Source organism: Ascidiella aspersa, chromosome 5, assembly GCF_963924565.1.
Source record: "Ascidiella aspersa chromosome 5, kaAscAspe10.2, whole genome shotgun sequence".
In the NCBI taxonomy this organism is placed as follows: Eukaryota; Metazoa; Chordata; class Ascidiacea; order Phlebobranchia; family Ascidiidae; genus Ascidiella; species Ascidiella aspersa.
In genome coordinates, this window is record NC_139451.1 from 16168979 (window position 1) to 16241067 (window position 72089).

General features: G+C 33.9%; 3 protein-coding genes across 4 annotated transcripts in view; 2 read left to right on the forward strand and 1 right to left on the reverse strand.

Moving 5' to 3' along the window:
• Positions 1-858, reverse strand: part of LOC146145111 (calpain-5-like) — a 23608-nt gene extending 22750 nt beyond the window's left edge. Inside the window, exons 1-2 of the mRNA XM_083389763.1 lie at positions 662-858; positions 242-373 (exon numbers count right to left, since the gene is read on the reverse strand). Coding sequence (XP_083245889.1) covers positions 242-373; positions 662-835 — 306 coding nt within the window. The 5' untranslated portion in view covers positions 836-858. The remainder of the gene's footprint in view (positions 1-241; positions 374-661) is intronic.
• Positions 859-7137: 6279 nt separating this feature from the next.
• On the forward strand, positions 7138-29063 carry LOC146145112 (DNA (cytosine-5)-methyltransferase 3A-like). 2 transcript variants are annotated; one of them, XR_014498682.1, is made up of 17 exons: positions 7138-7339; positions 10112-10199; positions 12541-12678; positions 16198-16324; positions 19300-19398; positions 22210-22358; positions 23349-23456; positions 23645-23757; positions 24159-24213; positions 24283-24417; positions 24512-24590; positions 25127-25272; positions 25505-25598; positions 26665-26819; positions 27380-27524; positions 27695-27919; positions 28456-28595. XR_014498682.1 is itself a non-coding variant. In XM_083389548.1 (17 exons), the coding sequence occupies exons 1-17, from the start codon at positions 7278-7280 to the stop codon at positions 28598-28600; spliced, it is 2004 nt and encodes a 667-aa protein (XP_083245674.1). In that variant the 5' UTR covers positions 7138-7277; the 3' UTR covers positions 28601-29063. The 2 variants fall into 2 exon arrangements, 1 of the variants encoding a protein (XP_083245674.1); XM_083389548.1 differs by having other exon boundaries at positions 27380-27465; positions 28456-29063.
• A 2293-nt stretch (positions 29064-31356) lies between these two features.
• Positions 31357-43819, forward strand: LOC146145113 (beta-1 adrenergic receptor-like). Its single transcript, XM_083390486.1, has 5 exons — positions 31357-32017; positions 38432-38572; positions 39318-39448; positions 40677-40830; positions 42812-43819. Exons 1-5 carry the CDS (start codon positions 31357-31359, stop codon positions 42880-42882), a joined length of 1158 nt encoding a protein of 385 aa, XP_083246612.1. The 3' UTR covers positions 42883-43819.
• The last annotated feature ends 28270 nt before the right edge of the window (positions 43820-72089 follow it).

Below are 72089 nucleotides of genomic sequence, written 5' to 3' on the forward strand. Positions count from 1 at the left end.
ACTTACAAATAAGACAAAAATAGGACAAATATTAAATAGTCAAAATACAGACTAAAGCGGAAAGAGATTAATCAGAATGAAAGACACAGTTCCAAATAAGACCAATTTAATAGGAAATACTGACTAAATCGAAATAACACCTAAGAAACCTTCATGATAAGACCTAAATGGCACATATAATAGGGAAAGGTGGGTCCTTGGATACCCTTTAACTTTTAAAACAATAAATTGCTAATATTACCCTTTTCCACAGATGTTCATAGTTAGCGAGCACAGAGCATGCCGCAATAAATGATGAGCTTCCATTTTCACCACATATTAAATCCATTGATGACGTGCCTCCAATAGTAAGATGAGGTTCGTTACAAAGCTCCTGAAAGAAGATGTTTAAGCAAAAGTACCAGCAAATTAGTTATTTTACGACAAAAAATAAATTTACAGAAAAAATAGCAACACACTATATATATATATATATTAATTTTATTGCAAACTGACACTTTGCAAGGAAAAAAACATATGTAGAATAGGAAAATGTAAATTTATAAAGTTTTTTTTTATAATATGATTATATTAAATTGAAAAATTAGGGGTTGTTAGGACTTCAGCACATTATGCAAATTGCATAATTTGACATGAAAAATTGGCATAAGTTAATATTTACCCCTGGCCTTTTCCAAACAATATCTGAGGAATCATGGTCATTCAGAAACAAGCTGTTTGGTTCCAGTTTAAACACAGGATCCTCAAATAGTTTGCTTTGTTCAATACAGCTTTTGCGAATAGCTTGATAATGCTGGTCAGCAACATGATTTATATGCCTTTGGTAGTAATCCATTTTATTCTTGCAGTTTAAACCAGTTATCTAATGGCCTAAACAATAAATATTTACATTTGGTTAATGCAGGTCTGGTAATATTTACGCTCATACCAGTCTGGTAAGTACATGGAACATCACCAAGTTAAACAGCCACAATTTTCGAGTGACTGTGTGCACTAAAGGCCAAAAGTGCACCTGGCTTGTTTACCGTATTGAAATTGTTAAAAAAAATTGGGAGGCAGATTTAGAATGCAAAAAAAAAATTTGCAGGTGCACTTGCCATTTCAGCAAGTTTTAATAGTCTGCGTTTTCAGGACAGATAGATATTAAGTTAAAGGCCGACTAATAAAAAGCTGACTGGCGAACACCTAAAAGGCATTGATGTAAGCTAAATTTTGTGTAAGGATGTGCAGTTGTGCACTCTCTGCAGACTGCAGGTATTTTTCCAATAGTTTGAACAAACAAACAGATAGATATTTACAACTTGGTCGCTCTTTAAATATTGCCTGTAAGGGCCCAAATAAAAAAATATTATAAGGTATGGTTTACAAACAAAATCTATTCATTTTAGGATTGTGGACACTTTGGATATAAAACAGCGCAAATACTCTTTGCATTTTTCTGAACATTTTGAATATCACTCACTACTCAGTGGATAAAATGGCGCAATTAAATTATTTTTGGCGAACAGAAAGTGTTTTTATCTTGTATTTTATGGAAAATATTTATATTGAATATTAATATTTTTCATGATTTTTTTTCAAGTTCAAAAAATAAAGACCATCCTTTGTGGTGCAATTTCTTAATTATTGTTATATTATGTTTATTTTTGCCTTTAGTTATTTTGTGCTAACTTTTTGTTCTGTGTTAGCTTCAGGTAGTTTAAATTGCTAATCTCAAAAATGGGAAAGCGAATTGGGCTCCCTAAATAGCAGACATAATAACCTTGGCACAAAAGGTATTCTACAAAGTTACTCTCTGAACGCTAGTAACTTCATGTGGGCTAGTTGGCGGTTATCTCACTCTGTCTGAAAGGTTAAAGAGGCATCAAATGCCTTAAAAATCATGGGTTTATAATACCCAGAGCAAGCTCCCTTGTATTCACAGATGAGATAAATCTCACGTTATGTGGGAAAATGGCAATAAAAATGGCAATACGTCCTTCTGCTCTGTTTTTCTTTTATTGAAACATAACGGCTAAGTGGCGCAGGAATTTCAGACAAAGTGGTTAGGTTACTTTGGGCGAGATATAAAACATCAATTACCATTACATGTGACCAGGGACAATAGTGGCAGTGGCTTTGGCACTTTGCAAGTAACAACTTCTGTAAGTGCTGGTTGAGATGGAATCTATCCATTTATTGGCTTTGAGATAAGATATCACTAGAGTTGTTCAATCTCAATCGTAATGTTTTAACCTCTGAAACTTTACCAAAAAGGGCCATAATTTTGCAACAATAACTGAAACAGTCTAGCATAAGTGATTTTTCTCTGCATTAAACTAAACAAATAAATTTAACAAGCAACAACGCTGGCATAATCTTGGTAATAAACTTTTCAACAAATCATAACTGATCAGCCCAGAATACCTTAAAATACTTACAAGTGAGAAACAGTGTTGGAAAACCAAATTAATTTATGTTTGCTACGCAACTTGACAGTATGCATAAAACTTATTTCAGAAGGGTTAAATTGCATGTTCAAATTTCAGGCGCGGTCGCCAATGTATACCAGGGGACGTGAGCAACGTGCTATCTGAACTTCACTAAATCAAACTGAAACAAATTGTCATCACATTTTAAAGGGCATAATGTCAGGTCGCTCATTGATTTATTGTACATTTGCAAAATTCAGCATGGCTCGCTCTCACTAAAATATCTTGCATGGCTCGCTCTCACTAAAAAATCGTCTCGCCAGTAAGGCGTGGAGCCGTGGACTTCGTTGTCTCCTGCAGTAGAATCCAAATAAAACTAACGGTGCAGCTCTATTGCTGTAGTGTAACACCGATACCATAGTTTGCAGTTTAAAGGGCGGTTGTGAATTTTTGATTACCAATATTTTCACTAACTCCAGAAAAATGAAAAACCCTGAAAATCAACTCGTTGGGAAACGGGGTACGGCGCAAATTCACCGTTTGATGACTTGAAAAGTCAATTAATCGCTTCCATGCTTGCGAAATTAAATTCAAACAGATGTTGTGCGAGTGTATTTAGCGTTGGTGTTTGCTACGGTTAATTAAGGCGCTGGTCCTGGAGGCGAGACACGTTTTTGTTACACCTGACTACAAGGATCGCAGGCCGCTAAAAATACTTTGCAATTGTAAACATTTGGGAATGGGATTTCATCTGATTCAGTCATGGCTCCCCCTAGTGACGGAAACATCCCATTATGTACGAATTTCTTTAACTGCTCAAATACACAATTTTTTCGGTGATTTTTTAGGAGATCCAGGTACTTCTATTGCAATGAAGCAACAATATAAACTTCTGCTGTAAGTAGTTCGCAGTTTAGGCATGTTTACGTAAATTTACCGGCCTACACCAAAATGCCAAACAAACCGTGGTGTTTGTTATGTTACGCTCCAGTAGGCTCAAGCATGCCATGTTTCACGTGTTAAATAGCACAATCACAACAAAGCAATTCAAGCAGCACTGTTTTGAATCGTAACGTTTTTTAAGGTTGAACATACATAAATGATTTATTGACGTTTTAATGTGCTAAACCACTGTATAGTACCCAGTTAATCATTCTTTTGCAAATAATTTAAGTCGATTTATTGACGTTTTAATGTGCTAAACCAGTGGTCTCCAACCTTTTTAATAAACGACCCCAATTTAAATAAAATGAAATCAGAATTAACATTGCGACCCCATTTTGTTTATATATATAATACTGCTGAAACTAAGTAACAGAAGAGAACATGCGAAAACTATACACATTTCCAGAGAACTGTTGCTACATAGGGCACCAAAATGATTTCTTTTAGAAAGTTTTACTCAAATTTTGATTTTGAATTTAGCACACAAAATACACAAAAAATTCAATTTGTTTCAACACTATTGCATTTAGTGCGATGGTTGCGCCTGCATACAGCGTCAACCAGTTTTGGAAACGCGGCTCCACTTTGCATATGTAATGCTCTACTTCCGTGTAATGCTGCTACAAGCTCATTGCGCTGAATTTCATTAAACAAAGCCATTTGGTTGAAAACAGAAAAAAAAGGTAATTTACATAATTGGACAAAGTCGAATAAATTAATTGCATTGAAATCCAAAAGTAATAATTATTTGCTGCTATATTTATAACATATAGAACAGGGGTGTGCAATTATTTTTAAAAGCGTGTTGCATGAGAAAGTTAAAATGTTGCGGCGAGCCAGGTCAAAAATATGATCTTAAATACATGCAATATGGAGTCATACTTTGAGGCTATAAAACAAATAAACTTTTTATTACGTTTGACATTGTTCGAAAATGTGCAATTTAAGTTGAATTTAAAAAAAGGTGACAAGAAGTCGCGCAAATCGCGAAAAAATTGCGCCTATATTTGTTCTAAAATGTAAACTTAATTCAGATGTAGAGAGGGACGTGATGCATTCAGCACCAATTAAAAATGTACATTGCTAGATATATTAGCGTTTATCCATCGGGAGAAACACACAACATGGCATTAACTAAGTTAGGTTGACAAAAAATGTGAAACGGAATATTTCAGGGTTTAGAAAACCGTCGGTATCTCGTTTATAGTTAAAAGGCAAAATAATATCGACCAAAGCGCAAAAAATTATAAATATTAGGCTAAGTTTGTTTAACAGACACAGTGCAGAGACGACACTGTTTGTCTGTAAAGATGCGCCTGTAACATACGAGAAAGACAGGAGATTCGCATGAAGCATTTAAATCAGGCTACTAATCAAATTTGGCCGGGTCATGACTAAATCCGTCCCTGGAAAGAGTGTTTACGATACAACTAAATAAGTTGAAACTCGCACTTGTTTTTAAACGTATTTTAAGGAAAATAAGCTGCGGGCCGGATTCAACTGCTTGGCGGGCCGCATGTTTCCCAGGTCTGCTATGCAAGCTCTCAAAATATATAAATTGTACTAAAACAGCAGAAATATGGTAAAATATGCCGACCCCAGAAAAATTTTAGGCGACCCCATTTGGGGTCGCGACCCACAGGTTGGCGACCACTGTGCTAAACCACTGTATAGTACCCAGCTAATCATTCTTTTGCAAAATAACTAAAGTCGTTTTTTTGACGTTGTAATATGCTAAACTACTGTATATAGGGCTACCATATTTTCAGCACCCAAAGAGGATATTTTTTGCTTTTCTTTTTTTTTTAAAGTAGAATTGTTACATTTGAGTTTGATGATGCTTTACATTTCCTTGGCAGTTGCAGACAAAAGTACAAAATCAACAAATCAAATTTATTTTTTAGATTTAGCCCATGAATACTTTGCGGTTCCCTTAACTTTTGCCAATAAGGAACAATCATTTTTAATGAGTTTTTTTCCAAAAAATCTCTGTAAAAGGCACTGTGAACACTTTTGCAGTCACGCAATGTAAAATCATACTATTGGATGGCAAATCATACTCTTCTGCCCAATTACTTAATGGCATCATACTGAGCAATATACAGAATATCTTTGATGTACACGTTCCTGTTTTGCACACATTCGCTTGAGTACCATACACTTATTTTTTTAATGGGGCTTTATGTGAAGTTTTTAGATACCATTAAATTTACGCCTATTTCCACAAATAAATTTCTGGATTCACCCTGGTCTTTTTATATATATTAAACTAGTTTTTTACTTGTTGTTTTGTCTAAAAGTTGCAATTATGAAACATATAATACTTTATTTAAATCCATTCAAAACTAACAATACTTTAATCTCTCTTGCGTGTGGGAATCACTATATTAGCAGCTCCAGGGTTATTGTCATTCTTGGCCACCCTGGCGGCCACCAGCTCACATATTGAACTTTATTTTTCACATATTTTGCCTAATTGCATAATCTTAATATGGTTTGGTCTGCTATATTGAAAGATTTAAATATTTGCTTAGTCAAACTAACATTTAGACCACAGATATAAATTTTGCATAAATGGCCAGTTTTACATCAAACTGCCTATTTGTATGTTCGATATTTTCATTAATCTGAAAACACTGCCTGTATAATGTAGATCAGTGGTTTCCAACGCATGGGTCGCTACCCAAAGTTGGGTCGCCTGAATATTTTTGGGGTCGTTTGTTTTTCAGGCATATTGTATCTTGGGCGAAAAAATAACAATAAAAAATTTAAAACATGAAAAGATCACAAAACTTGCTAAACACAAAAATATAAAAACTAAACAACAAAACCGACTGGAAGTTAAAGCTGACATGAGTCTGCTTAAGCAAAATTACGCCTCGATTTCAAAAACTCACTGAGAGCCATCGAGCACAACTATATGATGAGTGAATTGATAAACATATTATTTTTCGAAAAGTAACTGCTTTTGTAGTGCAGTTTGTTGTAACACAATCTTGTATAATATTCCGACTATTCTTTGGGTCGCAAGATTATACTAATTTTGTTTTTTTCAAAATGGGTCGCCTTAAAAACGAGTTGGTAATCACTGAAGTAGATCATTCTACAGTTAAAGTAACAATAAAATCATTTGGACTTAGTTGCTATAAACACATTACACTGAGAGAAGGGGTGAAACATTTTAAAAACTGTGTGAAGGTGGTGCAGTTAAAAAAGGTTGACAACCTCTGGTCTACGAGATCGCAATGCATTTTTCTAAATGTTTTAATTAAGGTCAGCCATTTGCCTCTAGTGATTTGACCAAATGACTAAAAGTCAATTTGTCTGAAAGAATTAAAATTCATGTCAAGTCATTGACTAAAGTTACAAATAAAGGTTGAGTAATATAACATTTTTGGATTAGAAACAATAACCAATTTTCTTTTGGGTCAACTAAGATTATACAAATAACTATGACACTGATAATTTGGATTGCATACTGCCAACATCCCATTGTTGATAGTTTCCAGTTTTGCACCAGCAGCTACTTGAAGCTGAAAAGATTCCCCAAAATGCAAACACACTCCTTGGATAGATAAGTTTTCCACAAAGTTTAAGACCCATGGGCTGTAGGTTACTGGCCCCTGGCATAGACAAACACTTAGAAAATTAAAATTTTAGCATATATAGCTGTTTTTTTTAATATTTAAAAAAACGTACAATAAACTGCACTTGAACCCTTAATTTTGATAATCCTTTTACTGCTCCGAACAGAATGCCAGATTTGTGCAGTGTTTTAACCTAGTTCCATTTTGAGGGGCTTTGAGATAGATTATGCAATTTGTATACCAAAGCAATACTGTTATAACTTTTTCAGTATTATTTTATGCTAACTAAGGGAACATCTTTTATTGTTATTTTAGCTTCTTTGTTCTCTTTAAAATGACTGACAGATTGAAATCAAAGCGTATAACAAAAAAACCTGAATACTTTAACTGCAAACAGTAAGTATTATCATGTTTTACTGATAAAACCTTGGATACCTCTACCATAGTTTATTTTTGATGAATTCTTGATTATGTTATGTTAAACTTACTAAACACAATATAATGTATTCGACATATTGATGTTTGTTACTTGCGCTTTTTTCTAAGGTATACTGTCTAAAAATCAGTACTTATCTACTAACGCTTAGCATGAGGGTGTGTCCAGGAGCTTAAACCCTTCTTTGAAATCTCAGTAAATAGTGAACATATACAAAAAAACAAAGTGTTACCACCGCACATGTATGTCAAATCAGCTAAAATCCAAACTGTGGTTGAGGGAAAATAAATTATGTCACTTGCACTCTAATCACATGGTATTAGAATTTGATTATTGAGAATATTTTTGTGGTAACTATCATTAACTAAAATCAAGACTTCAAACAAAATAGACTATTCTATTCACTGATGTTTTGAATATAAATTTGATCAGTTAATCTCAAAAATTGAAAGGGGTACTTAAAAAAAAGACGGAAACAGTGTTCCCTCTAATCATGTTCACAGGTGCCCAATTTTTCGCACAAGCGGCAAATAAGTGCGCAAAGTGCCCCAAATTTCCAACAAAAAAGTGCCCAAATTGTTTTTGGTCTTCACTATTTTTAGTCTGTTAATATCCGCGCTCATCGAAAAATTTACCCTAACTGCGTTTTTATAATTAATTTTTTGCTTGCTTTGTCCGTCGAACGGATGTTTTTGTTGATATGGAGAGGAGCAATTTGCGCGGGAGAGTACGAGAGGCGTCGCAATAATCTTAATTAATTTCTCCACATGTTTCTTTATTTGGAGAACTGCGCTCGCTTGAGACGTGATTTCGCTTGGACTTATAAAGCGTAGCGCGGTGTAACCGCCTAATGGTCAAGGTAGATATCGCCGTACTGCAGCGGTTTTATCAGTAAGCAATTTTAAGCTTTAAATGGGTTACGCATTTTTCTTAAGTTGATAACTTTAATTTAAAAAACATCTCATCTTTTCCTGTTTATATTTTGATGCGTCTTTCCTGTTTATATTGACATAAATTTAACCTACTCCTTTAGTTGACACAACACGCAACTGTGCTTTTTTGGTGTATATTATAATTTGCATTCTACACTGTTTTACGAAAACAATGAGCGTAAAAGTGTTATCTTCGGGAAGTCCTAACCTTTTAAGCCAGGGGTTGGCAACCTTTTTCTAGTCACGGGCCAAAACCAAACCCAGCAAGACCTTGAAGTAGAAGGCGAGCGAAGCGAGCTCTATTTTTTGGTATACTGGTATTTCTTTTAAATTTCAAGTTTTATTACTTTGCCAAAAATAAACAAAATGTTAAAAAATATATGTTCAATATTTGTTAATACGTTTTTTGTTTGTCCTCGACACACTTGGCAGTCTTCCACGGCGCAACCGTAACGAGGCTTTGATCGAGTTTAAAAGACAGCATCAAAACGTAACAAATCGGATGTCCAAAGATCATTTGTGCGAAGTGCGAAAATTTTTTGCATTCACGTGGTTAAAATAGTCGAAAAGTAATTGAAATCAACTTGTGAATAGTTTGTCAAAGAGGCAGTGGGCCGGATGAATTATATTGGTGGATCAGGCCCGCGGGCCGTAGGTTGCCGACCCTGGTTATAAGTTTTAAAAACAGCATTTAAGCATTAAAACGGCTTAGAACTGCAATAATTCCTGACGGATTGGGTGAAACTACACATACGTGAAATTTCAAAGAAAAGCATAATACACCGAATATAGGCATAAATCACAACAGACGTAACATGTAACCATAAAAATTACTAACTAATTTGAACACTTTTTTTACACGTCTTACGATGCTATAATAAAACTATTTTGGGCACTTTTTGTTCCGTACGTAGCTCGGATAAAACTAATTTGGGCAATTTTTTGGTTGTACGTACCTCAAATGAAACTTTTTTGGGCTCTTTTTGTTCCGTACGTAGCTCGGATAAAACTAATTTGGGCACTTTTTTGGTTGTACGTAGCTCAAATAAAACTCAATTTAGGCACTTTTTTGTCTGTACGTAGCCTAAATAAAACTATTTTGGGCACTTTTTGTTTTGTACGTAGCTTGATAACACTAATTTGGACACTTATTGTCCGTACGTAGCTTGAATAAAACTAATTTGGGCACTTTTTTGTTCCGTACGTAGCTCAAATAAAACTAATTTGGGCACTTATTTTGTTGTACGTAGCTTGAATAAAACTAATTTGGGCACTGTTTTTAGTCGTACGTAGCTCAAATAAAACTATTTTGGACACTTTTTGATCCGTACTTAGCTCAAATAAAACTAATTTGGGCATTTTTTGTTCTGTACGTAGCTCAGATAAACCTAATTTTGGCACTTTTTTCATTGTACATAGCTCGACTAAAACTAATTTGGGTACTTTTTTGTCGGTACGAAGCTCAGATAAAACTAATTTGGGCACTTTTTTTAAACTTTCGTTTAGTAAGAATGGGGTACATAAGGTATTATATGTACTAACCTTTGCAAAATAGTCATAATCTGGGCTTAAGGAGAAGACTGGAGGTTGAATTAAAGTAAAAAAACAAGTTTTAATTTATTTTTGCTTTCGCACTTCTGGAAAAAAGTGCCCAAAATTTTGTGCAAATGCGCAAAAATAATGCGCTTATCGGGAACATTAGAGGGAAACCAACTCCCTGCTCCCCCCAGGATACTCCACTGTATTTGTATATAATTGTATGTGTAAGTTAAATTTGATATTTTAATGTTTGTTGCATAGCAATGTTGTTAAAAGAAAAAAAGAAAAATGTGCTTCTTCTTTAACAAAAGTTGAACCGCTAAGAAGAATTGTTCCACAGGAAGATTTGGTATGTTTTATTGAATTTGTATATAATAATCTAAAGCGTTTTTGTAAATTAAAAACTATTTTAGATATTTTAATTTAAAGGTTCTTAAACTTTTCAGCAATCCACTTATAGGGTTGTTGTATAAATCATTCACTCACAATACATGGTTGGAAATATTCCGCCATAAAATATTCCACCTTTACAATTTAGATTTGACGGCCATATCAGTTTTAAAATTCGGTACTGCGCATGCGCATGTCGGACTCGGGACTTGGGTAGTTTTTAAGGTCTTACTCAAGTCCGGAGTCCGACTCCAGCAAAAACAAACCGACTCCTCGAGTCCCGAGTCCGACTCCGCAGCCCTGGTTTTATCATATTCATGCGAGGAAATTAATGATTGTTGTAATTACCAAGTGGGAAATCATGTGAGCACAAAAGCAAAGCTTACTGTAATTATTGTTTTAAGTTATTTGAAACTTTTGAAATGGACAGACAGTAAATTTGTAATAAATGAAAATCAGCGTTTCCCCATTTGATCCTATTACGCATGAAGTGGTGCTAGGCTAGTAAATTAAGCTTAATACTTCAATTTTAACTGCACAAAATATCAGCAAAGGCAAGTGTTTAAATAAATATTGGGGACTGAAAATTATTAGTGCATTGAGTGACCCAGGCCACCCTAGTAAGCGAAGTCTTGCACGAAAGTAAGATGTAGACGAAAATACTATTCAAAAGGTTTGGAAAAATGGAGAAGCTATTCGAAAACGATCTGCTTTTATGTCAGAAGAAAGTAAACGACAACAATTTCAAACATAAACTTGAATCCCGATTATTGTAGATTTTTTTGTGGACTTAACTGGGATGCAGACTTAAATGGGTGCAGACTTAAGCAGGAGATTACTAAAATTGTTAGACTCGTGTGATACATAACCTTGAGTCCAAACGGGTCTAGGGTAGGTTTAATAAAGAGGCGCTAATGTAAATAGCTTCTAAAGTAGATTTGCACTACGTTGCCATACATGTAAATAGAATTTAATGTAATGAGTCAGTTTGTTTGAACAGAATGTTAGAAGATCTATACACAGCATTTGAACGTTACTTTATATTAACTTCCTTAGAAACATTCCACTGACAAACTATCCGCAAATTTACTGTTACCCTTTATAATTTCACACTTTTTTCAAAACACATTGAAGTTATAACTTCGCATAATTAAATTTTAGTTTTTACAAAGATTTTGAATTTAGGTATTTTTTTACGGTCACACAAAAACTATGTGGACCTTTAAAAATCTAAATCAACCAAAAATGTAATTGCGACAAAAGTATGCAACTTTAAAGCAAATTATTTAAACTTCAATTTAATGTTCAATTTGCTGCTGTTTTTTGATATCATAGGTGTTATACTTGGTTCTATTGAAGTTTTAACTGGTCTTAAAGTTTAAGACTTAAACGAGTTGTACCCTACTTTTAAACAATTGGGCACAACACTTGCAGCATTGTGATGTATGATAAAGTCCAAAGTAGACCTTATTTATGTTACATCACAATGCTGCAAATTACAAAACTGGCGAAGTTCTAAATTTCATGGTCAAGCCTTCAACATCTTGCATTTTGCAGTTGAGATATAAAATTGTAAAATATTTGGCAGACCTGCAGAAAAAGTTGATGGGCCGGCAGTTGAGAACCACTGATCTAGACAATTTTCTTAGGCTGAATTCTGTGTGGTTAAACATACGGCAAGAAGCCGTTAAACAAAATAGAAATCCTAACTTCTTTTGTTCATTTTCCAAAAAATTACCATTTCCAAAATTACAAGAGCTAATAGTAACTAGTTAACCTTAAAAAATACAAATTCGTTTTTTTTTTTAGGTGTTTTCTAAAGTTTCTTTACTATTAACCTTACATAGTTTGCATCCACAATATAAAGCTTTCAGATTAGTTTGGACAGCACAAAAACAGTAGAAAACAACTAAATAAAATAATAATTCTTAAGATAATTCTATCAATTTAATACTGTCATTTGAACCAGTTGTGTAAACTTTGATACATGTTCACTGTCCAGGTTGTTCCTAAAACTTAATATTTTGCCAATATAGTGAGTACAATGCAACACTACATAATAAACTCTTCAGCAATTCAGTCCTGTTTTTCAAAACATTGTTGTGTGTTCTACTTTTTTGACTGATGTGATTTGTTATGTAGCCAAATAATGTACTGCAAGGATACAACGTTACTATAATTCCACATGGATTTGAATCCAAGGATTCAAATTTCTACTTTGAACATCCCTAGCTGCTGATAGACAAGTAAAATATGATTGGTGTATTAAAATTCATTAACTCATAAGGTTGGTTTTAAAGCTTGTTTGGGGAAAGTGCAAGGGATTCGGTTGGTGGCCAGGAAGAATTGCAAACAGGTTTGAGTTGAGTGGACCAATTGATCCACCAGATGATCCAACAAGATGGATTAAATGGTTTGGAGATGGAAAGTACACTGAGGTGAACCAATTATATATGGTCTTATTCATAGGGTGTGATGTGCAGGGCGGCTAGAAAGACACACTCTGTGAAAATTGACCAGATCTCTGTTGAATTCAGCGAACAGACTGGAGCTATACATGTGCCTCTGCGCAATATGAGTTCCTGTTGAATTCAAAATGCCAACAAAATACTGAAAAGTGTTTTTAATCATAAGGCCGAAGCACTTTTGCAATTGATGTGACTTCGGTCACTCATGAGAATCTAGAAATCTATATGGTAACAGATTACAGATGCTTCACAGCAGTTTTTTTTTAAATACAATTTTACAACAACGCCTTATTATTGCTGCAAATACTGGCAGACAGTACATCCTCTAATTTTTTACCCCATGTGTATTGTGCAGGTGCCCAAAATTCTATGCAATTGCTAAAAATCAGCGCACAAAGTCTCAACTTATCAGACCTAAATAGACAAAATGGCCTCCGAGGAACATCTTTTTTATCTGTTCATCAACAGCAGCACCACTGTTTTTCTAGCCATAGCCATCCTTAAACAGTTAGACATAACACCTATGTTTCCTCCTTTGACATTATGGGAGGAATTCACCTTAATTGCAAATTTTCTAAAAGTTGTCAGAATCGTAAATATAACTCCCAAACATAATAAAATACTAGACAAAATACTCGACGTTGCCTAGGTTTTATAGGGTATTTTACCAGCACTATTTAGCTTTAAACTTGGAATGATAAAAAAGTTCATGGACTATTTTTGTTGTCTGCGGGATGTAAACTTAGTACCACCAAGTAATATTATGAACAGTATGGCAGAATGCTGGAGACTTGGTGACCATGTTGGCCGAACAATGAGCCAGAAAACTGAATAATTTGGTGCAAAAAAATTACGATTAAAAGTTAAAGTTTTAAATTAAAAAAAAAAAAATTTTTCAAAAATTATTTTCACAAAAATCTTGTTGTTTCTACTAACATTTAGCCACATATATTTCTAAAATGTGGTATATGTAGGAACATTTTACACTACAATTGGCAGGAATTAATTTTGTTGTGTCATGCCAAGCTATGAAAATGCAAACACGTTGTTTAGTGAGGCAAAGCCAGTGTTTGGCATATATATTGTTTATTGTTTTTAAAAAGTACTCAATTTTGATCATAGAATTGTTGTTTGTTTGCCGTATAGTCGCCAATTTTGTTAAATAGACAGGTATGACATTCGCATGGGCATAGATGTACCAGGCCATGCTTCTCCATCTAAGGCTTAAACAATTTTTTGCTGTTTGAATTAGATAAACGCAAAAATTTCGCGCTTTGCACAAACTTTGGCCTATTTTGCTATGATTGTGTCTCTGTTGCTGTTTAGTCCATAGCCACTATGCATACTATGGCATGTTGCACTTGACTGTGTGACTCTAACCTGCTGCATGCTTATACTTAAGCTCGCCTAAAAACAGCTTATCTATGAACCGGAACTCTGTTAGAGTAAGAAAAGCAGACATGTGCACCCCCAGGCCCCAGGTTGTACTTTAGCATACCCCTTATATATATTTGTTTATGTCACAAAAAATTTTGTGCAAACTTTGAAAATTTTGTTTTGTTAATTAATTAACTTATTATTAGTTTTGTTTATCGCCTAAACATAGCAAGGTTGATACATTCCTTAGGCGAACGCATCATTCAAATTTAGGGGTGCGACCAAAAAAACGAAGAATTGAGGCCCAAAATGCTTCACAAAAAATAGATACATGTTAAGGCAAGAGTGTGACATAACAATATCTAAATGTAAAACTTGCTGTGAAGTTTGGTCGCTCAATGTGATAAGAAAACAGAATAATCTCAAACATTAGCTTTTGCCACCCATTTTTAGCTTTAAAAAATTGTTGTTAAAAATCGTGACTCTAGCACTCAGTATTCAATTCTGTTAAAAATGTGACTCTCCAAATTGTTAAGTTTAATTACCAGAAGTGTTTGATCACTAACATCTCTGTTCTCCTTTTAAACTGGAATTGCTTTAGGGAAACCAACACTATACGCTCTTCGTTTCTGGTGCTTCGTGGAATTAAAAGGTTGTTCAAATTAGAATATTAAATCCCAATTGGATTCATATCCAATTTTGCGGTTTAATTCAAACCGATATAATTTCGGGTAATTAGAACCGTAATGAACAACCTGTTATATGTGTTTTTTATATATAGTTATTTATTACAGTTTAGGGAACTTCTTCAAATAGTAGTTGCTCAGAATGTTAAGCCTTTAAAACATTTTTTTATTACTATATATAAACTAATGTAAGCAAATGTTGTGCGATTAATTGCTGTCACTGTAGGGCAGTGGTGGGCAAACTGGAGGCCGCGGCCAAAATGTGGGCTGCAGAGCCCATTTTAGTAGGCCGCGAGTTACTTTTGGATAGTTTAGTGTTATGATGTAGTTGTGGGCCGCATGAAAGCCGTAAATTCGTTGCACTTTATTTTTAAAAATGGTGTGGCATAGAATTTTTAATTTGGCTCAGGTTGGTAAGGCCCACATGTCAAATGTGGTTCTGAGAGCCTGTCAAACTATATTTTTTGTCAACTTAAACTATTTGTAAATGAAATTTTTTCAGGATTCGTGCGTACAATCTTTGTTCTATACTATGTTTTCTGTTATAGCAGGACACTGTTTTGGGCATCAAAGCGCTGTGAAACATTTCACCCTAAAATCAAATATCCTGAACACTGTTTCGTAGTAGTTTTATGTAGTGGGCATTCAAAAGCTCTGAAAAGAGTGCTTTGGGCCCGACAAAAAGTTTGCCGACCACTGCTGTTAGGTATGTTATGATTAATTCTCCCCACCCCCTAAACAAAATAGAAGTTGAGTAATTAATAACAAATATACTAGAATTGATATTCTGGATTCCTAATACTGGATTTGTTATTCTATATTCACAACATAATATTCTAGAATCTTGTGGAATTCTACTTTTAACATTGCTACATGTGGTACCCAAAAGAAAATGCAACTACTAACCTAAGTAGAAATTCTTAAGCAATGTTGAAATATATACCATAAAAATGTGTTTGCTGTGTTTGTCTTATCCGCATGCCACAAGGACAATGAATGCTGCTCTAGTCTACGACTTTATTAGCAAGATTTAATAAAAATTGTTGTGGGTAATTAATCGGAAATCAGGTGAAATTTAAATATTAGCGAAAGAAAGCACATAGACCACTTTGTTGTGTTTTTGCAAGACCTACGAAAGTATAATTTATTTTCACAAAATTGTGTGAAACACAACACATTGTTTCAATGATAATATGTGGAATCGCAAAATTGAACATCTGTTACGTTTTGTTGGTGATTAGTAAGAATTTTGTACAGGTTGACTATGGCAACAGCACTTCTTTAAACTTGCCTATTTACCAATCAGTAAAATGCCAATTTGTTATTTTTCTTGAGACCATCTGTGTTTAATACAAATTGGTTCATATAACATATCTAAATAGCTCTAAAAGCTCTAAAGTAATACTTTTGATTTGATTTGTTCTAGACTTCCATAGACATAATTGGATATTTTCATGACTTCACCCATTTCTTTCGAGAAGGCAATTATTTAAGAAGCCAATCCTATAGAGAAGCAGTAGATTCAGCTATAATGGAAGCATCCAAACGTTCTGGTATGAAAAAAATCTATTCTTTGCTAAATATTCACATTGTTTTATGACTAATAAAAAATAGTTTTAGGGGATTCAAGCGTCAGAGTGTTCCTTTAGAGCGTTGGTTTTTAACTTTTTTTCAGTCGCCCCCCTTTGGTACTTTTCCTATGCCTTGCCTCTCCCTATGAAAAGCAATTCAGCATTTTTCAATTAATTATCACCGAGACCACATGAAAGTAGTGAAACGGCTTGTTGGCGGTGCGATGTGCGAAAAAATTTGATGTTTTATTTCGTTCAATTAGCTAAACTGTAGGTAATTGGGCCCACAACAAATTGCTTGTGGTCGACACAAGCATTTTGACAATGTGTTGTGTAATGTTGTGAGACATTAACTCCACAGTTGTATGGCTGTTATGTCGAGCGCAAAAATTAAACATTGCGTTATCATGTTTCAAAACATGTGATGACATACAATACAACAGCAATATTGCAAAAACATTGTAAATTCGCACAAAAAAGTTTGAGTCCCCCTGTTCCTAGCTTGTTATCAGATATAAAATATGGATAAAAAATAGTTTGACGGTGAATAACTTTTATCGTTTATTCATATACAGAAAACATGTAATGGCACTCAAAGAGACTTTGTAAAAAAAGTCCACGAAAGTAAAAAATATAAGGGGGCGCAAAAGTTTTTGCAGTTTTAATGTTGAAGTTGATAAAAAACAGGGTTTGTACAAATGCAGTAGTGGTGCCCAACCCAAACAAAACATTAGAATCACTGCAAAAAATTTAAATATTGAAGAAGCAGGGCTCGCGCCCCCTCTAGAAGGGGGGACCCTCAAGATAGATACACAGCTCTGTCATGCACATTACCCTGTCTCATAACAGAAAAAATTAGCTGTCTTTTTATGAAATGGACATGGAGTACTGAGAGCTCATCTAAAGTGACGTTGTCGCAATATTATGACAGTTTTCACTTGTAAATGGTCACAGGTTAAATCTTAATTGTTTCTTTCCTTCTGTTTATTCTCGCAATATTTAGGCAGAGTTGGCAAAATATTGCGATGTTGCAGCAGGTTTAACATTAAGCAAGTTTGTTCCCCCATCTACTAAACCTTCCCAATAATAATTGGCACTGTAAATATGCGTTTGTTTTGACCATTGCCTTTGCTTATATGTAACTTGTAACAGTGTTTCTTCTTTAACATTAAGTGGGGGAATTTGTGCAACTTTCCGGTATGCATACGATAGGTAGACATGGTATTTTTGGCGCGGATGTTTACTTTGGTATTTTATTTTGATTTTTGCCTGGATCTAACTTGATTCTGGTGTACTCCTCCTTGTATTACCCTGCAAACTTGAAATTTTAACCTTTCTGAAATCTGCTCTTATTGAACTCAACAAGAATTTTGATAGGTTTTGCTGTCTATTGAAATATCTAAATACTAAGAAATAAAAGGTTTGACATATAAATTATCGTTACACCATATAAAACCTTGGAAATTAAAAAGGAAATTAAACAAATCCAATCCTTATACGTAATAAGAATATCAAAGCCCATACAGAAGTAGGTATCATTTTGAACATTTCGAATAACTCTTTATTTATTTTCAACATGATGTTGAATAGTTAAGATTTTTTTTTAGGATGCCGTGAGCCATAAAAGTTTGAAAAACATGCTCTAAGACCACGTCTTTAGTGTAGGATTGACTCACCTTGTTTCCATTAACAGCAGCTTGTATTTTGCTGACTTGGCACACTGCTCAGCAGATGTTGCGCTAATCGTTGCATAATAACACCCGAGAAAAACGTTCTTCGTTTAGTTTTGCAGGTGGCGAAAGGCGTGCTTGTAATTTAGCGTACTCCAGTATATGAAACTTGGGATACTGCGCTGCTGATATTCCAGTTATGATTCTACCAAAATCAATTACACATATTTCACGGTCTTCATTTAGTTTTTTGCCTAAAGTAAGCTGCACACCGAGAGCGGTTTCAAAGCTAGCGCCTGGCATGAATGTCAACGACGCACGTGTTCGCTTTTACTGAACGTTAATTGTTTCTCGTTAATTTTTATGAAGTCATTAAAACCTCTTTTTTCTGATGTCATTATTCATTACCATCAGACGGAAAATAGGGGAATTCCATAAGTTGAAATTTCGGGACACAACTGTCTTTTTACTAGGGATGTTCAAAGTAGAATATCGAATTCCAGATGAGATTCGAATCCAATTCTGCCGTTTATTTCGGGTAATTGGAACCGATATAATTTAATGTTTTACCGCCGATTGTCGCGCCTAATTGTACAAACGCGTGTGGTAAGTTGGCCTGTCGCTGCGGCGATCAATTTATAGTGATTGCTTTAAATGTAACCAGGTAGTGCAGCGTCAGCGTTTTTCGGGCGACCAATTAGTTCGCGTCACGCAATAACGTTCATCTAATAATTAGTTGTCAATCGAGCATTATTGGGCGAGCGACTAACGTGTAATTTCAGGTGGGGAGTTCCCAATTTCCCTAAATGCGTTAAGTTGCAAACGTAAAAACAACCTGGACAGTGGACATATTACAGTTTACACAACTGCTTCAAATGACAGTTGTTAAGAATGTTAAACATATGGGAGATTTTTTTTATTATAATGTACACATGTTAGCAAAAAATCCCTTCCCCAAACAAAATCGAGGTTAAACAATTTAATAAAATTATACTAGGATTTGATATTCTGGATTCGTTATTCTAGATTTGAAACCTATTATTCTAGAATACCTTGGTATTCTACTTTGAACATCCCTACTTTTTACATGATCATTGTGACTTTTTTTCCTAGCCTAGTAAAAGCCTTTAAAACTGCCCTCACTTGTTTCTTTAGTGTTATTCGTTTTTTACAATAGCTGTTTGTTATGCTGGGTATGTTAGTTATAATAAAATATTTTTAAAGCTGTACAATAAGCTCTTTCAAAGTTGTGTAGTGTTCATTAACAAAGGATTTTTTTAAAAACAGGTAAAAAAGTATTATCAACAGAAAGTGGATTAAAATGGGCTAAAAAACAATTTCTTTCCGATGGTTATACTAAATTTCTTCCAAAGCAATTGACTTCAGGTGATTTAACAGAATTTCGTGCATCGTATAATTATGTATTTTTTGAGAAAATTTGTAAACATATTGTTAATCCAGTTCAATCATAAGTAGGCAGGTAGAAGTCATTATCTATCATAATTACATAAATATATACCACAGTAATACACAAATATAATTAAAAAAACAATTTTACATATAAAAATATATCATAATAAAGTATACTACAGTTCATGGTATAGAGATCCTTACACTAGAGGTAACAACACAAAGTAAAGAACAAAGCAATATCAAATCACACGACCAACACATCAATTTAACCAGCTAAGAGATAGGATAACATATAACACTTGAACAATTTAGACAACTTAACACATATGAACATTGGCAATTTACACTGAGTGCGAACAATATTCCCAGGAGTGTATTGGTGAATAAAGTTGGTTGCAATCAGATAACATATGCCCAATTAAAATTTTTGCAAAAGAGCACAATAAAAACAGCCACTAAAAATAACATCAAGTGAGTTACCTGTTTGTCGCTGGAAAATGGGTAAAATACAGTCAAACTTTTTTCCTGTTCTGTTTTTTACATATCTCCTCAATCAAGTAAATAGTAATTATATGGGCCGAAAATTTATTTTCGGGACATATCTTGTTTTTGCCGTTATTATATGGGCCGAAAATTTATTTTCGGGACATATCTTGTTTTTGCCGTTATTCTTTTTTGGTTTCCTATGGTTTCCTATGGTTTGTTTCAGACCGACTTTTGTCCGAAGCTTTATAGAAAAAGTAGACATCGTAGAACCTTCAAACTTTCAGACATGGCGTAGAGTGGTATGTAGGTGCTTTGTAAAAGTTTATGAGGCTGCACTCCCAGGGGCCTTTGCTTGGGGGGTAAAAACCTGAAATCTTGCGTTTTAGCACTTTGTAGCTAACGACAGCCATCTAGCAGCAGAAAAACTTTCATACAGAATTCGTTCATATTCGCTTGCTTTGTCCAGCTCGCGTCGCGACGAGGCGGCTGCTGGCATCCCTGCTGCGCCCTATTGTCCCGCGCGTGCAACATTTGTGTTGGAAGTGGCTTGCCTAGTAAAACTATGCACATGCGACTTGCCTTTCATAAAGAGGCCTCTCTAAGTAAAAAAACCTATTGCTCTTACAACACAAAATATTTTACCACCGCAAATTTAAATGCGAATCCTACAGGCAGTGTACACATCTCTGTTAGCACATGTTGTAATTGTTGCACCATTCAAACATATCAACACCAGGTCTAAGCAAATATAATTATACAAGGGCCGCAACAACAAAAAGCTTAAGTTTAACGCATTCTTAACGACGACGTTACAAAGCTACGTCATAACATGGCGTCATAAATAAATAAATCTTGCGTTTATTGGATTTAAATTGGCAAAACTTTCAATATAAAACGTGGCTTATTAGGCACATAAACGTGTTTGCATATTGCTCAAAACTACAGATTTAAACTCTGTTTCAACAGTGATTGCTCAGACCAAGGCATGGTAAAAATTTACACAGTAAAAGTTGGAAAAAGTATAGCAAACCATAGACGTTAAATCATTTAGAGAGAATGAAAATATTGACTTTTTAGCTGACCAAAATGCTAGCTGACCAAAATGTAATAACATGGCCGTAAGCATTATCTACGTAAATTTTTATTGATCAAATGTATGTTTCGATCATTTGCCAAAATCTACGCCATATTTGAACCCCCTTCGCTTCAAAGCCATAAGTTATTATATTATTATACACAACTTATAATTGTGTGTAGATATGTTGGATTGGAGTAACATACAGAACAGGTGCAAATAGCAAATATTCTCCAAATACGATGTTTCCAATATTCTCCAAATCGTATTTCATCGTATTGTCGCGGTAATACACAAAGAGGTAAGGCCGTGAATAAAGTTTCACCCACCGTACAATTAACGGAGGGAAGCATTTCGAGTAGGGATGTTCAAGGCAGAATATCGGCGACACATTTATAGTGCTTGCTTTAAATGCGGCGTCAGCATTTTTTGGGGCGACCAATTACTTCGCGATAAGCTTCGCCTAATAATTAAGTGTCAATAGGGTGTATTTACCGCCGCAAGTTTAAATGCGAAATCTTAAGGCAGTCTACGCCTCTCTGTTAGCACCTGTTGTGCATCTTGCTCCAACCAGCATACCAACATCAGGCCTAAACTTATCTAGCAAAACTTTCGATTTAATAGTTTGCGTATTAGGCACGTAATAGTGTTTTTCATATTGTTTGAAACGACAGATTTAAAGCCTGTTTTAACAGTGATTGCTCGGACCAAGCTATGGTAAAAAATTACCTAGTGAAAGTTTGCAAAAGTATAGCAAACCATAGGCGTTAAACCATTTTTAGTCTTTAAGAGAATGATAATATTTGATTTTCAAACACGTAAGCTGGTCAAAATTTAATAAAATAGCCATATGCATTTATCTAAGTAAATTCTATTTATCAAATATATGTTTCGATCATTCCCCAAATTCTACGCCATATTTGAACCCCTTTCGCATCAAAGGCATATTTTAAGTGGGGAAGTTTTCGGCCCATATCTGTTTTTGCTTGCAGAAACAAGTTAAGGAAAATGAAAAACAAAATATATAATATAAAGTACACAATACAAAATATTAAAAAAAAAATTAAAAAAAAAAAAAATTAATATAAAGTAAAAATTGAAAATAAACACTAAGCCCTGAAAATATATCCCCTGACAAAATATACAACAACCGCACCCCCGTCTAGTCTTACAATAATTTTTATAAAAAATAATTTTTATATTTCTGTAATTGTAATGTATAGAACAATATAAAGAAATTAGATCAAGTAAAATAGAAAACACAACAAAAGAAGATGGTCTAATTTTGACAAAAAAGAGCAAATTGACATCCCTCAACAGGTCCCAGAATACACCTGATTTCTCAGATCAATTGAAAAATACCTTATATCAGGTTCAACAATTTTATATTTACAATATATTTAAATAAAATTTGTTTCACATATTAATATAATATGTTGTTTTGAATGTTATTTTTTTGTTGTTGCTTTCTTTTTTGATTCCGTGTTACTAATTTTAAATAGTTCTTACATTTAGGAGATAAAAATCCATTCAAGAAATAAAGGCTAAAAATATTAAAGATTTGTTTGCTTGAACTGTTAACCCAAAGCTTCTCAACCTAGGAGATTTCCCAACTAGGGGGGAGGGGTTAAAGTTTTGAAGGAGAATGTGGTATTTATCTAACAAATTGTAATTATGTGCAACTATTTATAGTCAGTGTTTTCATTATTGGTTCAAACACGCAAGTGAAATGACTGAAATGACTGCACATGTCATCAAATAGGGGTCCAAAAATTTTTAAGGATCGAATTTTTCTTCCTAGTTTATCTTACCTAGATAATAAATCTCAAAGCCAAAAGAGTAAATGTACATCATTTTGAGATTAAGACATTTCATACATACTTGTTTCATCATCATTGTTTGTTGTTTTCAGCTTTGAAATTCATTTTCAAGCTACATTACAAATCCCTGCGTAATATACCTAAGTTGTCTTACCTTTGGAAAAAAAAATCATTTTCTTGACTCTTCTGAATAACATTAGGGTGTTTATAAACTTCCCTTTTAAAATCTAAACTGTGCTCCTGTGCAGGCCTTCTTCATACGTGAAACAAACTTATGACTGAAGTATACTTAGACCTTACTATTTAGTAACAATTATCTGCGTGCTGCTGTTTTCTACAACTGTATATAGTGTTTTTAATAAAATATCATTTAGCAAAGTTAATTAGTAGCAATATGAAGCTAATATAGGGGTTAAAAATCTTGCTATGCTTACAGGTGCTCTTTTTCTAAGGGGGGATTTAGTGTGAATGGTGGCAAAAGGTGCCCGCGGGATGAAAAACAGGTTTAGAACCACTGTGTTAACCTAAAAATATTTTAAAAGGTTAAAGCGAAAAACTTGCAAATTAAAGATATGTGTTTGGGATGTGGAAGCTTGGAAATTAAATGTGATCACCCTATTTTTCTTGGTGGTTTGTGTCAACCTTGTGAGGTAAGTGCAGTGTTTACACTTTAAGTGTGCAAGTGCTCAACATTTTTTTTTCTTAAAATTTTCTAGTTAAAATTTTTTTAAAACCATTAAGTTCATGCCTGCAAATATTGTAAATCTTATATTAATACACCTTCTTAACTGAACAAAATCTGACATAATATTTATATTGTTTGCATCTTGAAATTTAGGTTGACTATCAAGAAACCATTTACCTGTTGGATGAGGGTGGTGTGTCTTGCTACTGTTGTGTTTGTAGTGGAGGAAAAGAAATTATTGTTTGTGATAATGTCAACTGTTGCAAGTAATCATTTTTGTACTATGTTTCAGTTAGTGTATTATAAATCTTCATAGACCTTAAAAACATAACATAATAACATTTTTTGTCAGGTGTTCGAATTTATAGCTCATTATGCAGTATTATTGACTTAAGAGATTGTGTTGTCTATGTAATTGAGATTTTTTTTCAATTTTAGGTATTTGTAATTCGCATATATTTTGGAAACTAGTCAATATGCCTTTTTATGTTAAGATTTGTTAAGGATACAAATCTTAATTTTTAAAATAACTATTGCTGACCGAATAATTAATTAAGTTTTTAAATATTTAAAGTATCCTTAATGAAGTATATACAGTAACATTTTCGCTTTACTGTCTTGGATGTGCCCCTATTTTAAATAAGTTATAAAGTCTTTGTACTTTCAGATGCGTTTGTACAATTTGTTTAGAGTTGTTTAAAGATAAGGAATCTGCTGACCAGGTGTACTGAATTTTTATATTTTCCCACACTTTGAAAGGTAAATATAACTAGTATGGTAATTATGTTTAGGAGTTACAAGCATCACCATGGTTATGTCTTCTGTGTCGAAAAGAAAATAAGTATGGACTTCTTTTAAGAAATGAAAATTTTGTGGAAAATGTACAAAGATTCCTTAACCACAATTTTTCAGAAATTAATAGTGAGGTTAGTATTATTCTAAGAAAGTTTCATATTATTTGAGTATACTCACATACTAACCTGTTTCACATCTAATTATGTCATTATTGTTCACATTTAGGTATTTCCAGTCACAGCCAATGCTGGGAAACCCAAGAAGCCAATTCGGGTTTTGTCGCTTTTTGATGGGATAGCTACAGGTTTTAACTATTCATGTAAAGTAGAGTCTAATGTTTTTGTTGAATTATGCCAATAAGCGCAAGCTTTAATTTAGCGTGCACAATAGAAGTATTGTTTAGCTGTCAGCCTGTGCTAGATTGTTCTGACTACAAGTAAAAAAAAACAACCATAAATAAAAAATGCACGACAGCAAGCTGCAAGATTGGACCAGTAAAGGCAACCATAAAGGGAAATAGCATGGATGGGCTAGCAAAGCTTTTCAGTTTCTGCTTTAAAAAATTGAGTAGATATTGCATAATTCCCATCCAATTATATATGTTAGTCTGTATTGTGGGCATATTAAACTATTAAATGCTTTTTAGAATGTTGTCGCCTCTGTCCAACAGGCTTTAAACTTGTCCCGTAAAAATAGCATAATTGTTGGCAGTTCAGTATCATCGTACATGATTAAAGATAACTAGCATACTAAAGATAACTAACATGCTAAATAGTTTTTTTTCTAACTTTGACAAATAATTTAAGTTGCCTAAAATAATCCTAACATTGGTATTTTTAGGATTATTAGCCCTACAAGAAGTTGGGATTGATGTAGAAGTTTATTATGCATCAGAAATTGACACAGAGGCCATTTGTGTAGCGGAAGTTCGATTTCCAACCATTATAAAGCATATTGGGGATGTTACAAAAATAACAGACCAAAAAGTAAGATATCATTTAGCTTTTAAAGGGGGAATACTTTCTTTTTAAAGGGGGAATACTCGAAATATTATTATAAATCTGTAGTTGTATTGCGATTTTAGGCATACCTTTATACTTTTTTTTTTCTTTTTGTGAATGTTTTTTTGACAATAATATTATACTAAACAGCCAAAAGAAAACGGAACAGTATAGATAAAATAAAAAAATATTTTTTTATGTGTCCCTATAATTTCAGCTCCTTGATTTGGGGCCTATTGATATGGTCATTGGTGGAAGTCCATGCAATGATCTTTCCATAGTAAATCCAGCACGAAATGGAATATGGTCAGGTATACGCTATAAGTTATTTACAATATTTGATCTCTAAATTTGTTGCAAATTTTGGTGCAAGAAAGTTGCATCACTACATTTATATAAAATCCTGCAGGAATGATAGGTGCTAAATGTGAGCGATAACGCTCACAATTAGGTTATGCATACATCATCAGGCATTTTAAATTGAGGCAAAATAATATTAAATGTATTCAAATGCTCAGATTCGATGCAATTGCAATATAATAAAGGCATTCTTATTCTTATTGACTTGGTTCACATTGTATAAGTTTATCCTGGTTGTACTCAGAGAGTCAATTTGGTCGTATATATCAAAGTTTTATTTGATATTTTGATACCATTTTGTTAAGTGTCCACAATGTCCTCTGAACTGACATTGTTTGAGTTAAATCAGTGTGGTTTAAAACTTATTGGAAAAATCATAAAAATTGAAAATTAGAATATCGCAGCAATCAAAACTTTCCACCTTTCACTCATTTGAAATTATGACGTTCTTTAACTTTTAAATGGTTTTGCTGCATGACCATGTTTCTACCGTTGTGTTTAGAAGTTTAATTGCAGTAGGAGCTATGACCTCTTAATGCTACTGTTAAAACTACAGTTAGTTGTAGCCAGGCCAATGCTCAATGACTTAATCAGTAAGAAGTTTAATGTCATATCAATTAGGTAGGGTGGAATTTTTCCTTACTATGACCAGAATAGTTTGTCACTATACCTCTGTTGCTTTATTGCAGGACCGTGTACGCACTGTTTAATATAAAACAATCTGTTTTGAAAAGTAAAACGAAAGGCATGCCCTGGAATTTTAAAAGTTTGATACCTATGTATATGGATATGATATATTATATTTGTCAATTAGCCTGTTACTATATTTTTATTCGGAAATGTTTCTAATAAAGTAAAAAACACACAGTCTTAAACATTTTTTGCCAAGTTGTTTTCTATTATACAACATAGTTCCTTTAATAGCCAATGTTTTTCAAGATTGAATTGTGTTATATGTTTATTATCTTTATATATAAATATATATATTGGTCACATTATTATCGTTATATTGTTTAGACAAAGGGTCAGGAAACCTATTTTTTGAATTTTTTCGTATTGTACGATCTTGTCAGTTGATGGCCTGCATTAGAGACCAGCCATTTTTTTGGTTATTTGAGAATGTTGTTTGCATGGACCATTCTTCAAGACAGACTATCAGTCATTTTCTTCAGGTAAACATTAGTGATCACATATTAAATGAGCATAAAGGGACATTGTTTTTCTAGAAAACTGTACATGAGTGGACATTTTTTAAATTATACCTTTTTGAGTATTTTGATTTTGAGTTTAATGTTTTTTTATCGCACTTTCAAACTGAAATAGGTATATCATTTACTTGCAAACTAAAAAATGACTTCTCATCTTAATTTAAAAATCCATTGTTTTTTTCTGATAATTACTTAAAATCGGGTTGTATAAGCGTCTTATACCATTTAGGTTTATACTGACGGATTTAGCTTTCCGATTTGAGACGTTATATTACGACTATTATGTATTAGCTCTATTTTGGTCTTATTTTGAAGTGTGTTTAATTCCGCTATTGATGTTGTTCTTATATCGGTGTTGTGACTGGAGTCTAAATGAACATATATTTAAAAAACGGTATATTTATGTGTACATAATATGCCGCACAAAAGATCATAGCTTCTTGCATTGATAACATAGCTTCTTGCATTGACAATTTAAACTGTTTGCCATTTATTCTGCGAGAAAAAAAATATTTTATTTGCAGAGAAATCCAGTTGTACTGGATGCCAGAATTGTTTCCCCTGCTCATCGTCCCAGATGCTTCTGGGGAAACTTACCTGGAATGACTAGGTCTGGTAATAATGTATGTCAAATGAGTGTCCTTATGAAACCAATACTGCAAAATTTAGGTGCATTTAAAGAATTGTTTTTATATATTTACAGCCTTTGTAGCTAAACATTTTTTTAAACCTGTGCATATTTATGAAATGTCTTGATAAAATATTTTGAGGTTTGTGTAAGCAATTCAACTATTAAATGCTTAGTTAGTATTAGTAATTAATGTTTGTTCGTTCTACAGACCCATGGTTGCTTCACTTGTCCACAAACTTAAACTACAAGATTGTCTGGAGCCCGGCAGAACCGCTATTACTGAAAAGGTTCGCACCATTACAACCAACCCCAATTCTATTAGTAAAAAGTTTATCTCCAATGGGAAAGTAAAACTGCAGATGTTTGACAACACACTTGTAATCGAGGAAAAGAATAAGAACTTGGACAGTTTATGGATTACAGAAATCGAAAGGTATTGTATTCCAAAAAAAATTATCTGGAATTTTATCCCGATACCCGATATTTTATGCACGAAGTACCGTGATCCAATCCGTTACCAAATAAATTTGTTGGATTGCAAATTAAATCTTAAATTTCTATATTAATTTGGTACCGGGATCGGCAGCGAAACGACCCTAGTATCGAGTACCAATACTACCACTTGTCACCGGGTATCGGCTGCTATTAACGTATATTCCTAATTCCAAAAATTTGCATTTTAGCATACACGAATATTTTCTGAACTAATACTTATTTTATACCATATTTTGTTTATTTCTTAACTGAACAAGTGACACTGAAGTAGACTGTTAAAAAAAATAAGTTTTTAAATCATTGTACATTGCTTAGGTATATTGTAAAGTATGGAGTTGTCAAAACCTACGCAAACCTTCAATTCACATTTTTTATAATAAATTTAGCAATGATATTTTTGCTGCTTTAAAACTTAATCAAAGGAGGTGCATTGTTTAACGAACTCATCTCGTAAACCTTATATTTATTTATTAGGATATTTGGGTTTCCTGATCATTACACCGATGTGCGCAATTTACCAAAGTCTGGCCGCTTACGTGTCATCGGAAAAGCTTGGAGTGTGCCGGTTGTTAAACATCTGTTCGCACCCTTAAAGGATTTCTTCAAATGTTTGCACTAGATTGATATTTTGCACTGTTTGTAATCAAACTTCCTTTCATAATCTTCATCTTCTTTTTGTTATATTACTGTTTTATGATTACATTGAACTATTTTATTTCTTTGGCGACAAATTAATCGCGAAAAGGTATTTTGGTAACATTCTAGCGAAAAGTTACTTTTTTCTTCCTTCGTTTTTAATTAGGTTTGTCGAATTCACAGAACTATTAGTTTTCGTAAGGATTTGGGCGTCTCTTATTTACACGTTCACGCGTTTGTAGATAATTGATCGACATTTTTTGTGCTTTATTTTAATTTTTATGTTTTATCCATTTTTTTTAGTTTTGTTCGTCGCCCAAAATGAAAATCAAGTTCTTTCTTAATTGAGGTATTTCATTTTACAGCTAAATAGCATTTAGAGTTCTGTTTTAACCACACAAAAGTGCAGTAAAAATCGCAAAATATCGCGTTTATGGCAAAGCGTCCGATCCACTCATCTTAATTCATTAGCTGAAAAAGAACATAAAAACGTGTTTTTAAACAAAAATAATCAACTATGTGTAAAGTATGGCAGAAAGTCTGACACCGATATAGCGAGTGTTGCTTTATATGTTTTTGAAACCTGAGTTTCTTGGTAAACTTGGATTTCGCCAGAAATGATTTGTATGATTGTTAGTGTGGGGCTCGTGTTCTTTAGTTGGATTATATTGTTGATTCATTTAGGAGCGTCCTAGTTGTGTTTAACTCGCGAGCCAACCACAATTCAAGGGTAGCTTGAATTGTGGTTGTTGAAACCATTTAGGCAAAACAAATAAAAGCTGCTACATTCAAAATGGCTCAGCGCAGTTTTGCAATGTAGGCTAAGTCGTTAATGCAAAAGGTTCATTTTAAGCCCCGCACAGAGACTGCTTGTGGGCTTTGTTAAACAATTAATTACATAGATAGCCGAAACGCAATGGAATCACAACAGAGCGTAAGACAAACAAAGGTAGGTTAATTGTCATTTCTTACTAAGCCTTTTATTGATGTCATTTCTAAGCGATGTTACAGCATCGGAAACTGACCGAAGGTGAGGGGAATTTCGGTACGTCACGAAGCCTAATTTACACCATTGTCCTCGGAACACGAACGTTCGCACGGCGCATTTGCTTCACTTATTAACACCACCGCAAATAATGTGGCTTATAATTAACGGACATCTTAGTGGTCAAGTGACATTTAGGTAGCCTACGTACATAAACGTAGCGGACACATTCGTTTTGCCACGTTAAATGATCAATTTGTATCACAATTGAGAGGGATTGTTTTTGTTAACGTGTGTAAGACAAGGATATATAAGGAACAGCAGTCAACCAAAGCCAGCTTGCATTTTTTCACATTTAATCATTTTGTTCAACGCCATGAGCGGCCTATCTATGTTATTGTTTTTAGGCTGCACAACGATCGATCGGAGAATGTAATAGCATTTTTCGTATATTATTGTCGACTTTGTTAATTTTTGCGCCTGTTTTTCAATTTTAAGTTGTTTAAATCTGGGGCAAGTCCTTCACTTGCGACTGTATATTACTAAATGATGTGTTAGGTTTAATTTAACAAAGTATAGGTTCGGTTTTTCAACTTGTATTACTATAGCCTATGGGTCGTAATACCTTATTTAAATTTTACATCGAATCTAGTAAAATTTGTTTCTGCCGAGCATAAAAACTAAGGTAAAAAACTCGTTGTTTAGATTTAGACTTAGTTTATTTAATTCTATATCAAAAGACATATTTTCCGTTTTGGGTCACAAAATATGACAGTTTGTTTTGACTTGAAAATTCGCAGATTTAACCCTAGAAACTTCCTGGGCTTGGTTTAAGCAGCTCCGGTAAACCTTAAAATTTGATACTTTTGCATGATGGTGGCAGTGAAAGTTATCATTGTAAGTTTTTTACAGGGTATTGAAGCAAACATTTTCGTTGTTTTCTGTTCTTTTGCAACACGCGATCCAGACACTTGCTGACCTACTCCATATGCTGTCAGTCAGAACAGATATGTAGTCTACCTTCAACGGTCAGTCGGTACTGATGAATTAGATAAGCTATTATGTTTTAATTATTTGTTCATCTTCAGCATTATAGGCCTATTCAATTTGGTAAGATGTTAGCCTACATCATCTGTGGAGCGATCATTTTCCCTTCTGAAATCAATGCTTTTTCAAAACAGAAATTTTGTAAACGCAAACACTGTAACGGGTTTCTACATAAAATTGTACCAGTACTTGGTTGCTTACAAATAGATACATTAGACTTGTTCGACAATGTTATTGTTCTAACTGCATCTAAGATTTGTATGCGAGTCGTTAATTACGGCGATTAGCATACTCAAAAAAGTCTTACTTTTCAATTTAAGGTCAAATATAAACTTGCCCTCATAAGTAGTTAATCAAAGTGTGTGAGCCTATAAAATTGCGCGATCTTTTATTAACAATTATATCTTACCGGTCACCGCTTTTATCATAATATGCTAGTTGTGTTTGGATTAATCATGTTACGTTTATTTGCGGTTGGCAGGGAGGTAACTTCCCAGCTATGATCCTAGCCGAAGATAGTTACAAATGTCTGTACGTCAGTTGTTTATTGACAAAACATGTTGTGATCGATATGACCCTTATTAAAAATATGATGTTTCTAGCTTTTACAAAAGCATAGACAATAGGAGTATTAAACACATCTGCACAAAATTGGTTCCTAATAATTGTTATTATCACTGCACTGAGTGTATATCATCAAGAACAATATGCATTTTACAAACGGAACAAGTTTGAACTTACAAGAAAACTTCACATTAAACAGTGACATCGTTACCTTTGCGCCAGGATCGGCCGCTGTGGTGGCTATATTAACTGCTGTCCTCAGCATTATGACAGTAACCGGAAATTTGCTGGTGATACTCTCTGTCGGGATTTTCCGAGGTCTTAATAATGTTCCTAATACTCTCATCAGCAGCTTGGCTGTCGCTGACTTTACAATGGGTGCAATGGTAATGCCGCTTGGTTCTTATTACATCCTGCGTGGCGTATGGGTTTTGGGAAAACCGATGTGTGAACTCTGGATTTCAGTTGATGTATTAAGTGTTACAGCAAGTATCGGTACGCTTGGGGCCATCTCAGTAGACCGTTTTATTGCAGTCACAGCGCCTTTTAAATACCCGCAATTGGCAACACGAAAACGAACACGAACAGCAATTGTTATTATCTGGGCAGTATCCGTGGTAATTGCATTTGTTCCGGTTCAGTGCGGTTGGTGGAAGACAACAGAACCACTTGATGTAGCGTGCTATAAAAATGCTACCTGCTGCGAATTTCTTACAAACAAGACTTACGCCGTCGTTTCCTCGTGTATATCTTTCTACATCCCTCTTCTTATTATGGCAGCGTCTTACCATATTGTGTTCAAGGGTGAGTTTATAGCCTACGAGTTTAGGATTATCGCAAGCTGAATGTTTAGGTTTCTGTTTAGATATAAAACCTATATCTCATTTACCGTTAATTTTATGCCATGAAATATATGGGAAAAATAAGTGAAATATATGGGAAAAATAAATTATCTATAAAAGCAAAATATTAGGACCAACAAGGCAACAAAATATATTTTATCATTCAAAACGGCAATAAAGCAAGCACATAACATAAACATTGTGGAATAGGAACTGTTCTAAATCGCTAAAACATTACCTAAACCAGGGTGTCTTGTAGATTTGAGAACCAATGTGTTATGGTTATTTACCTTATAACGTTCTACGTTCTGATCCTCTCTTTTATTTCCGATCGCTGATACACGTATTTATTAGGCTACATATAAGCTTTACCGGAAAACAATTAGCATAAAATTTAAATTGCGGCAGTAACAGAATATCACTGTGAAACTAAAGCATTACAGTGGTTAGTATATACCCAGCTAACAATTTGACGTCGCAGCGACGTAGATTTTTGGTTTAAGTTTGGTCGATAAGACGTTGCAACCAACGTTATTTCTACGTAAAAACGTCGACACTTTACGACCTAGATGCGACGTTGTGCAACTACGTTGTTTATACGTTCATCATAAACGTTATTTTTACGTAGAAGTGTCTACTCCAGACGACGTAGATTCAACGTTGCAAATTACGATGTTCAGCGACGTTATTTATACGTTTATCATGAACGTTATTTTCACGTAAAAGTGTCGACACCAAACGATGTAGATGCGACGTTGTGCAACTACGTTATTTAGACGTTTATCATGAACGTTATTTTCACGTAAAAGCGTCGACACTTTACGACCTAGATGCGACGTTGTGCAACTACGTTATTTATACGTTTATCATGAACGTTGTTTTTACGTAGAAGTGTCTATTCCAGACGACGTAGATTAGACGTTGCAAATTACGATGTTCAGCGACGTTATTTATAAGTTTATCACAGACGTTATTTCTACGTAAAAATGTGTGATCCGGACAAAGTTCATGCGACGTTGGAAACTACGTTGTAAAACTAGGTTATTAAAAGCGTTCACATTGTTATTTTTGCGTAATAGTTTGGACTCCATGCCCTACAAATTACGTTTGCAATGGAGTTACAAATTACGTTCGCAACTACGGTATAATGCGCAAAAAAGAAACATAATAACGATGTTTTGCACTTTTAAAACACTTATACTTGTTGTAACATATCTGACTGTAATTATTTACACTTGCAAATTCTTACTAAATCTTCTAAACAATTACCATCCAGGAAAATATAGAAATAATATAGTATTGAAGTAAAACAAACACGGCAGTATAAAAATGTTGACAATAAAGAACTGTAAAAAAGACAAGAAAACTGAGAAAATTGGTCTGTGGACCTGCAAAACACACAAATTTTATAGTGTTACTTAAATTGCTCTATTACACTAACACAGTCTAAAAGACAAAATTGAAAAAGTTTTGCATTTCACAGACTATGTGTAAAACAATGCACATTAAAACAGGAAAGTAACGTTAACAACAACAACGTATTGAAAAAATAAGAACAATACAAATCCAGCGGTGTAAAATGAAAATCCAGCAGTTTAATCCGAATCTGAATGCATGTGTGATACATCGAGAGAGCTGTTGGCAAATAATATAAAAATTAGGGAATAGGGAAGTGACTGCTAGGGCTATAGGGTCAAACAGGGGAATATATACCTTATAAAAATGGCTCATGTGTTTGTCAAGCTAAGGAAAACCCCATCCAACTTTCATCTGTTTAAGCTGCATTAACTGGGAAATGTGATTAATGACTACAAACATAACTTTTAACTTTATTTAACTTATGAAACCAAATCGAAATGAGCAAAGCCAAAAAAAACTAATTGCAATGATTTACGTGCTTCTGCATGGTACAATAAATGCCCAATTGGTTTCCTTAAACAAAACATTTAAAACAACCTGATAGTTATTTCATGTTTTTGATTTTTTTATTATGTCAGCAAAGTGTTTTGTGATTAATTGTTCTCACTATTAGTAATATTATGATCCAGACGTTTGGAATCCTAACACAATTCAACCATAGTTTCAAAATTTAGATGTGCCATTTACTAATTTAGCCAAGCACAGAAATTTTATATCACTGTTAATGTATTTTCTTGTGCAACCTGAATTTGTTTGGTAAAATTTAGGATCAAGAATTTTTATCTCATTTTTTTGCCAATAATAACATTTAATACTGAATATTAGTATTTTTTACATTTTTTTAACTTTGTTTTTATATTAAAAAAATATAGACCATTCTTAGTACTAGTCTATGGTATAATTTTTTCCCAATAATTCTGTCATATTATGTTTATTTTGCCTTTACTTATTGTGTGATAGCGTTTTGTGCTGTGTAGCTTCTGGTCCACAGAATGCAGACTGGTCAGAAATATATAAAATTAAAATTCTGGTGACATTGTATAACTATCACTGGTAGGTTTTGAAAAAAATTGCTGCCCAAATAAAGAAATTTAAATGCAGCCAGGATACATTTTAAAGTCTTTGTTGTTAGCATCTAGGGCAATTGCAAGCATAAAACAAAACAGCAAGAGTCAAATAAATATAATAATTAACAAAAATCTTGAAAATATTAATCACTAATTTACCTGTAAATATTGATGAGCAGCCAAGTTCATGAGGAATATCTTTAACGTGTACACTTTTTCAAATCCCACCTTGAACTTTTAATCAAGCCTTTAGTCGAGATCTTCAGTAATGAATTTTCAAGTGTTCATTTGGGGTTTTATGCACACCCAAGGTATTTACGCTGGCATGATACAAAGATCAAGATTTGCATTAAAATTGTCTAAAAAGTTTGGGTGTTCACTCGCTGCAGAATGCAATTGGGCGCTGGTCTAGAATCCTACCACATTGATTAAATCAACGCACAATATTTGGGTTAGGGTGCGAGTTAGCGTTTGGGTGAGGGTGGGTCAAGTATTATTATATCTATTATTTAATACTTGACCCACCCTAATCCAAAATGCTAACCCGCACCCTAACCGAAATATTGTGCACTGTGGTAGGATTCTAGACCAGTGCCTGCAATTGCCCACAGAGGTAATAGAGCTTGTTTTTCTATGTTAGATGAAAATTAGTGGAGGCTTTAAAGTCATTTATTCAGTAAATTATTTTTTTTCCTACTTAAAATATAAGTTATAAATAAAACTACAAATACAGCTTAGACTATTTAACCTGAAAATATATTTGATAACAAAGCCTAATCTTCATGGTTTAAGGAAAACAACCTAAATATCTAACAAGCAGTCCTTAACGCTGAGCTGCCAAAACTTATTTTGAATTCCAATGTCCCGATAGCAAATGTTCAAACTGGACTGTGATGTCATCCGCATATTGGCCAATCACGAGTTTACGCGCCGTTCGAAAACCGCGAAAAAAAAGCAGCAGGGAGCGACATTCTTGTCTATCCAGGAAACTGCGTCTATAGCGGTCGCTGCGCTAAGTACTTTTTTATGCGATTTGTTTCATGTAAAGACAATGTTACCCTTACTAAAATGCTATCTTAAATTAAGTCACATCTCTATTTTATGTAAGCATAACTAAGTATACTTCTTTACATTTTCTAAAAAAGTTAATCAAAACACATTACAGAAAAAAACAAATATTTTGTACTTAGGCTACATAATCCCGAGGCATTCCTTAAAAGAGAGCATTTCTATTTAACGAAAATTAAAACTTGGAAAGTTAGTTTTGACGTCGGCAAACAACGTTTTTTATACGACACGTATGACATTTTGATTCGATTGTACTTCAGCTCAGTCGAAAAAACTGTGTATGACACGGAAATTCGTCTAAAATCAGCTACCTTCAACGTAAGTAGGCTAATTGATGTTGTTTCTACCTCACGTTTAACGTTTTAATAGGGTTCCTTTGACGTTTGTATCAACGCTAAACAATATTAATGAAATGTTTTAATTTATGTATAAAATAGTCTAAAACAAGTTGACCTCGATGTCAGGTACCTATATACCTTGTTGTATACGTCACGTTTAACGTTTTAATCCGGTTGCATTGTGGTTTGCCGTAACCTTCGAAATAACTACGATCATTCAAGATGTTGCAAATTTGGTCGCGTTTTAGTTTTTCGTAATGTCAAGAAATAAAGTTATTGGAACTTCTGAAAATAGCATTTAAAATGGTTTCAAATAAGTTATCTTCAGCGACAGTTATCATTGCTTTTTGCATATACGCCACGTATGATGTTTTGAATTGGTTATATTGAAGATTGTAATAACGTTGAAAAATAACGTTATATTAACGTTAAAAATGACGTATAAAATAGTCTAATTCTAAACACAAGTAAGCTTCGATGTCAGTATTTACCGTAGTTTTTACGTCACGTGAAGTTCTAATTAGATTGCATTGCTGTTAGTTACAAACCAAAAAATAACGTTGTTAAAACGCTTAAAATCACGTCCAAAAAGCTGTCAAAGAAGTTAGCTTTGACCTTAGAATTCAACGTCATTTATACTTCACGCGTGACGTTGTCAGTTACTTGGATCTTAGTTTGTCGCAACGTCAAGAAATAACGTTATTAAAACGTTTAAAATTACATCCAAAACGGTCTTAAATAAGTTAGCTTTGACGTCAGAAATCACCGTTGATTGTACGTCACGTATGATTTCCTAAATTGGGTCCATTGTGGTTTCTCACGACAACGTATGAAATGAAATCAAGTTTACTTTGACGTGAGTAATTAACGTTGCATGTACGTCACCTATGACGTTCTAAATTGGTTACATTAAGGTTTGTAATAAGGTTGAGAAATGACGTTATTAAAACGTTAGAAATGATGTATAAAATAGTCATAAAAGAATTATCCTTGTTACAAAAGGTAACGTTGTTGTTAGGTCACGTTTTACGTTTTAATTATATAACATTGTAGTTAGTCAAAACGGTAAAATGACGTTATTATAACGCTTAAAATGGCGTCCTGGTCTCCAAGAAATTAGCTTTGATGTCAGAATTTAATGTTGTTTGTACGTCACGTATCACGTTGTAAATTAGTTACATCAATGGTGGTCACAAAGTTTAAAAATAATGTTAGCAAACCGTTCGCTCTGACGTACAAAATAGCCCAAAACAAGTTATTAGCCTCGAAGTAATTAATTAACCTTGTTTGTACGTCACTTTGACGTTATAATCAGGTTACTTTGTGGTGCGCCACAATTTTTTTAAAGAATACCATTGAATTGAAAAAACGTTTAAACGACGTCAAAAGTGGCTGAAAAGACGTTAGTTTTGACGTCAGTAAACAACGTTTTTTGTACGTGATTTATGACGTTTTAAAATAAATTGCATTTGGTTTGTTTCAACGTTACGAAAGAACGTCAATCAAACGTTTGAAGTTACGTTAAAATTTGTCTATAACAAGTTAATTGTGACGTCAGAAATGAACGTGAATTCTACGTCACGTATGACGTTCTAAGCTGGTTGCGCTATAGTTTTACGGAACGTTAAATATACAGCGTTAATTAAACGTGTAAAAGACGTCTAAACCGGTCTAAAAATGTTAGATTTTACGTCAGTAATAAACGTTATTTGCGTGTCACCTATGACGTTGTAAATTTGTTTCATTGTGGTTCGTCGCAACGTTAAAAAATAACGTTCAACAAACGTTCGAAGTGACGTCCAAAATGATGTAAAACATGTTAAGATCAACGTCTGTAATCAACGTTGTTTGTACGTTACAAATGACGTTGAAATTTGGTCGCATTGCGGTTTTTCTTAACGTTAATTTTGACGTTAGTGCAACGTTTTACATTACGTTTTGATAACACGGCCTCGACGTATTTTCTTAACGTTCGTTTGGACACATTCCCACAACGTTTACTTAGTTTAAAAAAAATATCCGAACGTCGAAAAAACGTTGTGTGTTAGCTGGGTATTTGTCCAGGTCACAGTGGCAATAGGATGTTGTTTTAGAACAATAAAATACAACGTCCTGGAAGGGGTCATAACAGCAAGCAACTACTTTTCTGCTGCAATATGAGCTGGCTCGAGATAGAGCTTAAAAGCATGCTGTGTGCAATATAATGTTTGCGCGAATTTGCAGCTTAAAAGGTAAATAAATGTGGGGTTAGATACATCGGGGATGCAAAAGTTTAAATTTATGTTCCCCCTAAATGAATTTTAAAAACCAGAAAAATCATAAATATTATAATTGCGTGAAGGGTAACATGTTCCATTGTCCCTGTTGTACTACCTGGCTGCTCCGATATTCAACGCATTATTATTTATTAACAGAATAATATACCTCACCTAATATCGTAAGTTATAAAGCTGTCAGTAACAAATTTGATTTCATTTATGCCAGCGGCAAAGAAAATTGACGCAAGACGGTGCACTATGAATTACGAACGGTGTCGTTATAGCGTTTCATCGTTAAATGACGCATCAAGGAGAGGCAGCACCTTCTCAAATAAGGATCTTCCACAACAAAGAAACTTACGAAAAGGTTGTTAAAAAAGTGGTTTTGGTAGCAAACACTGGACATACGGTTGTGTAAATACTGTTGTTTTGTGCAGCCTTCTAATGTTCTATTTTATACGAGCTGTTACATTTTTACCACGTAAGTTTGCGAAGTTACACATAATATGCAAAACAATAGTGACCAGTGTTGTAAACAAGTCATTTTGAAATGACTTAAGTCCCAGCAAAGTCATTTGAAAAATAACTTGAGTCCAAGTCAAGTCTTTTCCTATAATACCAAGTCAAGTCCCAGTCCAAGTCATCGGTTGCCCAAGTCAAGTCCCAGTTATTTGAAAAAATGACATTAGTCCAAGTCCAGTTATTTGACCAAAGGACTTAAGTCAAGTCAAGTCATTTTGGTCAAGGGACTTAAGTAAAGTGAAGTCACAAGCGGTGACTTAAGTGCACTTAATTCAAGTCAATGACAGAAGTCAGTACAACACTGGTAGTGACACACACAAAAAAAATTTTGTTAAACCAAACAGGCGCTTTATTTTCGCACTTTGCGCCAACACTTTACTCCCTCCCTAAATGCACGGCTCGCAGAGACCTTTCTGAGTTTGGTTTTGGCCCGCGACTATAAAAAGGTTGCCTACCCCTGCCTTAACAAAACAATTAATACTGACCTGAATATTAGCCCTTAAGCCACACACCAAGTCTATTTGCTACATCAGTTCAAAATATATTGCGTTAATTTTTATTTTTAACTATTTGGGCGAGTGTTTCTACAGGTTCAGTAACAAAAGGGATTCAAATGTTGCTGATGGAGCGCCGTAATCGACGATCATTGCTCATGGCAAAGGTCATAATGGGAACATTTGTTGGATGCTGGATGCCCTTTTTTGTTATCAATATTACTGAGGTTTGTGGCAAGATACAAAACTTATATTTTTATCGATATTTTGAATCAAATTTATTTCTAAGTTAGTGTAAGGGTATTTTACTAACATTTTATATTGTACACCGAAAGCTATCGCAGACTCACCGAATCTGTTGATCTATGATGCAAGCAGAGCAGACTAGAAAAACAACTAGCCTGCAGTGAGGTTCGAACTCACGACCTGCGGTCAAGCCGGGACCGTCGCTCTACCAACTGAGCTTTGACCGGAGGTCGTGAGTTCGAACCTCACTGCAGGCTAGTTGTTTTTCTAGTCTGCTCTGCTTGCATCATAGATCAACAGATTCGGTGAGTCTGCGATGGCTTTCGGTGTACTAATTATACGTAAGCCGTAGTTGTTGGTCATAAAGCAGCTTCGAAGGGCTAGATCTCAGCTATTAACACACATATGTGTGAATGTTTCATTGACATTTTATATTGTATTACAATTTTGTGCTTATCTATCCTAGAATATTACAAAAATATTAATGGTCATAATCATAAAGTATTTGCGCGACAATAGGCGCCAGTTTGGTCTAAGAAAAAAATATGTATTTACTGAGGCTTACTTAATATTATGTATATAAGTCTGGCGAACATAAATGGGACATGTTGTGTGGACTGCAGGTTTATATTGTGGTCAATTCGAGGTTCATGCTAGATATTTCGTTTCGGATAAATTTTAAATAATTTTGTCTTACGTTGGAAACTAACTCATATGGTACGATGGTCGTATAAAGAGGTTTTATATACATATTTATTTATAGATATCCATTTTAAACATATTTGAAACAGATACCTGTTCAACTTTAGTTATGATCCCTATGATCATCCCATGAAACTTCATGTTTAACCTTATACAACTGCCCTAATCATTAAACGTGTAGCTACTGAACTGCATCATTAGAGTGCCTTCAACCTTTTTAGGTGCGTGTTTGTAATCGCTTTTTTCGTGTGGTTTATATTTTTAAAAAACAAAATGTTTTCCGCTTTAGGTTTAATCGGACAATTATTTTGTCCGATTTGAATGTTGTCATTGGACAAAATTACACTCCGATTAAAGTTAAATCGGGCAAAAAGTTGTACGTTTAAGCGAAATAGTTGTTTTTATAACGACGCCCCATTGGTAAGCTTTTACCACCACTACAGACTCAAAAACGTAAAAGAGCACACGCCAAAATCCAAAAATTAATATTATGTGTAAAATTTAAAGGTGTTCTGCAATCGCTGCGTTGGAACTCCGGTGTTTACCATTGCGAATTGGTTGGGGTATGCCAACAGTTTCTTTAATCCTATAATTTATTGCCACAGTGGTAGATTCCGCAGGGCTTTCAAAAAACTTTTGAAGTGTGAAGTTTGTTACCAAGGTAAGCTGTATTTATATTTAATCCTATTAACGCCAAAACTATAAATATATCAAATATTATAAAGCTGAAAATAATAATTTTTAAATGCATTTTGGTTTCTGCCTAAATCAACACACTTCATCAATCTTCCCATGGCGAATATTTAGCTTTAAGCACTTAAGACTTAGTGCCCCATATGTGTCATTCAAACAATAAACACAATAAACCACACAAGATTTATCCATCATAAAAATAAAGAGGTTTAAAATGATACTTGGAATAGGAAAATTAGCCAAAATTTCAACCGGGCCACTCTTGAGGTCTGAGTTTAGTCTGAACAATAAGGCACCAAAAAATATTTTAGACATGAAAATTTATGTTGTGCCTCCTTTCTTTGGTGCTTTATATACGTTTTTATTTTGCACAATGGTTAATCCAGCCCTGGTTTTGTCCGACATTTGGGGACGGACATAGGTTTCTTGATGATATAATAACCTTTAAATTTAACGTTACCAAATCTGGTCGTAAAACAAGTAACTGAAATAGAGTTTAACTTCTTTCAGTGTAATTGCTTTTTTTTGTTTTACCGTAGATAGACACTGTTGAGTTATATAAAAGTGTGATCATACATACTTATTTCTCTAGAAACATTTATTGAAATACATAAATAAATCATTTCATGCCTTATGAACAGGTGTTCGTTTCATCAAGTTTACATTCTGTTTTTTTACTTATAAACAAGGTTGTTAACCGCCGGTCCGCGACTAATTTTTGCCTGTCCACCAAAAAGTTTGTTTATTTACGCCGTTGGAAACTATGTTTTTTTACCAACTTCTACTGCGTAAATGCAAATATGTTTCGAATTTAACCCCCGTTTTTTTTGTTAAGCCCTTGAAGAGTCTGTTCAGCACAAAAATGACGAGTAGTTAATTGCAGGCTCTAAATTAAAGTTTATGCCGACTTACAATGACACAACTTCCAGTGTTATTAATCTTATACTTCTTCTTGGTTACGACTACAAGTTTGCATACTTGAGTGTATATTCCATCAGTCCCTGACGAAGGCTTGTCGTATAGTAAGCCGAAATGTTGGTTGAAGAAATATATGCCAGAAGAACCTGTTTTAAATATATTATCCCTGGTAGTAACAGCATATTTATTGAGTGTATGTTACACCGCAAGCAATCGCAGACTCACCGAATCTGTTGATTAATGATACAAGCAAGTGTTTGTCACTCGAACTGTTTAACGTCCACAAGGGACGGTATACCGACCACGTTCTGAAACACTGTGTTAAACATGACGGCGGAAAGTAAAACAATAGATTAGCAACTAAATCATGACACATTTGACCTATGTTATCACTGCTACACAAAAACGATGTCAAAGTCTCACAGTTTGTCCATTTTAACATTATGCTTATTCCGAATGATTTTATTTAATTTCATTTTTCAATTTTCAAAAAAGATGTGCCGCAAAAACAATTAAACTTTTTCTATAAATTATTAATTGTTAATATATTTTTCAATGCTATTTTCATATACCCATACCTGGTGTATAGTCTGTCACTCGAAACTGTGTATTGTGCCACTGTGGCGCATTCGGCATAGGTTGACCATCTTTGCTTTAAAGGCACTTGAAGGGTCGGTTTAACCACTTTAAGAGCTTTTCATTTACAAGAACTAGGTGCTCAAATAGGTATAATATAAAAATATTCCGCTTTTTTTTATATAGCATTTGTAAATATTATTTTGGCGCTGAACCTATATCCTAAAATATTTTACGTCATGAGGAATGCAATATGCTTACATGGTTAAATGGTTAGTTCAGCCGTGCAAAAAAGAAACAATATTCCTTTGAGCCCCTGAGATCATGTAAGGTATACCCTGACCAAGATCAGGTTTTAAATACCCGACTACACATGGGCAAGCAAAGTCTACCTAGCTGTATATTTATATTACCCATCAACAAAACCTAAATCCGTTTGTTTTTACACATTTCAGGATACCGAGTCACCAGCCGAGGTTCTCTTTCATACCCTCACAAATTCCAAAAGTCCATCAAAGCTAATTAACCATTAACATCATTAAAGAACAAAACACTGTGGTCTGAAATCGTTGAAAAACCTAAAATGACTGTTGTAGGACACTGTTTAGCTTTTCTTCGCCACTTTAACAAAGCTAAAAAAAATCGGCGTCACACCAACATAATATTTATAAAACAACAATACACACGAAAAACGGTGTGCTATGCATTTCAACTCAACAACAAGGAGTCTAAACGTAAGCTGTCCGACCTGGCCAGCAGAAGAACTTTGGACTTTCAGGCCGAGCTCACGTACCTCAGCGAGTCAGCGTGCACCTGACAAGAACACTCATTTTCGCCAACACCTTGAAACCAAGGGCAGCTGACTACATGACTTTAACAGTCTTTCGCCGCTCCCTGGGACAAACGCTTTTTATTTTAATTATTTGCTTGTATATACCATTGTTTAGAAATAAATCTAAATCTATCTATGTATCTTGGTATATGTTTATCGTGTAAAACTGGTTACCATTGTTACGTGTTCACTAACACATTAAACACCTAATTAAATTAATTACCATAAGCCAAATCTTAGAGTTCATTAAGTTATATTACGAATTGATAAATAGGGTTTTAAATTACGCGTTTCAGCTTTCGTTTGCCAAATATTTTATTCAGTTACATAATATAATATTTGATGATGGAAAGTTTTCCATATTGTGAGTTTTCGTGTGTTCGCTCGCCTCGTTTCAAACTTGACATGTAACCTTTAATCTCGTAATCTATAACTGCCAGTCTTGCGGGCGGTGTTCTCACGTTCTGCAAAACAAGTTACTTGTTTTGCTGGCGTCTGACTCCCGCTGTAATTTGGCCTTAGAATGGCCGCTGTAATGCCTAGCCATGTTTTCAGAGTGCCGCCCAGTCTTATTGGCCAAATATGACGTAACTTTCGTGTTATTTTTCTTCCTACCTTTTTAGCTATATACATGTCGTTTCTTAGCGGCTTTGCGGCATTCTCTAGAGAAGTCTTTTCCGCAGTCTTAGCCGACAGTAGCTGCAATAGGCGGTGGCTGTCTGACTCACATTAACTTGTAAATAAATATATAACGGAGTGTTGCTCTTCCAGCAGTATATATAATAGATCGAAGTTTCGACGTGCTATACAGAACGTCTTCTTTATCGTCTACGTAACGTCGCCTTTGCACGATACGCACGTCGAAACGTCGATCTATTACATATATTGCTGGAAGAGCAACACTCCGTTATATATTATGCCTGGCAGCAATAGCTTATTTCTTGAAAATAAATATACGTTCACTAATGCTATTTGATAACGTTTTACTGCACATTGTAACAATATACTTTTGATCGGTATTTTAGTTGTGGTTTTGACAGGTAGCATATCTGACCAGAAACCTTCGCAAACCAACAAGAACTCACTCGGTTGCGACCCGCCGGGCAACTGTATGAGGCGGCAGGCCCCAGTGCACAGGTCGTGGTGGGGCGTAACACCATACATTATCTTTGAAAAAAAGACTAGGCTACAGTAAGAAACCCGGAAACACTGCAGCACAACTAATAGGCCTACATATGTTCGCGCAGTTTTGTCTTTCATCACGATCGTTGTTTTTTCTAATAATATTCAGAGGTGGCGATCGACGTCAACTAGGACTAGCCTTTTCCTAAAAATTACATAAGAGTTAAAGCTTGCCGCGGGCCGAACATTTTCGCACTGCGAATCGCAGCCTGCAAACCAAGGTAGCAACCATGATAGGTATGAGAATTATTGCGATGATACGACGAAGGTTCCCGTTTCAAGACAAGTTTATCCAAAACTATATTTCAAAATGAAATATTACCATTTTAAATAAGGTGATATTTTAGTGTTGCAAACTTCTTCAGGGCACGATCCCAGCTGCTAAAGATAAATTTTGCCCTTACTTTTTCGAAAAAGACTAAAGCGAACTACATACGAGTCACAAAGGAAAACAAAACAATATTCCTTTATCCTCTACGTCAGTGGTTCTTAAACTTTTTGAGACACGCCCCCCTTTTACAATTTTAATAAAACTCGCGCCCAACCTTGTTTTAAAATCAAAAAAATATTAAGCAGAACAGCAATTTATTTCCAGGTAATGCATTAATGCCAAGGATGTAACTGTTTTTTGGATGTCAAATGCTCAATTCGACCCCTGTCAATAGCTCATAGTATGGCGATTATTATAGCTACCCTCCTGGCATTTTATTGAGCATCCCTTTAAAATTTAAACTTTTCTACAAACCCTTTGAACATCGGATGATACAAAGTAGTGAATATTTGTTTCTTCATGCGCAGCCCGTCCACTTCCGTCACTAATCTAACGAAGTGCTCCACAACAGGTGTACCGCGAGACCATACCCTGTGTGCCGCGACGTTCCAGGAGGTCTTTACTTGCTTATTTAAAGGGTATTTCTTACAAGAGAATTAACACGAAAATGATACATCAAGGCAGACATTTTTACCTTTTACATTAATCCAGATGTATCTTTATAAACTTTTCTAATTTATTTAAAAAAAATTTAAAACCTATGTAACGTTCAATCAATGACCGGAATTCAAAATTTCAAAACATTTTTTTAATAACTTAACTATCACGAGTATAAATGATACAGCCATTGTTTTCGAACTTTAAACTAAAGTGGAAAATGAGATGAACCCTGCGCTCGAAACCAAGAAAATATCATTGTAAATGTATTATTGTCATTTTATGCTGTCCTGAAACAATAGTTAGGCAAAAAAGTGTATGTACAGAGTCAAATTTTCAGATATTTTTCCAATATGCTATCAAAAGCCCTGTTCCCTGATTCTGTATTGCAAAGCGGTGCATTTTCATGACTTTGTCCGGAAATGCACAATGCATATATTGACCACTAATCTTTATGAAACCTGGATAGCGCAACTAGTGGTTGAAAATTGAAGCCAATTAGAAAGCGCATCCACCATCTTAGGGAGGACCAAAAGTGCGTAAAATTTGCGGCATGCAGACAGGGGCTAATAACAGCGTTTTTCGACTATTTAGAACGTTTAAAATCTAAAAGTGTTTTTTATAAGACAACAAGGCATACTCTAATTATTTGGAAGTGAAAAACTCTTAAAACTGTCTACTTAGCGCAAAAAATGCATATTAAAATAATGACATGACTACACCAGTATATTTTGCCGCTATGTCTATAAATGCCAACCAAAATTTAATTTTTTAAAGATTGTGAGCGTAGTTTTTGATAAAAAACTAATGGTATTATAATTACCGATCACAAGTTTACTAAACGTGAGTTAAGCGCAAGGTCACCAAATTGGCCTTTTTCAGTCATCTTTGTTTATTTTATGAAGTGCCTGGCTGCAGAGTACAGCTTGTTCTCTGATGATAGATAAAGCTTAAACTCCTTTAATCCGCATTGTGACTGTTAAGTGTTAATAGGTTCAGTGAAACAATTTTGATGCCTGTATGTATTTTCGCTTAAGCTGAATCAGTATAAATATTTCTTAGATAAAAATAAGCATTTTTTAACGAAGTGTGCAGAATTTACGTTGAATAATAATATTTGTGAAGAACAATGCAAGTTCATTTTTTTGTATTTAACTGGTCTAATATTAAACTAACACTATAATTACTGTTGTTGATTTTAGTATCTCAGATTGCTTAGGTTTAATAATATTGCTGTGTGTTAACCTGTAAATATTTCCTAAAGACTTGTGTACTGTGAAAAATAAAAAAATACAGCCTGCAAAAAACCCCGATGGACAACAGCGAAGTCATATATTATCTGCATTATTTCAATAGCAAGGATCAAGCAGCCAAAATTATAGTGCATACGTTCTGGACCAATTTTGCATGAAATGAGAACTACCGAGAAAAAAACAAATTTTCCAAAATAAATGTGATTTATTTTATTTTTTAACTTTGTGAATCAATATTGTCAACAACTGGCTAAAACCCCAAATAAAGTTGGAAGCAGAATGACCGGAAGTTGTAGTTAGACAGAGAATGGACTATATTAGGGTTGCCATATTTTGAAACGCTAAATCCCTGACAAATCCACCGCGGTTGCATTGGCCAACTTTAAACAAGGACCTAAAAAAAAAATCAGAAATGACGTTAAAAAATTATGTCAAAACGTGAAGTATTGTTTATATTTAAAAATGGAAAACAAAGGCGTGTTGCGTGAAAATGCTTTTGTATATAGTTTAAGTTGCCCGAATTTTCATTTTCGAGTACGATGAGACGCACGGCACATTCTTGCTGATCCGATTTCAACAAAACGGGCTATAGACACAGATTTCGTTTTTTTTCTACATTATATTTTACTAAGTTTATCACAACTTATGTGCGATTTTAAATCCGCGCTACCTTTGTATGAAACTGATATACATGCGCCCATGGGACCCTGGGTTGCAAACTGAACATTCTACTTCCCATTCATGTTCTACCATTTCAAAAACATGGATGTTTTACTTGTATTTAACCTGTGAATTTACATTTTCTCTTAAAAGTTGATTTAAGATCTTTATAAAATCAGATCGAATCTTCAAATAAGATCAAGTTTATAGCGGCTAATAAACAGCATCTTGGCCTGATAAAAAGTTGTGGCAAATATTATATATATACACCAAGAATGGCAACATAGGACGAGTGCGTTTATCCGTTATTGTTCATCCTACTTGAGCTGTAGGCTACTTGTTGCACAGGTGAAACGACGCACTCAATTATACTCGATCTTCGTAAATGCTATAGGGCAGTGGTTCTCAACCGCCGGTCCGCGAAATATATTACAATTTTATATCTCAATTGCAAAATGTTAAAGATATGTCAACTTCGCCAGTTCCGTAATTTGCAGCATTGTGACGTAACATAGAGTTAATGCTCTACTTTAGACGTTATCTTACGTCACAATGCTGCAAAAGTGTTGTGTCCAACTGTTTTAAAGTAGGAAGTCTTAAACTTTAAGACCATCAGTTGTATGAGAAAAACTCCAATAGAACCACGCATAACTACACGTTTGATATCAAAAAGACAGTAAATTGCTTTTTAAATTGAAGTTTCCATTCTTTGCTTTTAGGTTGCACACTTGTCGTAATTACACTTTTACAGTACCGGTAGTTTATTTTGATTTTTAAAGGTCAACCGGTCAGCAAAATTTGTTTAGAAATTTTACCGGTCCGTAAGCTAAAAAGGTTGAGAACCACTGCTATAGGGTGCAGTTTTATGGAATATGTCGACGTGCCGTTATAAACAGGGTTAATTTTAAAATATTATTAGTGTGTTTATGAGTAAAGTTTCGGGTATTTATGTCTTTACTACAAAATATTTGTTTCATATAAATATATGTGTCAGATCAAACCGCCAATTTAGCATTCCATATATTTACATTAATTACGTTAAAAACTTTCATTTTAACCCTCCTAAAAATGCTATCCTTTTTTGTGTTGCAATGTAGTTTTTTTTTATTTACAAGTTTTTCGATTACCGCGAAATAACAAAAAACGCATCACCTGCGGTACGGTATGAAATTTCCATTTACCAAACATTTAGCGCTAGGTAGTACTACGTTTACAAATAAATAAAAATGTTATTAGAAAATCCTATTTTTAGCCCTCTGTCAAAGATGATACGCTATCCCTAACATAATTTGTTGTTACTGTTAATGTCCACATTCATTGTTTACAACATGATCGGCAATAACACGCAGGTAGCAAGTGCACCAGGGGTTCCTAACCCTTTTGCCCTTATTACCCATTTCTGTCCAGATCTAACCATATTAAAAACAGTGTTGTAATTACTTAAGCCATTGACGCGACTCAATTAAGTGCACTTAAGTCACTCTTTTGAAATAACTTGCCTTGACTTTAGTCCTTTAACCAAAATGACTTGACTTGACTTAATCATTTTGGACAAATGACTTGACTTGGACTGAGTCATTTTGTCAAATAACTTGGGATTGAATTTTAAATTAAGTGTTTTTTTACAAAATAGCTATCCTGAAATTTCCAACATGTGGGTAATTATCCATAGGTTAAGAACCGCTATGTTAGTATATTCAATTTCACATTGAAGGGGATCCACAGTAGGCCTACCATATCATTCAATGAATGTATACGTGTTCAACAACTTTGATCTAGCCCAGGGATGTCCAACCTGCCGCCCTATTAGCACCTGGAGGTGTTAAATTATACTCCCACTTTCGAAACTTAAACTGATAACAATTGCGTCTTCTCTTATAAGTGATGCTTGAATTGCTTCTCAGTCACATTAACTGAAGATGATACAATCTCGTATCGAAACGTCTTAATCAAAATGCTGTCGATTTACTCGACCTTTTTGGCTCTCCAATTTTTTATCAAGCTAAATATGAGCAAGATCTGTAAAAATAAACCAAGTGGATAGGTTTAACATTATAACAACATATCCCAATACTGAGCAATCAAATATAATACAATTTGCAAAATTATTTACTGAATTCAGTGACATCTGGCAACTACCTTACAAATGCTAATTACTTGCTTCACTCGCACAAACAGCACACCAATAATAATATTTTTTTTAATTTATAAGGTTATTCCTCACATAAATCTTAACGCCTAGAAGTGGAAACCAAGGCGCTTATATATTTCAACAGGTGAGACATGACCACCGTGCTATCCGACTCCACTAAATCGAAACTAAAACAAACTTTCATTGTAATTTAAGGAGCATGCTGTCAGGTCGCTTATAAATTTATTGTACATTCACATTATTTAGCATAGTTCGCTTTCAATGAAATAGCTTACAGCGCAGTAAAAACACGTGTTGCCAGTAAGGAGCGCATCGTTGACTGAAGTGTTAAATCCAACAACAGCGTGACACATAGCACAAGAGCGACTGCGATGGAGATTAGCTGAGTCGAATGTCGGCTAGATTTGCCAGAACGGCCACGAAAGGAAATGAGTATCTAGGTGAAATATTTAACACTTTACCAGGCGAACACGCTATAATTACAAGCACAAACAGACATGCGTCGTTTCTCTACATCATTTCCTTCCTCCCTAGAAAACGAAAAAGGTCTCGAGCAGTTCGTTGGGCAGCGCTTCTTCCTTAAAATCTTCCAAGGATCCGATCACGAGTCGACCAGCAAACGCAGAATGTTTGACATTTGTGCAATATCGATCCAGCACGTATTGGAAATCGTGGTGTTCAATAGAGCGAAAAATGTTCATGAATTCCTTGTCTTGGCGGCAAACGGACAATTCCAGGGGTAGCTGATCGTACGACACGATGCAAGTCTGAAATGGTACTTAAAAGGCACAATAAACAACAATGCAAAACACTTTTGAATAGCCTATAATGCAGAAAATTATCGCCTTAAAACGCAGTTCGAATTTCAAATCGCAAAACTGTAGTTAGTTGCTTAGAGTCTTTTGCTCTAGAATATCAATTAAAAGGGGGTAAGGTGCTAATCTCAAAAACGCGAAAACAAATTACATCGCCTAGTCCACATTAGATGGGTTCCCTAAAGCAGACATTATAACCTTGGCGCAAAAGGTTATTCTAGAAAGTTTACTCTCTGCATGCTAGTAACTTCATGTGGGCTATACGACGGTTATCTCACACCGTCTGAAAGGTAAATGAGGCATCAAAGGCCTTAGCAATCATGGGTTTATAATACCCAGAGCATTTTCGCTTGCAGTCACAAATGAGATAAATCTCGCGTTATGTTGGGAATTGGCAACAAGGTTTGGCCTTCTGCTCTGTTTTCCTTCTTATAAATCATAACGGTTAAGTGACGCAGGAATTTCAGACAAAGTGATCAGGTTATTTTGGGTGAGATATAAATCATCAATCACCATAACACGTGATCAGAGACAATAGCCGCAGTGGCTTTGACACTTTAGAAGTAACGACTTCTGTAAGTGCTGGTTGAGATAGAATCTATCTGTTTATTGGTTTTGAGATTAGATATCACGAGAGGTGTTCGACCTCGATCGTAATTCTTTCGCCTTTAAAACTTTACCAAAAAGGGCCATAATTTTGCAACAATAACTGTAACAGTCTTGCGTAACTAACAATTTAAAACGTCAAAGGATTTTTCTCTGCATTACATCTAATCAAACATCAAATTAACAAGCAATAACGCTGGCATATACTTGGTAACAAACGTTTTAACAAATCATAACTGATCGGCGTAACTTAAAAATACTTAAGCGAGAAACTGCGCTAGCAAACCAATTGAATACATACTTTCTACACAACCTGACAGTATGCATACAATTTCATTCAGAAGGGCCCATTTGCATGTTCATATCTCAGTCGGTGTCTCCAATGTATATTTCAACAGGTGAGACATGACCACCGTGCTATCCGACTCCACTAAATCGAAACTAAAACAAACTTTCATTGTAATTTAAGGAGCATGCTGTCAGGTCGCTTATAGATTTATTGTACATTCACATAATTTAGCATAGTTCGCTTGCAATGAAATAGCTTACAGCGCAATAAAAACACGTGTTGCCAGTAAGGAGCGCATCGTTGACTGAAGTGTTAAATCCAACAACAGTATGACACTATATAGCACAAGAGCGACTGCGATGGAGATTAGCTGAGTCGAATGGGTGATCGATTTGGTAAGTAGAAAGTAACGCAAAAGAGCAATTATTATGAATAATAAAATAATAATGTGCTTTGCGTTACTTTCTACGTACCAAATGGAAAGAGTCCCGAAATCAACAACATAGCTCAATTGCGTACATTTTAACAGTATTACACCTTTCAAAAATGCACATAGGGTCCCAAGAAAGTGTCACGCAACTTGTAATAACCTTGCCTGTCCTAACAAGTCAATTTTGTAAACAGAAGGCGGTTTAAATTGGGACTAGGGGTCATTAAACAACAAATTAGGCCGATAGCTTACATTTTTATAACAGGCTTAAATGGAAAACATGGTGTTTTTCTTATTATGAATCAGACCATGACGGCTGTCGAAAGTAGAATGCTTTGCTTAAAGGCGAAAGAAAAAAGGCAAAAGTGAGAGTTTGTCCTCATGGTTAAAATCTCTTTGATCGAGTTAAGATAAAATAGGTAGTTTAAAAAAACTGAAAAAATTGCTTAGAAAAGAAAAAGGTTTATTTTGCAAAATAAAAAATTTGAGATACATTTTTTTTAAATAGTTACAGTTGTTACCTGTATAAGTTAAAAAAGTTATTACTAGTGCATCACCTAGATGAAAAATTGCGACACGAGTGGCGAATACTCGATAATGATTTCTTTTTTCACGAGCTCTTTTGACGTAAGTTGTGGGACATTTTTTTGTATACTTATTATAAATGTATCAGTATAAATCCTCTTGATCAGGCGTTCCCAACCTTTTTTTGCTGCTCGTACCCCCCTCCCACCATTTGAAAGGTCAGAGCGTTCTTCGTACCCCTCAAAAATTCTGATGGAATTTTCAGATATATATTGCTAAATTACATTGCTTTTATAGCTTATTTAAAAGTTAAACCGGTATTTCAATAAAAATACAAAAATCGAAATGAAATTATATGTCAGTTATTTTGTTCGCACTTCTCAATAAGATGTTTGTGTTTGTTTCATTGATAAAATTAGGTCAAACGATGGATTGACCTTGACCATACTCATGGCAACATGTAAATCATCTGCAGTTAAACAAAGGCATTGTTTTAGGACAATAAGGTTTCTTACCAAACAACAGAAATTGTTTGTAGATAATTGTTTTTTTTTAAACCAAGGGTGGTAATGGCATAATATAATTTACAATTCCAAAATAAAACTGTACAGTGGAATCGGTTTGAAAAGCTACTCTGTGGTCCAAGAATCTTAGTACCCTTGATATTCAATCTCGTACCCCCAAGGGGTATGAGGGGTAACACTAAAGGCCTATGAGCGGTTTCAGAAAATTATAAATAGTGCAGCTTTATATCACCCGTTAATAAACCCTGAAGACCTGTAGCAGGGATGACGAACCTTTTCATTGCGCGGGTCTCAAAAGGACTCCAGCCATAAGACCGAGATAAGAACAACACCAACGTCAGAATAAAACACAATTCGGAATAAGGCCAAAATAGGACAAATACCTAATGGTCTTAATACCGTCTAAATCGGATTACGACCTAAATTCGACGGAATAAGACCTAAAAGGTCAGAATCAGGCCTAAACAACACTTTAACTAACCCCACCCCTATGTACATCACTAACTTCCGTAATAATTTCAACACTAACCCATTTTCCAACCCCACCCATTATTCTCCAATAACCCCAAGCAGGACCAAAAATCCGGTACCAAAACAGTGGCGCCCTGACGGCACGGGTCAGACTTGGGCGTCGAAACGTAGTCACCTTATTCCAAAGAATTTAGGCCTAATTCCGACAGATTTAAGTCTTATTCAGACGATTTTGATCTTTTGCTGTTCTGGATATTACTGCGTATTTGGCTGTATTATGCCATTGGTCTTTATTGTTTTGAAGATTTTTCTGCTTTAGGTATTATTTAATTTTAGGTCTTATTGTGTTTTCCCGCACTTGCCATACTTAACACAGTGGCTGTTTACAAGCTACAGCTACCGCTCGATAGGGGTATAGTACCGTATAGACTCTTAAATCGCTTTCATATAGATCATTAAGATAACACCACACTTACTGTTTTTTGTTCCCTAATTTAAATTAATAAGGGGAACACCAAAAAATATTTCCCAACATCCAAAGTAGAATTAATTCATGTCTTAAAATTTTTTTTGTCACCCCAGCAACCTCACCCCCAGAAAAATATTTGCTGGAAAAATAATTAATCTATTTCAAAAAAAATTTGCTTGATAAATGAAAAGTATCACTAGCAGCCACCCACCCCCTCCCCCTCAAAAAAACTTGGACAACTAGATTTACTTTTGCTTTTTAAAATTAGATTAGAATCTCTCAAATTGGAATCACTGAATTCTCGTAAAAAGCAGCATCAACTAGAATTTATTTAAACTGGAGTTACATTTCATTATTGACATTCAATTTAGTATTAATCACAATTTATTCTATTAAAAAATTAAATTGCAAATATGCTATTTTTATAGGTTTTGGCATTTAGGCTGTAAAATTCTTTGGTTTCGACTGAGAGATAAAAATGCTGTTGGACAACGTAGCATTTTTGGTAAAATCCGAGTTGGATTAGAACTAGAATTAGAGCACTCAAACAAATTAGATTAGAATTAGACGCTCTAATTCATCAGGGTTGGGATAAAGCACTTTCCCCGCTTGCCAATGCAAGTGCAAATCGCTCCAGGCGAGTGCCTTTGAGAAAATTAGTTGGTGCAGGACAACTTGTGTAAGCACCACTACAAAGCAAAATATTACTTAGCGCCAGTTATTTACTTAACACTAAGGCGCAAATACATTCAGCACTATACAAATAATAGGGTTAATCAAAGTTGCGTTTGAAACTCATAGTAAAGGCTCTTCGTCCCATTTAAAAAAAACAAATAATGACTTTATTGCTGTAGTGGCAAAAAGTTATAAACGTTGTTGACTTTTATGTTTTTTTGACACCTTTGAAAAAGTTCATTAGGCTTACGACGTACACAGCGCTAGAAAACTACTTTTCTGTTTATTGAATAGTTTGTATAAGAAAATTATAAGCAATTGCTGCAGTTTTTTATCACAATAAGGAAACCATTGCGCGAATGAAAAAGTAAATTTACAATTATTTGCTCTTCAACCAGTAACTATAGTGTAAGGCAAAATTTTTAGCGCGAGGATTTTTAGATAAATGTAAAACAGGCAGGCCGTGGCTACTAAATTGTTGGGGTTATTTTTTTCACCTAAGATTGTAAAAAATATTTCAGGTAAATACATTATTTTAAGCGACCCTTGTGTTAGAAAAGGCCTTGTGTTAGAAAGGTTGCCCACCCCTGGTCTAAACTTTTCTCTTGTCGTATTTTTTTGAAACTTTAAATATGGGGGCCAAAAGTTGTTGAGAGTGGATGAAAGGGGTTACCGGTCATTGAAAGGTTGAACCGGAACTGCTCAGTGATTTCATAATCCATAGTACAAGGTTAGGGCGCCACATCTTCATAATTTTGCTGGAAATGTGAATTAAGTGAAAGTAGCATTATTGTTAAAGATTGTTTTTTGAATTTTAGTGTAGTGGAAATGTTTGCCTGTTGACCTTTATAGGTTTTCCCAAAATTATGTAATGTAGTATAAAGCCAAACCATGCAGAACAAATTTCATTTGTCTCAAATGTCTGAATAAATATACTAAAATTTCCGAAACTCCCAATTAATTGTAGTGTAAGTATATTTTGTTGTTAAGATATATATGCATATCAGCGTTTAAGATTTTGCACTGGCTAAACTAGTGAGTCCAAATAAATGTTATTATACATATAAAAGTCAATATTGCGTAAATTGCTCATGATCACATTTCATGCTTCTGGAACTACAAAAATGATTAAGTGCCTCACACACAGTAAAAGGTCCTACGAATTCAGTAGTCCAGTAAACAAATTAGGCCAACTAATCAACAAACATAAATAATTTTTTCTGGATGTACATCAAGAGTGGAAAGGATAGAGGAAGGCCTGAGGCATGGGTGAAACAATTACTGCTATTGCTTTAAATATAGCCATGCAGTGTGTAGTGTTTTTATTTCGGGCGTCTAATTAATTTTTAATATCAAAGTGTTAGGGACGACTGACTGACATGAAAAATGCCAGGATTAGAGTTCTGGATTTCCATTCCGGCTTATTTTCTAGCCATTTGCAGAAGTAGTCTTTATTTTGAAAGAACATTGGAAAAATTTAGGAGATCATGCTTGTTCCGCAAAACACCTTCTAAAAACAATAGTATAATGAGACTTAATCTTGAATAATAGTATTGTTAGACTCATCTCAGATAATAGTATTGTGAACAATGAAACCCTGATACTCAACAATGAAACTGTGATACAACAATAAGCCAAAATAACAACTTTTAGCCACACCATTAAGTAAAGTAGAATGAATATAGGGCGATCACGCGGCCCACAACTACATCGTCATCTAAAATAATAAAAAATAGATCGCAGCCCACTACAATGGCTTTGTGTCTCACATTTGGGCCGAGGCCAACAGTTTGCTGAGCACTGCTGCAAGAAAAACTAGCACCAGAAAGCTGACCCCTGAAGTCAACTTGTTACCTATGTAAACTCACCTTCTGGAAATCTTAACACAAGCATCAATCTTATTTTGTTCATTGCAACTGTCATTAATTTAAGCTTCATCAATTTGTTTAGCTAGTCATTATTATATTTTTTGAAATAACTGATCTTTGTAAGCAACCAATTTTTTTGTTGGAATTATTTCCTTAACATTGTCCCTTATTAATAAATACACAGTTGCTTGCGAGTTAATCATAATTGATAGATTCTGATGTGAATATCTATATTATACAATGAAGTTATTTTCAATAAGAGTCGATTTGTATACTTAATGCCATAATTGTAAAATATTTTTTTGACCCTGTTTGATCCTGAACATCTGTTTATAAAGTGTATATAAAGAAGGAAAATTGTGTTACACAATTTTAATTGTGTGTAAATGTTATTACAGATGGTTTTCCAAGTGTCGCAAACAGGCATTCTGGGGATAAAATGACCATCGTTCTGTTGCTATAAGATTCTGCAATTGATTGAAAACATCACTATGGTAATGTCACAAACAATATTGGTACTCTGTATTTTTGTATTGTTTGCTTTTTCTGTTTAATAGTTCATTTCCAAATAATACAATGACATGCCCTTACCCCAAGGTTGGAAAGCACTGATGTAAAGTTGCCAAAAGCAGACAAGATGAAATCTGGAAGAATTTTAGATGTTCGTAGATAGAAGCTGCATTTACTACAAATACTGGCACATTAATGGGCCGACGATCATGCGACTAAGTGAATAGTTAGAGAAGGTATTTGTTATTGTACTACAAACATCTTTTTAATGTCACTAACCCCTGATAAGAGTCTATAACATTTATCAAAAGCATTGTATTGTAGTTTAAAAATTAGGTTTCGTGTCTTAGAGCAGTGCTCTTCAACCGGTGTGCACGGTGCACCCGAGTGTTAACCAAAATATACATGGGGTGCACCATTACAAAAAGGTATACAATGGTGCATCACAAACTTTAATGAACCACAGATGTTACATCGTATTTGACATACTGTCTTTCTTTTATAATCGAACTAATCGAACTATCACCAACAGTTCAGCAGCATCACTCAGTTAAATTGATATGATGACTAGGGCGATTATTTTTTGACCGAAAAAATGAAAAATTTTGACCTAAATATTTGAAATTTTGACAAATTTGGACCTTAAAAAATATTTTATTGACAAAACTTTGACCTATTAGATATATATACATTGATTTAAACAACATATTGTTGTTTAAAGTATTGCATTAGTGTCTTGGCATCGACAACCACACGTTTTTGATGCTTTGCTGACTACTACCGGTCGAACACATCAGTTATATTTCAGAGTTATGCAAAGCTCATGAAAATGCTTAGTTAATATTTGTTTTGTCATTTCAAAAAGATAAACCACTACAAAGAAAAACAAGATGTTGGTTATAAAAAAATGCTGTGAAAATAGTTGAACTACAATGTCAAACTAATTATTAACAAAAACCTCATATTATTGGAGTAGAAAAATTGGATAAATTGCATAACAAGCGAAAAAATACACCAGCTTTTTTTAATACATTGCTCAAAATCAGAGACACCACTGTATAAGGCAAAAACGAAGTTCGAGCTGAACTTTAATTCAAAACTATTTTTTTCTGATCATTTTTAAAAAGCTAAATATATATATTTTTTTAATTTTGTGAGCGATTTATATGTATTTTTAATCGATTTTCATTTGAAATAATTTTGACAAGTTTATAATATGTACTTTTAATCTATTTTTATTTGAAATAATTTTGACAAGTTTTGACCTAATGTGCAAATTTTGACAAAATTTTGTCTTTTTTTTGATAAGTCAAAAAATAATCTTGGTTATTGTTGGTTTGTAGGTCCTATTGTGTGTTTCCCGTTGAAGTCCTGTAAATTGCACCACTTTGTAATCCCGGATAGAGAACATTGGAGGCTTTTTTCTAGCATAATCAAATAAATACCTGACATTTGTGCTTTGTACTTTGCCCAATTTTTTTTTCGTAGCAGCAGCCAAGATTAATTTCACGCAACACAAAATGCCAATTAAACTTATAATCTCTCTTTCTACTTTGGTGAGTTTGACAATTATTGCTTTGACCTTTGTACTCCTGACACCTGCAGGAACATCGTGGCACCCCAGTTGCTGAGCACTACTATAGAGTCTAAGATGGCCATCGTTTTGTACAAAATACATCTTTAACTAAATTTAACATGGTAAGTGCATTTTATTTTTTTTGTGCTTCAAACAAACTTTTGAGTTTTCTGTGTAATCCAGGACAGAGCAACCAAGCTATGCCCTTCCTAAGTATATTTTCCCTAACTAGAATAGAATGTCTCCCCGACGGTTATGTGTGTTATTGACTATAAAAACTTCCATACTTGACAAACCATCATCATGAATCCACCTGCAAACATAAATAAACCTTGTCAAAAGAGGCCATCTGCACTTTATACAAATAAGTCACAATTCATGTGTCACATTAAATGTGTGTATAGTAAGTTTGGTCCCCGTTTTATAGGACAAGACAATAATTTGCGTTTAGCCCATCAAGGTTTATGATTATGGGGCGGATACAGGCATGTCACCACAACTATAATTTTTACCTGTTTTACTTAAAGTGTTTTGTGGTTTATTTTATATACTTTATGTCATTTTTTCTGGATTTTTTGATTAAAAAGCATTGTAAAAAACTTAGTTACTTTGAAAAGGTGATTTTTTTTGTTTGCTTGTTGAATGTTTAGTTTTAAATGAAACTGGCTTTCTAAACCAAATAACTGTAAATGTTTTCGCACAAATGCCTTGCAACCTCCTGGCCTTTTTCAGTAATTTTTAAACCTTTGTTGTGACACAGAATCACAAGTCATAGCCAACTTTTTAATTTATTTAAATCTAGTTGTGCCAAACACGATCTTTAAACTACTTTTTGCTTGACTGAAACAGATATTACTTCATGCAAATCACTTAAACCAGGGGTGTGTGACCTTCGGCCTGCAGTGTGCAAATATGTGGCCTATGGCAGGCTTTAGTTTTGAGGCTGCAACACAAGTATACTCTGACAAAGTGTTAGCCGCTTTGAATTAATCTTGTTATTCTCGCGTGTTTACGTAAATTGTCAAGCTTTTTATTTCTGAAAAGAAGAAATTGCTATATGACCTTGCAACTCCTCATGCAGATAAAAAGACAATGGTGCCCCTCAAACTAATAACTTATTGCTGCTTAGAAGCCCCATAAAAATGTCGCCCATGCGCAAAAATTTAACATTGCGTTAATCGAGCTTCAAAATGGGTGATGGCACAATGTGCAATTGCCATATTGCAAGGAACATTAATTAAATTCATATGAAAAATACCCAGGTACTAATTTGTCGTGATATATAATTGATGCATAAAAAATACTTGTCATGACATCGTCAACCATAAATTTACATGTTTTACTAATTACGGGTCGAACAGAAATCAGTTATTGTTTTGGGTTTGTGCAAAACTCATGAAAATGCTTATTTGATATTTTTGTCGTTCGAAAAAGACGAATAAACAAGACGCTTGGTATTTTAGATAAATGCTGTAAACTAAATTTAAACTAATTTTTTATTTTAAATTTTTGCGCAATCGCCTTAGTAATGACTGATTGTTTGTGTGTTATAATTGTTGAACTTGTAAGACTTTTTTTATTGCATACATTCAACACATAATTTATGAATACAAAAATCCAATTTTCCACAAAATTTCTCAAAGCAGGCCTGCACAACCTTTTAACCACTGTGGGCGATTTTACAAGTGTCTTCACGGCCACAATTGCTATAAAGATATTTTAACTTGAAAACCCCTATTTTATTGAAAAAAACATAAAATCCAAGTCACATTTCGAAACTAAAAATTGTCTGTGAGCAGATTACCATTGTTTACCATGCTGCTTGTGAGGGCATAAACTTGTGATAAAAAAAATTATTAAATGAATAGAAGTGGCAGTATGAACGGCAACATGTGCAATGAATTTAGGGTCGTTAAATCCATGAGGTTATAACCTCGATTGATAGTTAAATAAATAAGGATGTTCTACCCAATAGCTTAAATGTTGTCAATAATTATATGGGCCGAAAATTTATTTTCGGGACATATCTTGTTTTTGCCGTTATTATATGGGCCGAAAATTTATTTTCGGGACATATCTTGTTTTTGCCGTTATTCTTTTTTGGTTTCCTATGGTTTCCTATGGTTTCCTATGGTTTCCTATGGTTTGTTTCAGACCGACTTTTGTCCGAAGCTTTATAGAAAAAGTAGACATCGTAGAACCTTCAAATTTTCAGACATGGCGTAGAGTGGTATGTAGGTGCTTTGTAAAAGTTTATGAGGCTGCACTCCCAGGGGCCTTTGCTTGGGGGGTAAAAACCTGAAATATTGCGTTTTATCACTTTGTAGCTAACGACAGCCATCTAGCAGCAGAAAAACTTTCATACAGAATTCGTTCATATTCGCTTGCTTTGTCCAGCTCGCGTCGCGACGAGGCGGCTGCTGGCATCCCTGCTGCGCCCTATTGTCCCGCGCGTGCAACATTTGTGTTGGAAGTGGCTTGCCTAGTAAAACTATGCACATGCGACTTGCCTTTCATAAAGAGGCCTCTCTAAGTAAAAAAACCTATTGCTCTTACAACACAAAATATTTTACCACCGCAAATTTAAATGCGAATCCTACAGGCAGTGTACACATCTCTGTTAGCACATGTTGTAATTGTTGCACCATTCAAACATATCAACACCAGGTCTAAGCAAATATAATTATACAAGGGCCGCAACAACAAAAAGCTTAAGTTTAACGCATTCTTAACGACGACGTTACAAAGCTACGTCATAACATGGCGTCATAAATAAATAAATCTTGCGTTTATTGGATTTAAATTGGCAAAACTTTCAATATAAAACGTGGCTTATTAGGCACATAAACGTGTTTGCATATTGCTCAAAACTACAGATTTAAACTCTGTTTAAACAGTGATTGCTCAGACCAAGGCATGGTAAAAATTTACACAGTAAAAGTTGGAAAAAGTATAGCAAACCATAGACGTTAAATCATTTAGAGAGAATGAAAATATTGACTTTTTAAACATGCTAGCTGACCACAATGTAATAACATGGCCGTAAGCATTATCTACGTAAATTTTTATTGATCAAATGTATGTTTCGATCATTTGCCAAAATCTACGCCATATTTGAACCCCCTTCGCTTCAAAGCCATAAGTTATTATATTATTATACACAACTTATATTTGTGTGTAGATATGTTGGATTGGAGTAACATACAGAACAGGTGCAAATAGCAAATATTCTCCAAATACGATGTTTCCAATATTCTCCAAATCGTATTTCATCGTATTGTCGCGGTGATACACAAAGAGGTAAGGCCGTGAATAAAGTTTCACCCACCGTACAATTAACGGAGGGAAGCATTTCGAGTAGGGATGTTCAAAGCAGAATATCGGCGACACATTTATAATGCTTGCTTTAAATGCGGCGTCAGCATTTTTTGGGGCGACCAATTACTTCGCGATAAGCTTCGCCTAATAATTAAGTGTCAATAGGGTGTATTTACCGCCGCAAGTTTAAATGCGAAATCTTAAGGCAGTCTACGCCTCTCTGTTAGCACCTGTTGTGCATCTTGCTCCAACCAGCATACCAACATCAGGCCTAAACTTATCTAGCAAAACTTTCGATTTAATAGTTTGCGTATTAGGCACGTAATAGTGTTTTTCATATTGTTTGAAACGACAGATTTAAAGCCTGTTTTAACAGTGATTGCTCGGACCAAGCTATGGTAAAAAATTACCTAGTGAAAGTTTGCAAAAGTATAGCAAACCATAGGCGTTAAACCATTTTTAGTCTTTAAGAGAATGATAATATTTGATTTTCAAACACGTAAGCTGGTCAAAATTTAATAAAATAGCCATATGCATTATCTAAGTAAATTCTATTTATCAAATATATGTTTCGATCATTCCCCAAATTCTACGCCATATTTGAACCCCTTTCGCATCAAAGGCATATTTTAAGTGGGGAAGTTTTCGGCCCATATCTGTTTTTGCTTGCAGAAACAAGTTAAGGAAAATGAAAAACAAAATATATAATATAAAGTACACAATACAAAATATTAAAAAAAAAATTTAAAAAAAAAAAATTAAAATAAAGTAAAAATTGAAAATAAACACTAAGCCCTGAAAATATATCCCCTGACAAAATATACAACAACCGCACCCCCGTCTAGTTCTTTTTTGGTTTCCTATGGTTTCCTATGGTTTGTTTCAGACCGACTTTTGTCCGAAGCTTTATAGAAAAAGTAGACATCGTAGAACCTTCAAATTTTCAGACATGGCGTAGAGTGGTATGTAGGTGCTTTGTAAAAGTTTATGAGGCTGCACTCCCAGGGGCCTTTGCTTGGGGGGTAAAAACCTGAAATATTGCGTTTTAGCACTTTGTAGCTAACGACAGCCATCTAGCAGCAGAAAAACTTTCATACAGAATTCGTTCATATTCGCTTGCTTTGTCCAGCTCGCGTCGCGACGAGGCGGCTGCTGGCATCCCTGCTGCGCCCTATTGTCCCGCGCGTGCAACATTTGTGTTGGAAGTGGCTTGCCTAGTAAAACTATGCACATGTGACTTGCCTTTCATAAAGAGGCCTCTCTAAGTAAAAAAACCTATTGCTCTTACAACACAAAATATTTTACCACCGCAAATTTAAATGCGAATCCTTGAGGGAGTGGACACATTTCTGTTAGCACCTGTTGTAATTGTTGCACCATTCAAACATATCAACACCAGGCCTAAACAAATATAATTATACAAGTGCCGCAACAACAAAAAGCTTAAGTTTAACGCATTATTAACGACGAAGTTACAAAGCAACGTCATAACATGACGTCATAAATAAATAAATCTTGCGTTTATTGGATTTAAATTGGCAAAACTTTCAATATAAAACGTGGCTTATTAGGCACATAAACGTGTTTGCATATTGCTCAAAACTACAGATTTAAACTCTGTTTCAACAGTGATTGCTCAGACCAAGGCAGGGTAAAAATTTACACAGTAAAAGTTGGAAAAAGTATAGCAAACCATAGACGTTAAATCATTTAGAGAGAATGAAAATATTGACTTTTTAAACATGCTAGCTGACCAAAATGTAATAACATGGCCGTAAGCATTATCTACGTAAATTTTTATTGATCAAATGTATGTTTCGATCATTTGCCAAAATCTACGCCATATTTGAACCCCCTTCGCTTCAAAGCCATAATTTATTATATTATTATACACAACTTATAATTGTGTGTAGATATGTTGGATTGGAGTAACATACAGAACAGGTGCAAATAGCAAATATTCTCCAAATACGATGTTTCCAATATTCTCCAAATCGTATTTCATCGTATTGTCGCGGTAATACACAAAGAGGTAAGGCCGTGAATAAAGTTTCACCCAGCGTACAATTAACGGAGGGAAGCATTGCGAGTAGAGATGTTCAAAGCAGAATATCGGCGACACATTTATAATGCTTGCTTTAAATGCAGCGTCAGCATGTTTTCGGGCGACCAATTACTTTGCGATAAGCTTCGCCTAATAATCAAGTGTCCGCTGCAAATTTAAATGCGAAATCTTAAGGCAGTGTACGCCTCTCTGTTAGCACCTGTTGTGCATGTTGCTCCAACCAACCTACCAACATCAGGCCTAAACAACTAGCAAAACTTTCGATTTAATAGTTTGCGTATTGAGAACATAATAGTGTGTTTCATATTGTTTAAAACTACAGATTTAAAGTCTGTTTTAACAGTGATTGCTCGGACCAAGCCATGGTAAAAATTTACCGAGTAAAAGTTTGCAAAAGTATAGCAAACCATAGGCGTTAAACCATTTTAAGTCTTTGGGAGAATGATAATATTTGTTTTTCAAACACGTAAGCTGGCCAAAATGTAATAAAATGGCCATACACACTATCTACGTAAATTCTATTTATCAAATATATGTTTCGATCATTTCCCAAAATCTACGCCATATTTGAATCCCTTTCGCATCAAAGGCTTAAGTGGGGAATTTTTCGGCCCATATCTGTTTTTGCTTGCAGAAACAAGTTAAGGAAAATGAAAAACAAAATATATAATATAAAATACACAATACAAAATATTAAAAAATAAAAAGTATTAAATAAAAAAAAAAATGAAAATAAAAATAAAACATAAAAAATGAAAAATTAAAACAAAAATCAAAAAAAACTAAATCAAAAAAATAAATAATAAAAATAAAAACATTAAAAAATAAAAATATTGAAAAATAAAAATAAATAATTAAGTCAATCAAACATATTAAAAAAAAAATTGAAAAAAAAAAAAAATTAAAAATTAAAAAAAAATAACACTAAACCTTGAAAGTATACCCCCTGACAAAATAAACAACAACCGCACCCCCGTCTAGTTTTTAATTAATATTAAAAAAAAGTCTTTTGGTTTATGCAGAATATTCCTTCTCTAGAAGGCTTCATGGAAAGGGTGTGACATGGAAAAAACAAAGCTAAGTACAGATACGATTTTGTAGTGTAAAGGTGAAAAAAGGCGGGTTTGCATTTGCGCAAAACATTGGACACTTGCACACTTTTTTATATGGAAGTGCACAAGCAAAAAATGTATATATAACTAAAATTCAACCTCCAGTTGTCTCTTGAAGCCCACACTATCACTATTTTTATCACTAGCACTAGCAATATGATTGTTAGCAATAATTACCCATTTGACAACGATTTCAGAAACACAGTTCAAATCATAAATAATAAATTAATCAGGCTGATTGTAACTGATATTTATAAACCTACTATTACAAATAATGAAGGTTCAAACGGTTATTTGCAGCAGCAGAAGCGAGATACAAAAATTGATAAATCGTCATAAACCTTAAAAAAATAATGCCTTGCCGTTATTCGAGGAATAATTAATTTCCAACTCTGCTTTTGCAAGCATTTCCATTCACTACAATGACTAGATAATTAAATAAAAAAATGGTCGCACCATAGAGTTGCATCCTTAAAAAAAGATGCTAAAAAATTGAGTATCAATAACATCAATACAAAAAGTGCATTTCTGTATTGGTAAAAAAAAAATAATACAGGGTGATCTCTAGTGGTAGCGTTGTGTTCTTTGCAGCCTATTTTGACTGTCTAATTAGTACACCATGTTTGCAGTAATGTAAAACCTAAAGTACAACAAGGTTTTTAAACGAACTGATTTTGTGAAAAGTTGATAGTGTGCCATAGAAACGTTATCTGGGCAAAAATATTTTTTTTGTTTTGTTTTTTGTGTTTTATGATTACTCCACAACAGTCCGAAGATAAGTAATCAAAAACAATGTAGGGTATTTGATATTCTTTAAATTTAGAAAAACCTTTGGATTCTACTTTAAATATTCCTAGTAGTTAATTATTTACCCATTAGTAGCTTGGATGCACAAGGGACCAAATATTGAGGGGTTCTCAATTTTTTTTGTGATGCATAGGAAAAATTCAAACCGGTTGCGGTATAGAAGTTTCTAATGTTTTTACCAAAATTGTTAACCCGAAGTTAATTAATTTGTCTTAAAAAAAAATTGGAAGTAAATTTATGGATCTTATTTTCCTTTTAGGTCTTTATTATTCTTCACTCTTCAGTATGAGTTTTTTTTTTACATTATCCTAAAATTTACTTATGTAGCACTAAGCTAAATTAAATCCGTATTGCAAGTATCAAAAAGTACTGAAGATAGTGAAAACGTGAAGTAAATAGATGATTTTATTTTTTATTTTAGGTCTTTATTATTCTTTCATTATTCTCCAGTATGAGTTTTCTTAACATTATCCCAAAATTTACTTAGGTAGCACTAGGCTAAATTAAATATGTATTCATTTTAGGTCTTCATTATTCTCCACTATGAATTTTCTTAACATTTTTCCAAAATTTATTCAGGTAGCACTAGGCTAAATTAAATCCGTATTCATTTTAGGTCTTCATTATTCTCCAGTATGAGTTTTCTTAACATTGTCCCAAAATTTACTTAGGTAGCACTAGGCTAAATTGAATCCGTATTCATTTTAGGTTTTCATTATTCTCCAGTATGAGTTTTCTTAACATTATCCCAAAATTTACTTAGTTAGCACTAGGCTAAATTAAATCCGTATTCATTTTAGGTCTTCATTATTCTCCAGTATGAATTTTCGTAACATTATCCCAAAATTTACTTAGGTAGCACTAGGCTAAATTAAATCCGTATTCATTTCAGGTCTTCATTATTCTCCAGTATGAGTTTTTTTAACATTACCCCAAAATTTACTTAGGCAGCACTAGGCTAAATTAAATCTGTATGGATTTGTTTTTATTTAATTCCTTCAACATATTCCATTTCTGTATGTTTATAATTTGTTGTTTTATGGTTGTTTCTATTTTGTCATTGTTGTTTTGTAACTTCTCTTTAAATCATTTCTTTCCTGTTCACTTCCACCATGACTTCCATAGGCATCATAATATTAGACCGGTGGTACTAGGCTAAATAATTCTGTTGATTTTGTCGTTGTTTTCATTTTCTCCTGTTTATAGTTTCTCTTAAATTTGCATTTCTCTTTTAAGACTACACACATCAGATGTTTGTTGCAAGTATCAAAAAAGGACTTTAGATAGTAAAATCGTGAAGTAAATTGATGTATTTATTTTCATTTTAGGTTTTCATTATTCTCTAGTATGAGTTTTCTTAACATTACCCCAAAATTTACTTAGGTAGCACTAGGCTAAATTAAATCCGTATTCATTTTAGGTCTTCATTATTCTCCAGTATGAGTTTTCTTAACATTACCCCAAAATTTACTTAGGCAGCACTAGGCTAAATTAAATCCGTATTCATATCAGGTCTTCATTATTCTCCAGTATGAGTTTTCGTAACATTATCCCAAAATTTATTTAGGTAGCAGTAGGGTAAATTAAATCCGTATGGATTTGTTTTCATGTAATTTCTTCAACATATTCCACATGAATTCTGTTGGCAACGAATTATTAGGCAATATTAGGCTAAATAATTTGTTGATTTATGTTTGTTTCTATTTTGTCATTGTTGCTTTGTAACTTCTCTTTAAATCATTTCTTTCCTGTTCATTTCCACCATGACTTCCATAGGCATCATAATATTAGACCGGTGGTACTAGGCTAAATAATTCTGTTGATTTTGTCGTTGTTTTCATTTTCTCCTGTTTATAGTTTCTCTTAAATTTACATTTCTCTTTTAAGACTACACACATCAGATGTTTGTTGCAAGTATCAAAAAAGGACTTTAGATAGTAAAATCGTGAAGTAAATTGATGTATTTATTTTCATTTTAGGTTTTCATTATTCTCTAGTATGAGTTTTCTTAACATTACCCCAAAATTTACTTAGGTAGCACTAGGCTAAATTAAATCCGTATTCATTTTAGGTCTTCATTATTCTCCAGTATGAATTTTTTCAACATTATCCCAAAATTTACTTAGGTTGCACTAGGCTAAATTAAATCCGTATTCATTTTAGGTCTTCATTATTCTCCAGTATGAATTTTCTTAACATTATCCCAAAATTTACTTAGGTAGCACTAGGCTAAATTAAATCCGTATTCATTTTAGGTCTTCATTATTCTCCAGTATGAATTATCTTAACATTATCCCAAAATTTACTTCGGTAGCACTAGGTTAAATTATATCCGTATTCATTTTAGGTCTTCATTATTCTCCAGTATGAGTTTTCTTAACATTACCCCAAAATTTACTTAGGCAGCACTAGGCTAAATTAAATCCGTATTCATATCAGGTCTTCATTATTCTCCAGTATGAGTTTTCGTAACATTATCCCAAAATTTATTTAGGTAGCAGTAGGGTAAATTAAATCCGTATGGATTTGTTTTCATGTAATTACTTCAACATATTCCACATGAATTCTGTTGGCAACGAATTATTAGGCAATATTAGGCTAAATAATTTGTTGATTTATGTTTGTTTCTATTTTGTCATTGTTGCTTTGTAACTTCTCTTTAAATCATTTCTTTCCTGTTCATTTCCACCATGACTTCCATAGGCATCATAATATTAGACCGGTGGTACTAGGCTAAATAATTTTGTTGATTTTGTCGTTGTTTTCATTTTCTCCTGTTTATAGTATCTCTTAAATTTACATTTTTCTTTTAAGAGTACACACATCAGATGTTTGTTGCAAGTGTCAAAAAAGGACTTTAGATAGTAAAATCGTGAAGTAAATTGATGTATTTATTTTCAGTTTAGGTTTTCATTATTCTCCAGTATGAGTTTTCTTAACATTATCCCAAATATTACTTAGGCAGCACTAGGCTAAATTAAATCTGTATTCAGTTTAGGTTTTCATTATTCTCCAGTATGAATTTTCTTAACATTATCCCAAAATTTACTTCGGCAGCACTAGGCTAAATTCCGAATTCATTTTAGGTCTTCATTATTCTCCAGTATGAGATTTCTTAAATATTATCCCAAAATTTACTTAAGCAGCACTAGGCTAAATTAAATCCGTATTAATTTTAGGTCTTCATTATTCTCCAGTATGAGTTTTCTTAACATTATCCCAAAATTTACTTAGGTAGCACTAGGCTAAATTAAATCCGTATTCATTTTAGGTCTTCATTATTCTCCAGTGTGAGTTTTCTTAACATTATCCCAAAATTTACTTAGGTAGCACTAGGCTAAATTAAATCTGTATGCATTTTAGGTCTTCATTTTTCTCCAGTATGAATTTTCTTAACATTATCCCAAAATTTACTTAGGCAGCACTAGGCTAAATTAAATCCGTATTTATTTTAGGTCTTCATTATTCTCCAGTATGAATTTTCTTAACATTATCCCAAAATTTACTTAGGTAGCACTAGGCTAAATTAAATTCTTATTCATTTTAGGTCTTCATTGTTCTCCAGTATGAATTATCTTAACATTATCCCAAAATTTACTTAGGTTGCACTAGGCTAAATTAAATCCGTATTCATTTTAGGTCTTCATTATTCTCCAGTATGAATTTTCTTAACATTATCCCAAAATTTACTTAGGTAGCACTAGGCTAAATTAAATCCGTATTCATTTTAGGTCTTCATTATTCTCCAGTATGAATTATCTTAACATTATCCCAAAATTTACTTCGGTAGCACTAGGTTAAATTATATCCGTATTCATTTTAGGTCTTCATTATTCTCCAGTATGAGTTTTCTTAACATTACCCCAAAATTTACTTAGGCAGCACTAGGCTAAATTAAATCCGTATTCATATCAGGTCTTCATTATTCTCCAGTATGAGTTTTCGTAACATTATCCCAAAATTTATTTAGGTAGCAGTAGGGTAAATTAAATCCGTATGGATTTGTTTTCATGTAATTACTTCAACATATTCCACATGAATTCTGTTGGCAACGAATTATTAGGCAATATTAGGCTAAATAATTTGTTGATTTATGTTTGTTTCTATTTTGTCATTGTTGCTTTGTAACTTCTCTTTAAATCATTTCTTTCCTGTTCATTTCCACCATGACTTCCATAGGCATCATAATATTAGACCGGTGGTACTAGGCTAAATAATTTTGTTGATTTTGTCGTTGTTTTCATTTTCTCCTGTTTATAGTATCTCTTAAATTTACATTTTTCTTTTAAGAGTACACACATCAGATGTTTGTTGCAAGTGTCAAAAAAGGACTTTAGATAGTAAAATCGTGAAGTAAATTGATGTATTTATTTTCAGTTTAGGTTTTCATTATTCTCCAGTATGAGTTTTCTTAACATTATCCCAAATATTACTTAGGCAGCACTAGGCTAAATTAAATCTGTATTCATTTTAGGTCTTCATTATTCTCCAGTATGAGATTTCTTAAATATTATCCCAAAATTTACTTAAGCAGCACTAGGCTAAATTAAATCCGTATTAATTTTAGGTCTTCATTATTCTCCAGTATGAGTTTTCTTAACATTATCCCAAAATTTACTTAGGTAGCACTAGGCTAAATTAAATCCGTATTCATTTTAGGTCTTCATTATTCTCCAGTGTGAGTTTTCTTAACATTATCCCAAAATTTACTTAGGTAGCACTGGGCTAAATTAAATCCGTATTCATTTTAGGTCTTCATTATTCTCCAGTATGAGTTTTCTTAACATTATCCCAAATATTACTTAGGCAGCACTAGGCTAAATTAAATCTGTATTCATTTTAGGTCTTCATTATTCTCCAGTATGAGATTTCTTAAATATTATCCCAAAATTTACTTAAGCAGCACTAGGCTAAATTAAATCCGTATTAATTTTAGGTCTTCATTATTCTCCAGTATGAGTTTTCTTAACATTATCCCAAAATTTACTTAGGTAGCACTAGGCTAAATTAAATCCGTATTCATTTTAGGTCTTCATTATTCTCCAGTGTGAGTTTTCTTAACATTATCCCAAAATTTACTTAGGTAGCACTAGGCTAAATTAAATCCGTATGCATTTTAGGTCTTCATTTTTCTCCAGTATGAATTTTCTTAACATTATCCCAAAATTTACTTAGGCAGCACTAGGCTAAATTAAATCCGTATTTATTTTAGGTCTTCATTATTCTCCAGTATGAATTTTCTTAACATTATCCCAAAATTTACTTAGGTAGCACTAGGCTAAATTAAATTCTTATTCATTTTAGGTCTTCATTGTTCTCCAGTATGAATTTTCTTAACATTATCCCAAAATTTACTTAGGTAGCACTAGGTTAAATTAAATCCGTATTTATTTTAGGTCTTCATTATTCTCCAGTATGAATTTTCTTAACATTATCCCAAAATTTACTTAGGTAGCAGTAGGCTAAATTAAATCCGTATTTATTTTAGGTTTTCATTATTCTCCAGTATGAATTTTCTTAACATTATCCCAAAATTTACTTAGGTAGCAATAGGCTAAATTAAATTCGCATGGATTTGTTTTCATTTAATTCCTTTAACATATTCCACATGAATTCTGTTGGCAACGAAATATTAGGCATTATTAGGCTAGATAATTTGTTGATTTATGTTTGTTTCTATTTTGTCATTGTTGCTTTGTAACTTATCTTTAAATCATTTCTTTCCTGTTCACTTCCACCATGACTTCCATAGGCATCATAATATTAGACCGGTGGTACTAGGCTAAATATTTCTGTTGATGTTGTCGTTGTTTTTATTTTCTCCTGTTTATAGTTTCTCTTAAATTTACATTTCTCTTTTAAGAGTACACACATCAGATATTTGTTGCAAGTATCAAAAAAGGACTTTAGATAGTAAAAACGTGAAGTAAATTGATGTATTTATTTTCATTTTAGGTCTTGATTATTCTCCAGTATGAGTTTTCTTAACATTATTCCAAAATTTATTTAGGTAGCACTAGGCTAAATTATTTCCGTATTCATTTTAGGTCTTCATTATTCTCCAGTATGAGTTTTCTTATCATTATTCCAAAATTTATTTAGGTAGCACTAGGCTAAATTAAATCCGTATTCATTTTAGGTCTTCATTTTTCTCCAGTATGAATTTTCTTAACATTATTCCAAAATTTATTTAGGTAGCACTAGGCTAAATTAAATCCGTATTCATTTTAGGTCTTCATTTTTCTCCAGTATGAATTTTCTTAACATTATCCCAAAATTTACTTAGGCAGCACTAGGCTAAATTAAATCCGTATTTATTTTAGGTCTTCATTATTCTCCAGTATGAATTTTCTTAACATTATCCCAAAATTTACTTAGGTAGCACTAGGCTAAATTAAATTCTTATTCATTTTAGGTCTTCATTATTCTCCAGTATGAATTTTCTTAACATTATCCCAAGATTTACTTAGGCAGCAGTAGGCTAAATTAAGTTCGCATGGATTTGTTTTCATTTAATTCCTTTAACATATTCCACATGAATTCTGTTGGCAACGAAATATTAGGCATTATTAGGCTAGATAATTTGTTGATTTATGTTTGTTTCTAATTTGTCATTGTTGCTTTGTAACTTCTCTTTAAATCATTTATTTCCTGTTCACTTCCACC

What these genes read in the sequence shown, in the direction of transcription:
- LOC146145112 (XM_083389548.1), top strand. Translation starts at nt 7,278, where the DNA reads ATGACTGACAGATTGAAATCAAAGCGTATAACAAAAAAACCTGAATAC. An exon ending in TGAAAAATACCTTATATCAG is followed by an intron (nt 22,359 to 23,348) that starts GTTCAACAATTT and finishes ATATTTTAAAAG; the next exon opens with GTTAAAGCGAAAAACTTGCA. An exon ending in ACGAAATGGAATATGGTCAG is followed by an intron (nt 25,599 to 26,664) that starts GTATACGCTATA and finishes TATATTGTTTAG; the next exon opens with ACAAAGGGTCAGGAAACCTA.
- LOC146145113 (XM_083390486.1), top strand. Translation starts at nt 31,357, where the DNA reads ATGCATTTTACAAACGGAACAAGTTTGAACTTACAAGAAAACTTCACA. An exon ending in TTACCATATTGTGTTCAAGG is followed by an intron (nt 32,018 to 38,431) that starts GTGAGTTTATAG and finishes CATTTATGCCAG; the next exon opens with CGGCAAAGAAAATTGACGCA. An exon ending in TTGTTATCAATATTACTGAG is followed by an intron (nt 39,449 to 40,676) that starts GTTTGTGGCAAG and finishes TAAAATTTAAAG; the next exon opens with GTGTTCTGCAATCGCTGCGT.